Source organism: Tachypleus tridentatus, chromosome 10 (genome assembly GCF_004210375.1).
Source record: "Tachypleus tridentatus isolate NWPU-2018 chromosome 10, ASM421037v1, whole genome shotgun sequence".
In the NCBI taxonomy this organism is placed as follows: Eukaryota; Metazoa; Arthropoda; class Merostomata; order Xiphosura; family Limulidae; genus Tachypleus; species Tachypleus tridentatus.
In genome coordinates, this window is record NC_134834.1 from 6,511,842 (window position 1) to 6,578,962 (window position 67,121).

Here is a 67,121-nt window from a genome sequence, read left to right on the forward strand (position 1 = left end):
TACTTAAATCAACTCTTATATGTACTTACTAGAAAATATGGCATTTCTACTGAAGTATCTCAGGCACAATAACGGCACAATGTGGCAAGGAAGGTTTCTTATTCTTGTAACATATTTTAACCTTTCATGACAGATAATTAATCTTACCTGACTACAAGTGGGCTTCAGGAAATGTCTGATGGGTTTCCTGTTTTATACAGCTTAAACTAGTACCTGCTGGGTCAAGTGACTAATGATTTGAGACATACACACACACTTAACTGTTAGATGTCTACATTAAAGAGGAAACACTTGACTGACCTTTGGTAACGTTAATTTATTGTCTTTCACAAATTGATTATGCTTGAGAAATGTGCATGACTTTAACTCAGGGTCCTGAAATATAATTGTAATTAATTACCTGAAATACTGAAAAATCAGTTATACTATAAAAAAACAAGTCGTTTCATAACTGATACTCAGTTAAACAAAACTCACTGTAGCAGAAATGTGAAATTACAGTTTTAAAGTGGTATAACATTCTTCTAAAGTACAACATGTAACAACATAAACAGAGAAGAATATAGTGCCTTAAAACAGTAGGTAACTGTAATAGATTAAAACAACAGGTAACTGTAATACCTTAAAACAATGGGTAACTGTTACAACTTAAAACAATGGGTAACTGTTACAACTTAAAACAGTAGGTAACTGTAATACCTTTAAACAACAGGTAACTGTTACAACTTAAAACAGTGGGTAACTGTTACAGCTTTAAACAACGGGTTAACTGTTACAGCTTTAAACAACGGTGAACTGTTACAGCTTTAAACAACGGATAACTGTTACAACTTAGAACAACAGAATAACTGTTACAACTTAGAACAACAGGGTAACTGTTACAACTTAGAACAACGGCTAACTGTTACAGCTTTAATAGCAACGAACAACTGTTACAACTTAGGACAACGAGTAACTGTTACAACTTAGAACAACGGTTAACTGTTACAACTTAGGACAACGGTAACTGTTACAACAACCGGAACAACGGTAACTGTTACAACTTAGAACAAGTGGTTAACTGTTACAACTTAGAACAACGGTTAACTGTTACAACTTAGAACAACGAGTAACTGTTACAACTTAGAACAACTGAGGTAACTGTTACAACTTAGAACAACGGTAACTGTTACAACTTAGAACAACGGGTAACTGTTACAACTTAGAACAACGGGTAACTGTTACAACTTAGAACAACGAGTAACTGTTACAACTTAGAACAACGAGTAACTGTTACAACTTAGAACAATGAGTAACTGTTACAACTTAACAAGTAACTGTAATAACCTACCAAGCCCATTGAAGTTGTTGAGTTTTCTTTTTGTTAGTCAAAGTGTCTTTTCATCCATAATTTGGGAATTTTGAAACCACAAAGTTGGTTTTAAATACCAAACAATTCTCTGGTTCTTACCAGTTGCTTTTTTATTTTCCTAAAGTTAAAATTATACATGTTAAACTGATGTTCACTAATGAGGTTTATGTTAATATAAAACAAAATTTTCAAAATAAAATACAACCTTTCTTGAAAATAGTGCCTCAAATATAAAGACAAATATATATTTTTAATGTGTGATTTATGATACTGTATTATTAGGAAACAATAAGAATAATTATGACAAGTTAATCAGAATGCTATAAAAGTATATTAAATGAAAACATGAAAATTTACTGACAGTTTGGTTTGTAAGAAATATTTTAACTTTCACCTTAACAGGAACAACTGACACACACATTATAAAACAATAAAGTGTTAATATTAGTAAGACAACTCTGGCACATAAAGGTTTCATCGTTAACTTTATGAAAGGTCAAAATCTATTACATATTGAATTTGCAAAGATTTATCTCTAATTGTTAAATACAAACTATATCATCCCAGAAATCAGAATCTAAGAGTGTCTTGATTAATGAACTTCAATCCAATGGGGCACAATTACACTACTTTTGTCATTGGAGTTGTATAACTTTCTGATCCTCATCTCTACACTGTTTTTGGTATTTGTCCACTTTCTCTTGTTTGCCAGTTTCTCACTTGATGTCTGTTTCTGTGCCACATGACCTGCCCAATTCCTTCTTTGTTCTTTAATATCAGTGAGAGGTCATTTACTCAATTTCCTTTCTGATCCATTCATTTATTTTAGATGTCTTGTCTGGTGATACCAAGATCCATGGTATGTTGTTGCAGTTTGACCCGGTGATACCAAGATACATGGTATGTTGTTGTAGTTTGACCTGGTGATACCAAGATCCATGGTATGTTGTTGTAGTTTGACCTGGTGATACCAAGGTCCATGGTATGTTGTTGTAGTTTGACCTGGTGATACCAAGATCCATGGTATGTTGTTGTAGTTTGACCTGGTGATACCAAGATCCATGGTATGTTGTTGTAGTTTGACCTGGTAATACCAAGATCCATGATATGTTTTTGTAGTTTGACCTGGTGATACCAAGATCCATGGTATGTTGTTGTAGTTTGACCTGGTGATACCAAGATCCATGGTATGTTGTTGTAGTTTGACCTGGTGATACCAAGATCCATGGTATGTTGTTGTAGTTTGACCTGGTGATACCAAGATCCATGGTATGTTGTTGTAGTTTGACCTGGTGATACAAGATCCATGGTATGTTGTTGTAGTTTGACCTCGTGATACCAAGATCCATGGTATGTTGTTGTAGTTTGACCTGGTGATACCAAGATCCATGGTATGTTGTTGTAGTTTGACCTGGTGATACCAAGATCCATGGTATGTTGTTGTAGTTTGACCTCGTGATACCAAGATCCATGGTATGTTGTTGTAGTTTGACCTGGTGATACCAAGATCCATGATATGTTGTTGTAGTTTGACCTGGTCATACCATGGTATGTTGTTGTAGTTTGTCTTCCTTTCTTTTTGTAAAGGACAAGTATCACTACAATCCATAATTAACGTAAACTTAACATGGAACTCATTTTCTAATGAAGATTGACGTAAGGGTTTGACAGTGTAGTAGCTAATACATTAGTACTGTTTATACAAGTTTTATTGTTTTACTATTACTTTATTTTTATAAATCATAAAACACCATTTCAGTATGAACAGAACCATTCAATGTAATACTTACATATTTCTTCAGAAGTTTCTCTAACTTTTCTCCTTTTGATGGATATTGCTGTAGATGTCGTATTTCCCGTGGGATTACGGTAAGATCTTGTATTGAAATAGGTATGAACATGTCTGGAGTCAGTTGGTCATCTCCTGAAATAAACATTTCTGAAGCTCCGTGCTTGTTAAGGGCTGTGTGTTATTTGTACTTTGACTAAGTTTTGTTGCCCAGTCACAGAATCCTTTGGTGACATTTTCAATGTGATTTTCCTGAAGATTAATATTATTATGAAACAAGACACAAGTAAGGCTTAGTGAAATATAAATATTCAACCTCAGAAATGAAACACCCAAATTAATTTATATTGGTTTTTGAACTGGAAAACCAAACATTTCAGTCTCAAAAACCTTTAAAGAATGATTTATAAATGAAGATGTCAGTAATTCTATTAGAATAAATACTTTTAATATAGAAGTAGAACCAAGGTGTTTCATAATAAACACATACACACATTTAGAACCAAGGTGTTTCATTATAAACATGTACACACATTTAGAACCAAGGTGTTTCATAATAAACATACACACACATTTAGAACCAAGGTGTTTCATAATAAACATATACACACATTTAGAACCAAGGTGTTTCATAATAAACATGTACACACATTTAGAACCAAGGTGTTACATTATAAACATATACACACATTTAGAACCAAAGTGTTTCATAATAAACATATACACACATTTAGAACCAAGGTGTTTCATAATAAACATACACACATTTAGAACCAAGGTGTTTCATAATAAACATATACACCATTTAGAACCAAGGTGTTTCATAATAAACATATACACACATTTAGAACCAAGGTGTTTCATAATAAACATACACACACATTTAGAACCAAGGTGTTTCATAATAAACATACACACACATTTAGAACCAAGGTGTTTCATTATAAACATGTATACACATTTAGAACCAAGGTGTTTCATAATAAACATACACACACATTTAGAACCAAGGTGTTTCATAATAAACATACACACACATTTAGAACCAAGGTGTTTCATAATAAACATATACACACATTTAGAACCAAGGTGTTTCATAATAAACATACACACACATTTAGAACCAAGGTGTTTCATTATAAACATACACACACATTTAGAACCAAGGTGTTTCATAATAAACATATACACACATTTAGGTTTACATTAATAAGAAAATACTGCACAAGGGTAAAACATGAATTCAGGTATCATGCATTAAACAAATGTACTTTAAATTTCAATAATTATAAATTGTGTTTTGTAAGAGATCTATATGTACAAAGCTTGTTTATCTGATGACTTACTAATTCTTTTGACATCTCTGTCTGCTCATGGAGATATGTATCTTCATCTTTAGTATACTGTAATGTTTTAAGAAGGGACTTGTAGGGCTTTTCGTGGTGACAGAACCTAAACTCCTTATCCTGAAAATGAATCATGTATCAAGTTAAATTACAAAAGTTTCTAATACAACAGTAAGACCATAACCCAAGAGGGTGTGACATAAACTGATTCCACTATTTGAATATATAAGTGTATTGTGTACTGGAAATATTGTGTTTTCTCAGTGTTGTAATATATATTTAGTGTTGTAATATATTTAGTGTTGTAATATATATTCAGTGTTGTAATATATATTTAGTGTTGTAATATATTTAGTGTTGTAATATATATTTAGTGTTGTAATATATATTTAGTGTTGTAATATATATTCACTCTCTTCTTCAAACGTTTTAATTTCTAACTTTGTTCTCTTCTAAGTTCAATTATAATTTACCAATACTATAAAAATACATGATTAAAGTATGTACTACTAAAAACACATGATTAAAGTATGTACTACTAAAAATACATGATTAAAGTATGTACTACTAAAATACAGGATTAAAGTACATACTACTAAAAATACAGGATTAAAGTAGTACTACTAAAAATACATGACTAAAGCGTACTACTTTAATCATGTGTTTTAGTATGTACTACTAAAAACACATGATTAAAGCACGCATCTACTAAAAAATACACGACTAAAGTGCGTTACTACTAAAAACACATGATTAAAGTATGTACTACTAAAAAAACACACGATTAAAGTATGTACTACTAAAAAATACATGATTAAAGTATGTACTACTAAAAATACATGATTAAAGTATGTACTACTAAAAATACAGGATTAAAGTACATACTACTAAAAATACAGGATTAAAGTAGTACTACTAAAAATACATGACTAAAGTCGACTACTACTTTAATCATGTGTTTTTAGTATGTACTACTAAAAACACATGATTAAAGTGCGTTACTACTAAAAAAATACACGATTAAAGCACGTTACTACTAAAAAACACATGATTAAAGTATGTACTACTAAAAACACACGACTAAAGTGCGCACTACTAAAAATACATGATTAAAGTATGTACTACTAAAAAAATACAGGATTAAAGTACATACTACTAAAAATACAGGATTAAAAGTACATACTACTAAAAATACAGGATTAAAGTAGTACTACTAAAAATACATGACTAAAGTACGTACTACTTTAATCATGTGTTTTTAGTATGTACTACTAAAAACACATGATTAAAGTACGTACTACTAAAAATACACGACTAAAGTACGTACTACTAAAAACACATGATTAAAGTATGTACTACTAAAAACACACGACTAAAGTATGTACTACTAAAAATACATGATTAAAGTATGTACTACTAAAAATACATGATTAAAGTATGTACTACTAAAAATACAGGATTAAAGTACATACTACTAAAAATACAGGATTAAAGTAGTACTACTAAAAATACATGACTAAAGTACGTACTACTTTAATCATGTGTTTTTAGTATGTACTACTAAAAACACATGATTAAAGTACGTACTACTAAAAATACACGACTAAAGTACGTACTACTAAAAACACATGATTAAAGTATGTACTACTAAAAACACACGACTAAAGTAATGCACTACTACTAAAATACATGATTAAAGTATGTACTACTAAAAATACAGGATTAAAGTACATACTACTAAAAATACAGGATTAAAGTACATACTACTAAAAATACAGGATTAAAGTAGTACTACTAAAATACATGACTAAAGTGCATTACTACTTTAATCGTGTTTTTAGTATGTACTACTAAAACACATGATTAAAGAATGCATACTACTAAAATACACGACTAAAGTGCATTACTACTAAAAAATACACGACTAAAGTACGCACTACTAAAAAACACATGATTAAAGTATGTACTACTAAAAAACACGACTAAGTAAACGTACTACTAAAAATACATGATCAAAGTACGTACTACTAAAAATACATGATCAAAGTACATACTACTAAAAATACATGATTAAAGTATGTACTACTAAAAATATATGATTAAAGTATGTACTACTAAAAATACATGATTAAAGTACATAATACTAAAAATACATGACTAAAGTACATACTACTAAAAACACATGACTAAAGTATGTACTACTAAAAATACATGATTAAAGTATGTACTACTAAAAATACATGACTAGAGTACATACTACTAAAAACACATGATTAAAGTACGTACTACTAAAAACACATGATTAAAGTACGTACTACTAAAAATACACGACTAAAGTACGTACTACTAAAAACACATGATTAAAGTACGTACTACTAAAAATACACGACTAAAGTACGTACTACTAAAAACACGTGATTAAAGTACGTGCTACTAAAAAACACGTGGATTAAAGTACGTACTACTAAAAAAACACATGATTAAGTGCGATACTACTAAAAAAACATTGATTAAGTGCGTGCTACTAAAAATCGTGATTAAAGTGCGTGCACTACTAAAAAAATACGCGGATTAAAGTACATGTACTACTAAAAATACGTGATTAAAGTACGTACTACTAAAAACACGTGATTAAAGTACGTACTACTAAAAACACGTGATTAAAGTACGTACTACTAAAAATACGTGATTAAAGTACGTACTACTAAAAATACATGATTAAAGTACGTACTACTAAAAATACATGATTAAAGTACGTACCACTAAAACTACATTTCTAAAGTATGTGCTACTAACAAAAGAACTATTACATAATAAGAATATTGAATCATAATTACATGGACTCAATATACTTGATATTAACCTACATTATATTGATGAAAAATACTCCATAATTGAAGCATATTTGATGAATTTCATAAAATTTTACAAAGATAAATCGGATGTCCTTTCCAACTCCCAACTGTAACATCCGTTACTACAACTGTTTTTATCCAATTTTTTTTTAACTCTGTTAAATTTACTATTTCTACCACCATGAAGGAAGTCCATACTAAAATCCAACCACTCTGTTGAAAAGTAATACTGTCTAAATTACAGACAACTCCAACATTGCCAAAATTTGAATTTATGCCCCTTTGTCCTATTGTTTTTACTGCTAAACAGTAAAAAGTTTGATGGACCATAAATATCCTTAATAATATTAAACCCTGTAACTATGTCTTGTGTGGTCCTTCTCTTCTTGTGAGAAAACTAGTTCAGAGATTGTAGTCTCGCCTCAATGGACAATCTCACCATCCTAGGTATAGTTCTAGTGGGTTTTCTATGAACCTTCTTCAATGTCCTACTTAAGGAATAGAGCTCAAACCTGTACACCTAAATGAGGTCTTACAAATAATCTATACAGTGAAACAAATAATATCCCCTGTTTTCTACTCAATATTTCTACATGATTCCCAAACCCTATTAGGCTTATTGCTAGCTATAATACACTGTTTTAATAATCTGAGTAACAATACCAAGACACAACCACAGAATTTAAAGTATACCCAATTCAACTATAATAATTATTTGAATTGTGGATAGTTTAACATGATGTGCACATATTGGCCTAATGCATCAAATATAAATCACAAACAGTAGAGAAGCCAGCACAGAGCCCTGAGACACACAACTTGTAACTATGATCCAATAAAGAAGTCAGCACAGAGCCCTGAGACACACAACTTGTAACTATGATACAGTAGAGAAGTCAGCACAGAGCCCTGAGACACACCACTTGTAACTATGATCCAGTAGAGAAGTCAGCACAGAGCCCTGAGACACACCACTTGTAACTATGATCCAGTAGAGAAGTCAGCACAGAGCCCTGAGACACACCACTTGTAACTATGATCCATTAGAGAAGTCAGCACAGAGCCCTGAGACACACCACTTGTAACTATGATCCAGTAGAGAAGTCAGCACAGAGCCCCGAGACACACCACTTGTAACTATGATCCAATGAAGAAGCCAGCACAGAGCCCTGAGACACACAACTTGTAACTATGATCCAGTAGAGAAGCCAGCAGAGAGCCCTGAGACACACCACTTGTAACTATGATCCAGTAGAGAAGTCAGCACAGAGCCCTGAGACACACAACTTGTAACTATGATCCAGTAAAGAAGTCAGTACAGAGCCCTGAGACACACAACTTGTAACTATGATCCAGTAGAGAAGTCAGCACAAAGCCCTGAGACACACCACTTGTAACTATGATCCAGTAGAGAAGTCAGCACAGAGCCCCGAGACACACCACTTGTAACTATGATCCAATGAAGAAGCCAGCACAGAGCCCTGAGACACTCCACTTGTAACTATGATCCAGTAGAGAAGCCAGCAGAGAGCCCTGAGACACACCACTTGTAACTATGATCCAGTAGAGAAGTCAGCACAGAGCCCTGAGACACACAACTTGTAACTATGATCCAGTAAAGAAGTCAGTACAGAGCCCTGAGACACACAACTTGTAACTATGATCCAGTAGAGAAGTCAGCACAAAGCCCTGAGACACACCACTTGTAACTATGATCCAATAAAGAAGTCAGCACAGAGCCCTGAGATACACCACTTGTAACTATGATCCATTAGAGAAGTCAGCACAGAGCCCTGAGACACACCACTTGTAACTATGATCCAATAAAGAAGTCAGCACAGAGCCCTGAGATACACCACTTGTAACTATGATCCAGTAGAGAAGTCAGCACAGAGCCCTGAGACACACAACTTGTAACTATGATACAGTAGAGAAGTCAGCACAGAGCCCTGAGACACACCACTTGTAACTATGATCCAGTAGAGAAGTCAGCACAGAGCCCTGAGACACACCACTTGTAACTATGATCCAGTAGAGAGTCAGCACAGAGCCCTGAGACACACCACTTGTAACTATGATCCAGTAGAGAAGTCAGCACAGAGCCCTGAGACATTCCACTTGTAACTATGATCCAGTAGAGAAGTCAGCACAGAGCCCCGAGACACACCACTTGTAACTATGATCCAATGAAGAAGCCAGCACAGAGCCCTGAGACACACAACTTGTAACTATGATCCAGTAGAGAAGCCAGCAGAGAGCCTTGAGACACACCACTTGTAACTATGATCCAGTAGAGAAGTCAGCACAGAGCCCTGAGACACACCACTTGTAACTATGATCCAGTAGAGAAGCCAGCACAGAGCCCTGAGACACTCCACTTGTAACTATGACCCAGTAAAGAAGTCAGCACAGAGCCCTGAGACACGCCACTTGTAACTGTGATCCATTTATTACTAATCTCTGCTTTTACTTTCCAACAAATTTTATATCCAATTTAACATTTCCCTAACATGCACAGATTTATCTCTTGTGAGGCATCTTATCAACACTTTCTGAAAATCAATGTAACACAAACGCACAGTGTTTCCTTTGCTAACTCCTGTAGTAACATTCTTAAAGAATGTCAGAAGATATATTAAACAAGACTTTCCCTTAGTGAACTCATGCTGGATCTTTGACACTACATCAAACTGCTTCAAGTGACTCTACAATATATCTTTTAATCACATTCTCCAAAACCTTCACAACTACTGATGGGTGGTGATGACTAGCTGCCTGCCCCTTAGTCTCTCATTGCTAAATTAGGGACAGCTAGTGCATACAGCCCTCATGTGGCTTTGCAAGAAATTAAAAAAAAAACACTTAATTTCCAAAATCTATGCCCCTCACTGCCAGACTCAAATGTTCCCAATGAATACCCCACATATTAAAATATCCCATAATAACACATTTTACAGCTACCATCCTGATCTAATTATACAGTTTCTCATTATCTTCTATTTTCTAAACTGGTAGTCTATAAGAAATCCAAATTACAACTTTTCCCTTTATATTCACTGACACTAACCCAAACTGACTGATGTATCTCAGAATGGCTTGTTCACCTGAAGATGATGGAAACATTGTTCTTTGCTTATAAATAAAAGTGTTAATACCCCTACCAGCCGTTCTGAGATACATTTTTATTTCAAGCAGGTTTTTGTCACCAAACTGAATCAGTCTCACTGCTATTGTCTCCAATATGCCCCAACTCAACAGGATGTAACTCACTCCTCACACATAAAGCTATCCGGTTTTCCTTTGTTCAAGACTTTGTCTCTAGTAAATAATCTGGTCTGATATTTCAAAAAATAACATTCCTTCATGAAGACTGTTCAAATTCGTCCAAGTCTGTTTGTAACTTGTTATGATTGAAAGTTTGTCAGGTGAACTTTAGGTTGTTTGTATTCACACGAATGATATGGATTGAGGCAAAATTGGTAAATCAGCAGTCTGCCAATTGAAATTCTTGGGTATTTCTGGCTGTACTGAAAAGGTTGAGGTAATAGAGTAAAACTTGGTTTGACAGTTGAACAAATATTGAAATAATCTTTAATTAGAGTAAGTGCAAGATACTATGTTTCAATTACCATAAATTGAACTACATATTAGTATAGACAGCAACCAACTCAATAGTATGACTGAACAACAGTATTTCCACACAGCATTGGATAAGTTAGTTACTAAATTAATCAGAGTAATACTCTGTCACTAGTATCAAATCCAATAGAAATTTAAGGTGTATTTACAGATATTATGATTTAAAGTTAAAAGAAATAATTCTCTCTCTATTAGGCCTCACTTAGAATACTGTGCATAGTTTAGTTCTGTCCACTTATTTAAGAACAGATATCGAATTATTGGTGAGTTCAGTGAAAAACTATTAAGATGATTCTGGAGATGGAGAGATTAACATATAGTGATAGGTTTAACCTTTGTTAACGTATGTACTCTTCAGAACAATAGAGTAAACATTCTTGATGACGAGAAACCCACTTGAAATACAAATGTATCTCAGAACGGCTGGTATTGGTATTAACACTTTTACTGATAAGCAGAGAACAACATTTTGGCCTTCCTAGGTCATCTTCAAGTTAACCTTAGGAAGATCGAAATGTTGTTCTCTGCTTATCAATAAAAGTGTTAATACCCATACCAGCCGTTCTGAGATACAATAGGTTAAAATGTAATCTCATAGAAGTTTACAATGGTAAAACAATAAGATAAAGGTCCACAGCTTTATGTGCAATATTCTGAATGTAACAAGATAAAAATTCAAGGTTTGGAAAATACAGACTATGTTCTGTTTAAGATTTTATTTTTCTAATAAGGAAATTGACATGTTAAATGACTTGTGATCAGAAATAATGGGAGACCAGAACTTTAAGGAAAATGACATTTAAATTTTGACTTTTATCAAAGGTAAATGTGCAGAGACAACTATAAAGGGACAAATTGTTCCTTGTTGTCCATACATTATGAATAATATGGTTACTTAGGACAAATTGTCCCTTGTTGTCCATACATTATGAATAGTGTAGTTACTATATACATTATCCATTAACATCTTTACAAGCTAGAAGTTTCAAAATAGCTTCTTGATGTTCACCATGCTATAGACCAGTCACTTGATAACCATACTAAACTTAAGTCTGACAAGAGGTTGGAAAATGTACCGACTGGATTCTTCGTCACTGACAGAATTTTTTGTTCCACTTTCATCTCTGGCATTCACGTGATCATCTGTTTCTGGAAGTTCCAATTGGAGAATATCTTTCACAAAATGAAGTATCTAATACAAACAAAAAACCAAACTGTTGTCAGTTTGATTCTGTAAATAGCATAATACAGGGTGGCCTGTAAGTTCCTACCCATCCATATGTTATTATAAACAACGTTATAATACTAATGAGTTGAAGGCAGCTGTTACCACGGCATTTGGAACAATAACCCCTGCTATGTTGAGGAAAATGTCTCACAGAACATGATGTCGCATAATATTATGCAGCGAGAATGAGGGACAGCACACAGATACACTGGATACATAAGATATGTGGATGGGTAGGGGCTTACGGGCCACTCTGTAGATATATATATTTATATATATAACAAAGTTTTTTATTTGCTCAGTGGTTTGTTTTTATAACTTCTTCAGGTGTGATTTACTACAATAATTGGCAAACTTACGATGGAATTGAAAACTTAAAAGTTGTTCCATGCAAACGGTGACACAGCGACCACAAATAACACACCATAGCTATAGTGTATCATAACAATGTCTAAAAACTGTTTGAGTAAAGAATTTAACCATAATACATGTTGTTATAAAATACATCTAACCAGTGTTAGAACCACATCAGATTTTTAAAGAATACATTTCACATGCAGTCTAAAACCAACACAAATTATGAAATCTGCCCAAAGTGTCTGTTAAATTTATTATTTGTACGTGTATCAAAATGTTCAATAATAGTGACAGATATGATCATAAATAAATATGTTTGTGTATCAATCTTCTATTAACTAGATATGTCTACACTTAACTGTCACAGGTATGGGTTATCATTCAGATTTCTTATGAAATATTTAGAAATTGTTGCTCCATTAGTAATAAAAAACAAATATTGACCAAATTAGCAATTAGGACCTTAATTTGTATTGAAAATTCTTACTAGTTCTTAAAACATAGGGTTTGTCTGTCCACCACCTTACTTTATACTCAATGCTACTAAATTAATAGATAATATTTAGTTAAAATGGCTGTTATTGTTTAAACAAATCTTATTACATGGAATATTACAACTAGAAAAACCCTTGTAAGCAGTACATATCTATATAAAACAAGGCTTCTTAATAGATTCACTAATTAGTGTTAAGTATAGCTTAAAACATGTATAACTACTCATTATTTTAAAGACGTTGAAAAAATCTAACTTCTACCTACAGATGGGTCCAATTGTGCTTGTAAACTTTCACAAAGTATTTGTTTTTGATATTTCAACATTAGTTCATCAAAATCTTTCAGTCTTTTGTCTTGATCTTGATGCTTTGGCATTCTTGTACTGTATGTGTTAAATTTATCTTCAGGAATAACACTCTTCTTGACATTACTTGTTTTTGTATTTTCTGATAATTCACTGTTAGTATTACTCAAAGGTCGAAATGAGGAGCTTTCTGAACGTTCCATATCTTTGAACTTCCAGGATGAGACATCTAAGCTTTTGGAAAATTTCCAAGGATTGTTGTTTCCATAACAATACATGTCTGTTTTATAACATAAAATTTAAATATAAAATACGTATTATTATTTAAATAATTTAATATTCAATAACATTCATTATTATTAAAAATTAAAAGAAAGAAATATGTGGTATCCGTGCCACATTATAGATGTTACTTAAATCGCATATTAATAACAATATGGCTTAACTCTGGTAAGAACAGGGCAAATCCGAACAGCATATATGTACATAATGGTTGAATTACAATTCAATTATTACTCATAATAGTACTAACGCCAATTATCCAAATTTAATGCGATAATATTCTGTTGTCCTTTTAACATGTGATATAATTTATAAGTATTTCCTAATATTAAGCGTAATTACTGATTGCCGAAGCATAAATCTATAATTCCAGTCATAAGTTTCTACTTTTAAAAATACATATAATTTTTGCACTTAAATTAGGCCTACTTTTAACTCAATAAACTCTTATGCCTGAATGGACACGATTTAAACATAACTTTTATGATACTTCGTGTTGCCATAGCAACAGCCACGAGAAAGTGTGTTTTACTCTGGCATTTTGTTAATTGTTAAACCCAAAACTATACAATTATGTATTCGAAACCCTATTTTTAAGTTATAATCCGTCATAATTCGCCCCGAGCTACTTGCAGCCTTTAATATTAGTAAAATGTTGTTTTGCAAAATTTGAAATGATTTAGTAACAACGCCCATTTTTGTATTAAAGATATATATATATATATCGTATTACTTTTGATAAAATAAATAACATAGGATTTTAGATTACTCATCGTGGGAGCTAGAGAAAAGGCAACCGCTCTTTTTAAAGATTCAGTTTGTTCAAGATTTTCAGATAGAACTAGTTTCTTTGTTTGTAATTAAGTTACACAAGGGGCTACCTGTGCTCTGCCTACAACGAGCATCGAAACCCAGTTTCTAGCATCGTAAGTCCGCCGTGCTACTGGGGCGGCGAAAAAAACGAGAAAAATGTTTTTATCTTACCAAGCCCTATATTCATTTTTTATCCATTAAAAACTATATATGTGCTTTATACCTAGAGTAGAAAGGTCAAACAGCTAGGACAGAAATCTTCAAACGTTAATAACCTAAGGGTATTTGTAATTAAAAATTTTCTCTGCTCCCAAACCTGTCATTGATTTAAAAAATAAATATTTGCGTACATGGAAAATTGTATTTCAAAATTAAATGTTTAGATTGATATAAATATATTTTACGAAAGATATTTTTTATGAAACTTCGAATATGATTTGTGGACTCCAGCTTGAGAAACGCTGCATAAGCTAGTTTAAGAAATTACAAACCTTTTTTGATTAAACTATTTACATGATTACTGGGTTAGTGTTACAATACTAATATCAAAATATTTCACGAAAAGCCGTTGTTACAATCCGCATGAACTAAAATGATTTTTAGTATATTTAACCTCAAGCCATAGTATGATTAGAAATTGGCGGGTAATTTCTGCACCTTTACCTTTTGAAATTAAACAAAGTTAAGGAGACGAGCTTCATCGCTAAATCTTTACAATATCATCATCTTAGTGATTTCTAAAATTTCATTCTTTTACATATTTATTTTACTTTTTTTTCGTTTTAATATAGTTTATTGGTCACTCTCTTATGGTGCTGAAAGCATAGCACAGATAATCCATCGTCTATCTTTGGTTAACACGAAACACTAATTCGTCAACCCCACTATTTGTTGGTAGATAATTAGTTAAAGGGTTTACTAGCTGCCTTCTAATCTATCATTGATATATTAAGAAATGTTGCACAAAAAACAAATCACACCACTATTTCGAGTATTTCTTATTAGGTGGTTAATTAATTTGAACAATAATTCAGGATATCAGTTTTTCATATAATAATTATTTTATAATTAAAAAAAACAAAAGAAAAAAATTAACTTTATCCTAAGTTCCTTGAAAATTTAATATTTGTTTTGTTGAATTTTCGCTTAAAGACACTAGAGGGCCATATACACTAGCCATCCATATTTTTGCTAGTGACAGGATGGAGTAAAGTTTTGTGAGAAATAATTTTGGAGTAATCTGGCGTTGACATTTCTGGATAAGGCTGGTGGTATGCTCCTACCAAAAACATTTTAAAAATATAATGCTACTAGATTGAATCTTAAACCACCATTTGAACTACAAATACTTACACACACTATTAAAATCAAATTTTAATAATTTGTATCTTCAATACCGATTCCTGCGGCTTTGGAGAGTCAACACCACACCATTAATTTTTAATAACGAGGAGTGGGTTGACAACTACATCATCAGACCACCACGGCGAAAACGACAAACATGATCGAAGATGTGTTTCAACCTCGTGGTTCGTGAATGAAGAACCGAGCACCCGAGCCACAAAGCCCGTTTAGTCAGTAAAAGTTATTGCAAATCGAGTACACCTTAAAGCTTTTACACTAAAATATTGTTTACTACCTCCAAATAATTTTCGTCTGTGCAATAACTATTTTCTCACTAATTTTAAATTATCTCTTGCTATTTGTTAAAATTGAACGTGAAAACGCAAAACGGACGACTTTAGTAACGTTATTAAAATGTGTAGCTGGCGAGATAACAACTGAGTTATCACGACACATTTCCTAGTATTTATATACGACTTACTGTTGAACTCAAATGCGTTGTATATGCTCTTCTCAGCACGGCTATCGAAACTAGAATTTTAGCGTTATAAGCCCTCACACTTGTCACAGAAGGTAATAAGTATTCACAAAAAAACAAAAATGCAGTTTAACGAAATATCACGGTTTACTTTTGTAGTTTCACAAAAACCAAGAATTACCACACGAACTTCCTGTCATTCGTTCCTCCTGGAACAATTTTGTGAATTTGTTAAAGTCAAGCAGACTAGTTCATCTATTATAAACACACAATTAACCATCTTTTCTCACTAGAAGTTAAAGCGATTCGTTCACCTTACCCTTTTCGTATAAACTGATCTAAACTTTAATTTATTAGGATCAAACTGTTTTCCTTTATTTATAAAAAACGTTAGTTTATCGTATCTTTATTAACTAATGTTTTTTTTTGTTTTTTTTGGTTAAAGGGAAAGTTTAAACACTGCACACATGATGAAGCCAGCAAATATTTTCTGTGTCGTAAATAGAAAATCATAATTACAAATTGTTGTTGCTTTGTGTTCCAACACAGCATCTTCTGTATGTTCTACTTCAACTAAAGGTTTTAAAATTAAAAATACAGAAACAAACATGAACCATTATATTAATTTACTATCGATTAGTTTTTGAAGATTTATACTATTAATTAGAAAAACAAAATTTGTGATTAAATTAAACTGTATCAAATACCTTTTCCTTATAGAAGCTTTTTTTATATATTTACATCGCTGCATTACAGAACTAATGATTAATTACACTATGTAACAAAATTTTTACTGTTTCTTGTTCCTGGACAGAAAGTGTTATTTCCCAGTTGCTTATGCCTAAAGTAAATGGAAAAGATCTATTCAAACTTTGCTTTTGTGACTTGGGATCGTATAACAAAAACATGATGAGAGACTATATTTGGGAGCTGATACGTGAAAGTGATTTACATTACAGTCACAAATCTCGAAAAATTATTCACTTCTAAACATTTTTGTATAACTTTAGTATAAATACATGTAAATCTTGATTCATATGTTGTTTTATTCAGACCTTTGTGTAAATGAAAATGTGCAAATTTGTCCGTTTTTACATAGAAAATAGGTTAATTTCTAAATTTCATTATCCGGGTCACAGAAGCAAAGTTTGAAGGGAATAATGGTCATTTTCTGTACTTTTACAAAATAAGCAAATAACACATACTATCCAGGAACAAAATTTGGGTAACATAGTGTTATTAATAATTTATGTCAAGCACAACTCTTCTGTAATATAACAAAACCAAGACTTAACTCTGACAATATTAACAAAGCTTTGATTTCGAATTTTAAATAAATGCAATACATTTGGAGTCCCCAAGTTACATATGTTGTTTTTAATTATGTTCTGTTTAATGTCGCGAACGTGTCTACATAATTCAAGTATTATTGTTATTTATCTGTAACACCATAAATAATGACAACATTATGAGTGTTGTAAAATTACTTTTACATATTTAGTAACAGTCCAAAGAATGAACATAGAGATTATTAATTAATATGTTAGGTATACCTTAGAAGTAATACAAATAGATTAATTAATATGTTAGGTATACCTTAGAAGAGAAGTAATACAAATAGATTAATTAATATGTTAGGTATACGTTACAAGAGAAGTAATACAAATAGATTAATTAATATGTTAGGTATACCTTACAAGAGAAGTAATACAAATAGATTAATTAATATGTTAGGTATACGTCACAAGAGAAGTAATACAAATAGATTAATTAATATGTTAGGTATACGTCACAAGAGAAGTAATACAAATAGATTAATTAATATGTTAGGTATACCTTACAAGAGAAGTAATACAAATAGATTAATTAATATGTTAGGTATACGTCACAAGAGAAGTAATACATTATCAGATGCCTGAACCGCTTTCTGAAAATGTATTCATCATTATCTGAAAGTGTTTATTTTCAAAAAGGTCTATATTTCTCCAGTAGGTGATGCAAACTCTTAGGCTGAATAGGAGAACTAGCAAGATAAACAGATGTTATAACCAAATTCAGATAATTCTCAAGTACCAGCAAAAAGGTTAGTACACAGATAAATGTTCATCCATCCTGCTACAAAACAAGTTCATGTTAAACTAGCAAGATAAACAGATGTTATAACCAAATTCAGATAATACCAGCAAAAGGTTAGTACACAGATAAACCAGCCATATTCATCTATCCTGCTACAAAACAAGTTCATGTTAAACTAGCAAGACAAACAGATGTTACAACCAAATTCAGATAATACCAGCAAAATGGTTAGTACACAGATAAACCAGCCATGTTCATCTATCCTGTCACAAAACAAGTTCATATTAAACTAGCAAAACAAAGATGTTATAACCAAATTTAGATAATACTCAAGTACCAGCAAAATGGTTAGTACACAGATAAACCAGCCATGTTCATCTATCCTGCCACAAAACAAGTTCATGTTAAATTAGCAAAACAAAGAGATGTTATAACCAAATTCAGATAATACCAGCAAAATGGTTAGTACATAGATAAACCAGCCATGTTCATCCATCGTGCTACAAAACAAGTTCATGTTAAACTAGCAAGACAAACACGTTATAACCAAATTCAGATAATACTCAAGTACCAGCAAAATGGTTAGTACACAGATAAACCAGCCATGTTCATCTATCCTGTCACAAAACAAGTTCATATTAAACTAGCAAGATAAACACGTTATAACCAAATTCAGATAATACCAGCAAAATGGTTAGTACACAGATAAACCAGCCATGTTCATCCATCCTGTCACAAAACAAGTTCATGTTAAACTAGCAAAACAACAAACAGATGCTACAACCAAATTCAGATAATACTCAAGTACCAGCAAAAAGGTTAGTACACAGATAAACCAGCCATGTTCATCTATCCTGTCACAAAACAAGTTCATATTAAACTAGCAAAACAAAGATGTTATAACCAAATTCAGATAATACCAGCAAAATGGTTAATACATAAATAAACCAGCCATGTTCATCTATCCTGCTACAAAACAAGTTCATGTTAAACTAGCAAGATAAACAGATGTTATAACCAAATTCAGATAATACCAGCAAAAAGGTTAGTACACAGATAAACCAGCCATGTTCATCCATCCTGCTACAAAACAAGTTCATGTTAAACTAGCAAGATAAACAGATGTTATAACCAAATTCAGATAATACCAGCAAAATGGTTAGTACATAGATAAACCAGCCGTGTTCATCTATCCTGCTACAAAACAAGTTCATGTTAAACTAGCAAGACAAACAGATGTTACAACCAAATTCAGATAATACCAGCAAAAAGGTTAGTACATAGATAAACCAGCCATGTTCATCCATCCTGCTACAAAACAAGTTCATGTTAAACTAGCAAAACAAACACGTTATAACCAAATTCAGATAATACTCAAGTACCAGCAAAATGGTTAGTACACAGATAAACCAGCCATGTTCATCTATCCTGTCACAAAACAAGTTCATATTAAACTAGCAAGACAAACACGTTATAACCAAATTCAGATAATACTCAAGTACCAGCAAAATGGTTAGTACACAGATAAACCAGCCATGTTCATCTATCCTGTCACAAAACAAGTTCATATTAAACTAGCAAGATAAACAGATGTTATAACCAAATTCAGATAATACCAGCAAAATGGTTAGTACACAGATAAACCAGCCATGTTCATCCATCCTGCTACAAAACAAGTTCATGTTAAACTAGCAAGATAAACAGATGTTATAACCAAATTCAGATAATACCAGCAAAATGGTTAGTACACAGATAAACCAGCCATGTTCATCCATCCTGCTACAAAACAAGTTCATGTTAAACTAGCAAGATAAACAGATGTTATAACCAAATTCAGATAATACCAGCAAAATGGTTAGTACATAGATAAACCAGCCATGTTCATCTATCCTGTCACAAAACAAGTTCATATTAAACTAGCAAGACAAACACGTTATAACCAAATTCAGATAATACTCAAGTACCAGCAAAATGGTTAGTACACAGATAAACCAGCCATGTTCATCTATCCTGTCACAAAACAAGTTCATATTAAACTAGCAAGATAAACAGATGTTATAACCAAATTCAGATAATACCAGCAAAATGGTTAGTACACAGATAAACCAGCCATGTTCATCCATCGTGCTACAAAACAAGTTCATATTAAACTAGCAAGACAAACACATTATAACCAAATTCAGATAATACCAGCAAAATGGTTAGTACACAGATAAACCAGCCATGTTCATCCATCGTGCTACAAAACAAGTTCATGTTAAACTAGCAAGATAAACAGATGTTATAACCAAATTCAGATAATACCAGCAAAATGGTTAGTACATAGATAAACCAGCCATGTTCATCTATCCTGCTACAAAACAAGTTCATGTTAAACTAGCAAGATAAACACGTTATAACCAAATTCAGATAATACTCAAGTACCAGCAAAAAGGTTAGTACACAGATAAACCAGCCATGTTCATCTATCCTGCTACAAAACAAGTTCATGTTAAACTAGCAAGATAAACAGATGTTATAACCAAATTCAGATAATACCAGCAAAAGGTTAATACACAGATAAACCAGCCATGTTCATCCATCCTGCTACAAAACAAGTTCATGTTAAACTAGCAAAACAAACACGTTATAACCAAATTCAGATAATACTCAAGTACCAGCAAAATGGTTAGTACACAGATAAAACAGCCATGCTCATCTATCCTGTCACAAAACAAGTTCATATTAAACTAGCAAGACAAACACGTTATAACCAAATTCAGATAATACTCAAGTACCAGCAAAATGGTTAGTACACAGATAAACCAGCCATGTTCATCTATCCTGCCACAAAACAAGTTCATATTAAACTAGTAAGACAAACACGTTATAACCAAATTCAGATAATACTCAAGTACCAGCAAAATGGTTAGAACACAGATAAACCAGTCATGTTCATCTATCCTGCTACAAAACAAGTTCATGTTAAACTAGCAAGATAAACAGATGTTATAACCAAATTCAGATAATACCAGCAAAAAAGGTTAGTACACAGATAAACCAGCCATTTTCATCCATCCTGCTACAAAACAAGTTCATATTAAACTAGCAAGATAAACAGATGTTATAACCAAATTCAGATAATACCAGCAAAATGGTTAGTACACAGATAAACCAGCCATGTTCATCCATCGTGCTACAAAACAAGTTCATGTTAAACTAGCAAGATAAACAGATGTTATAACCAAATTCAGATAATACCAGCAAAATGGTTAGTACATAGATAAACCAGCCATGTTCATCTATCCTGCTACAAAACAAGTTCATGTTAAACTAGCAAGATAAACACGTTATAACCAAATTCAGATAATACCAGCAAAATGGTCAGTACACAGATAAACCAGCCATGTTCATCTATCCTGTCACAAAACAAGTTCATATTAAACTAGCAAGACAAACACGTTATAACCAAATTCAGATAATACTCAAGTACCAGCAAAATGGTTAGTACACAGATAAACCAGCCATGTTCATCTATCCTGCCACAAAACAAGTTCATATTAAACTAGCAAGACAAACACGTTATAACAAATTCAGATAATACTCAAGTACCAGCAAAATGGTTAGTACATAGATAAACCAGCCATGTTCATCTATCCTGCTACAAAACAAGTTCATGTTAAACTAGCAAGAGAAACACGTTATAACCAAATTCAGATAATACTCAAGTACCAGCAAAATGGTTAGTACACAGATAAACCAGCCATGTTCATCCATCCTGCTATAAAACAAGTTCATGTTAAACTAGCAAGATAAACAGATGTTATAACCAAATTCAGATAATACTCAAGTACCAGCAAAATGGTTAGTACACAGATAAACCAGCCATGTTCATCTATCCTGCCACAAAACAAGTTCATATTAAACTAGCAAGACAAACACGTTATAACAAATTCAGATAATAGTCAAGTACCAGCAAAATGGTTAGTACATAGATAAACCAGCCATGTTCATCTATCCTGCTACAAAACAAGTTCATGTTAAACTAGCAAGAGAAACACGTTATAACCAAATTCAGATAATACTCAAGTACCAGCAAAATGGTTAGTACACAGATAAACCAGCCATGTTCATCCATCCTGCTATAAAACAAGTTCATGTTAAACTAGCAAGATAAACAGATGTTATAACCAAATTCAGATAATACTCAAGTACCAGCAAAAAGGTTAGTACACAGATAAACCAGCCATGTTCATCTATCCTGCTACAAAACAAGTTCATGTTAAACTAGCAAGATAAACAGATGTTATAACCAAATTCAGATAATACCAGCAAAAAGGTTAGTACACAGATAAACCAGCCATGTTCATCCATCCTGCTACAAAACAAGTTCATGTTAAACTAGCAAGATAAACAGATGTTATAACCAAATTCAGATAATACCAGCAAAATGGTTAGTACATAGATAAACCAGCCGTGTTCATCTATCCTGCTACAAAACAAGTTCATGTTAAACTAGCAAGACAAACAGATGTTACAACCAAATTCAGATAATACCAGCAAAAAGGTTAGTACACAGATAAACCAGCCATTTTCATCCATCCTGCTACAAAACAAGTTCATATTAAACTAGCAAGATAAACAGATGTTATAACCAAATTCAGATAATACCAGCAAAATGGTTAGTACACAGATAAACCAGCCATGTTCATCCATCGTGCTACAAAACAAGTTCATGTTAAACTAGCAAGATAAACAGATGTTATAACCAAATTCAGATAATACCAGCAAAATGGTTAGTACATAGATAAACCAGCCATGTTCATCTATCCTGCTACAAAACAAGTTCATGTTAAACTAGCAAGATAAACACGTTATAACCAAATTCAGATAATACCAGCAAAATGGTCAGTACACAGATAAACCAGCCATGTTCATCTATCCTGTCACAAAACAAGTTCATATTAAACTAGCAAGACAAACACGTTATAACCAAATTCAGATAATACTCAAGTACCAGCAAAATGGTTAGTACACAGATAAACCAGCCATGTTCATATATCCTGCCACAAAACAAGTTCATATTAAACTAGCAAGACAAACACGTTATAACAAATTCAGATAATACTCAAGTACCAGCAAAATGGTTAGTACATAGATAAACCAGCCATGTTCATCTATCCTGCTACAAAACAAGTTCATGTTAAACTAGCAAGAGAAACACGTTATAACCAAATTCAGATAATACTCAAGTACCAGCAAAATGGTTAGTACACAGATAAACCAGCCATGTTCATCCATCCTGCTATAAAACAAGTTCATGTTAAACTAGCAAGATAAACAGATGTTATAACCAAATTCAGATAATACTCAAGTACCAGCAAAATGGTTAGTACACAGATAAACCAGCCATGTTCATCTATCCTGCCACAAAACAAGTTCATATTAAACTAGCAAGACAAACACGTTATAACAAATTCAGATAATACTCAAGTACCAGCAAAATGGTTAGTACATAGATAAACCAGCCATGTTCATCTATCCTGCTACAAAACAAGTTCATGTTAAACTAGCAAGAGAAACACGTTATAACCAAATTCAGATAATACTCAAGTACCAGCAAAATGGTTAGTACACAGATAAACCAGCCATGTTCATCCATCCTGCTATAAAACAAGTTCATGTTAAACTAGCAAGATAAACAGATGTTATAACCAAATTCAGATAATACCAGCAAAATGGTTAGTACATAGATAAACCAGCCGTGTTCATCTATCCTGCTACAAAACAAGTTCATGTTAAACTAGCAAGACAAACAGATGTTACAACCAAATTCAGATAATACCAGCAAAAAGGTTAGTACATAGATAAACCAGCCATGTTCATCCATCCTGCTACAAAACAAGTTCATGTTAAACTAGCAAAACAAACACGTTATAACCAAATTCAGATAATACTCAAGTACCAGCAAAATGGTTAGTACACAGATAAACCAGACATGTTCATCTATCCTGTCACAAAACAAGTTCATATTAAACTAGCAAGACAAACACGTTATAACCAAATTCAGATAATACTCAAGTACCAGCAAAATGGTTAGTACACAGATAAACCAGCCATGTTCATCTATCCTGTCACAAAACAAGTTCATATTAAACTAGCAAGATAAACAGATGTTATAACCAAATTCAGATAATACCAGCAAAATGGTTAGTACACAGATAAACCAGCCATGTTCATCCATCGTGCTACAAAACAAGTTCATATTAAACTAGCAAGACAAACACATTATAACCAAATTCAGATAATACCAGCAAAATGGTTAGTACATAGATAAACCAGCCATGTTCATCTATCCTGCTACAAAACAAGTTCATGTTAAACTAGCAAGATAAACACGTTATAACCAAATTCAGATAATACTCAAGTACCAGCAAAAAGGTTAGTACACAGATAAACCAGCCATGTTCATCTATCCTGCTACAAAACAAGTTCATGTTAAACTAGCAAGATAAACAGATGTTATAACCAAATTCAGATAATACCAGCAAAAAGGTTAATACACAGATAAACCAGCCATGTTCATCCATCCTGCTACAAAACAAGTTCATGTTAAACTAGCAAAACAAACACGTTATAACCAAATTCAGATAATACTCAAGTACCAGCAAAATGGTTAGTACACAGATAAACCAGCCATGTTCATCTATCCTGTCACGAAACAAGTTCATATTAAACTAGCAAGACAAACACGTTATAACCAAATTCAGATAATACTCAAGTACCAGCAAAATGGTTAGTACACAGATAAACCAGCCATGTTCATCTATCCTGCCACAAAACAAGTTCATATTAAACTAGCAAGACAAACACGTTATAACCAAATTCAGATAATACTCAAGTACCAGCAAAATGGTTAGCACACAGATAAACCAGTCATGTTCATCTATCCTGCTACAAAACAAGTTCATGTTAAACTAGCAAGATAAACAGATGTTATAACCAAATTCAGATAATACCAGCAAAATGGTTAGCACACAGATAAACCAGCCATGTTCATCCATCGTGCTACAAAACAAGTTCATGTTAAACTAGCAAGATAAACAGATGTTATAACCAAATTCAGATAATACCAGCAAAATGGTTAGTACACAGATAAACCAGCCATGTTCATCCATCCTGCTACAAAACAAGTTCATGTTAAACTAGCAAGATAAACAGATGTTATAACCAAATTCAGATAATACCAGCAAAATGGTTAGTACATAGATAAACCAGCCATGTTCATCTATCCTGTCACAAAACAAGTTCATATTAAACTAGCAAGACAAACACGTTATAACCAAATTCAGATAATACTCAAGTACCAGCAAAATGGTTAGTACACAGATAAACCAGCCATGTTCATCTATCCTGTCACAAAACAAGTTCATATTAAACTAGCAAGATAAACAGATGTTATAACCAAATTCAGATAATACCAGCAAAATGGTTAGTACACAGATAAACCAGCCATGTTCATCCATCGTGCTACAAAACAAGTTCATATTAAACTAGCAAGACAAACACATTATAACCAAATTCAGATAATACCAGCAAAATGGTTAGTACACAGATAAACCAGCCATGTTCATCCATCGTGCTACAAAACAAGTTCATGTTAAACTAGCAAGATAAACAGATGTTATAACCAAATTCAGATAATACCAGCAAAATGGTTAGTACATAGATAAACCAGCCATGTTCATCTATCCTGCTACAAAACAAGTTCATGTTAAACTAGCAAGATAAACACGTTATAACCAAATTCAGATAATACTCAAGTACCAGCAAAAAGGTTAGTACACAGATAAACCAGCCATGTTCATCTATCCTGCTACAAAACAAGTTCATGTTAAACTAGCAAGATAAACAGATGTTATAACCAAATTCAGATAATACCAGCAAAAGGTTAATACACAGATAAACCAGCCATGTTCATCCATCCTGCTACAAAACAAGTTCATGTTAAACTAGCAAAACAAACACGTTATAACCAAATTCAGATAATACTCAAGTACCAGCAAAATGGTTAGTACACAGATAAAACAGCCATGCTCATCTATCCTGTCACAAAACAAGTTCATATTAAACTAGCAAGACAAACACGTTATAACCAAATTCAGATAATACTCAAGTACCAGCAAAATGGTTAGTACACAGATAAACCAGCCATGTTCATCTATCCTGCCACAAAACAAGTTCATATTAAACTAGTAAGACAAACACGTTATAACCAAATTCAGATAATACTCAAGTACCAGCAAAATGGTTAGAACACAGATAAACCAGCCATGTTCATCTATCCTGTCACAAAACAAGTTCATGTTAAACTAGCAAGATAAACAGATGTTATAACCAAATTCAGATAATACCAGCAAAAAAGGTTAGTACACAGATAAACCAGCCATTTTCATCCATCCTGCTACAAAACAAGTTCATATTAAACTAGCAAGATAAACAGATGTTATAACCAAATTCAGATAATACCAGCAAAATGGTTAGTACATAGATAAACCAGCCATGTTCATCTATCCTGTCACAAAACAAGTTCATATTAAACTAGCAAGACAAACACGTTATAACCAAATTCAGATAATACCAGCAAAATGGTTAGTACACAGATAAACCAGCCATGTTCATCCATCCTGCTACAAAACAAGTTCATGTTAAACTAGCAAGATAAACAGATGTTATAACCAAATTCAGATAATACCAGCAAAATGGTTAGTACATAGATAAACCAGCCATGTTCATCTATCCTGCTACAAAACAAGTTCATGTTAAACTAGCAAGATAAACACGTTATAACCAAATTCAGATAATACCAGCAAAATGGTCAGTACACAGATAAACCAGCCATGTTCATCTATCCTGTCACAAAACAAGTTCATATTAAACTAGCAAGACAAACACGTTATAACCAAATTCAGATAATACTCAAGTACCAGCAAAATGGTTAGTACACAGATAAACCAGCCATGTTCATCTATCCTGCCACAAAACAAGTTCATATTAAACTAGCAAGACAAACACGTTATAACCAAATTCAGATAATACTCAAGTACCAGCAAAATGGTTAGTACACAGTTAAACCAGCCATGTTCATCTATCCTGTCACAAAACAAGTTCATATTAAACTAGCAAGACAAACACGTTATAACCAAATTCAGATAATACTCAAGTACCAGCAAAATGGTTAGTACACAGATAAACCAGCCATGTTCATCTATCCTGTCACAAAACAAGTTCATATTAAACTAGCAAGATAAACAGATGTTATAACCAAATTCAGATAATACCAGCAAAATGGTTAGTACACAGATAAACCAGCCATGTTCATCCATCGTGCTACAAAACAAGTTCATATTAAACTAGCAAGATAAACAGATGTTATAACCAAATTCAGATAATACCAGCAAAATGGTTAGTACATAGATAAACCAGCCATGTTCATCTATCCTGCTACAAAACAAGTTCATATTAAACTAGCAAGACAAACACGTTATAACCAAATTCAGATAATACCAGCAAAATGGTTAGTACATAGATAAACCAGCCATGTTCATCCATCCTGCTACAAAACAAGTTCATGTTAAACTAGCAAAACAAACACGTTATAACCAAATTCAGATAATACCAGCAAAATGGTTAGTACACAGATAAACCAGCCATGTTCATCTATCCTGTCACAAAACAAGTTCATATTAAACTAGCAAGACAAACACGTTATAACCAAATTCAGATAATACTCAAGTACCAGCAAAATGGTTAGTACACAGATAAACCAGCCATGTTCATCCATCGTGCTACAAAACAAGTTCATATTAAACTAGCAAGACAAACACATTATAACCAAATTCAGATAATACCAGCAAAATGGTTAGTACACAGATAAACCAGCCATGTTCATCCATCGTGCTACAAAACAAGTTCATGTTAAACTAGCAAGATAAACAGATGTTATAACCAAATTCAGATAATACCAGCAAAATGGTTAGTACATAGATAAACCAGCCATGTTCATCTATCCTGCTACAAAACAAGTTCATGTTAAACTAGCAAGATAAACACGTTATAACCAAATTCAGATAATACTCAAGTACCAGCAAAAAGGTTAGTACACAGATAAACCAGCCATGTTCATCTATCCTGCTACAAAACAAGTTCATGTTAAACTAGCAAGATAAACAGATGTTATAACCAAATTCAGATAATACCAGCAAAAAGGTTAATACACAGATAAACCAGCCATGTTCATCCATCCTGCTACAAAACAAGTTCATGTTAAACTAGCAAAACAAACACGTTATAACCAAATTCAGATAATACTCAAGTACCAGCAAAATGGTTAGTACAGAGATAAACCAGCCATGCTCATCTATCCTGTCACAAAACAAGTTCATATTAAACTAGCAAGACAAACACGTTATAACCAAATTCAGATAATACTCAAGTACCAGCAAAATGGTTAGTACACAGATAAACCAGCCATGTTCATCTATCCTGCCACAAAACAAGTTCATATTAAACTAGCAAGACAAACACGTTATAACCAAATTCAAATAATACTCAAGTACCAGCAAAATGGTTAGAACACAGATAAACCAGTCATGTTCATCTATCCTGCTACAAAACAAGTTCATGTTAAACTAGCAAGATAAACAGATGTTATAACCAAATTCAGATAATACCAGCAAAATGGTTAGCACACAGATAAACCAGCCATGTTCATCCATCCTGCTACAAAACAAGTTCATGTTAAACTAGCAAGACAAACACGTTATAACCAAATTCAGATAATACCAGCAAAATGGTTAGTACACAGATAAACCAGCCATGTTCATCCATCGTGCTAAAAAACAAGTTCATATTAAACTAGCAAGACAAACACGTTATAACCAAATTCAGATAATACCAGCAAAATGGTTAGTACACAGATAAACCAGCCATGTTCATCCATCGTGCTACAAAACAAGTTCATGTTAAACTAGCAAGATAAACAGATGTTATAACCAAATTCAGATAATACCAGCAAAATGGTTAGTACATAGATAAACCAGCCATGTTCATCTATCCTGCTACAAAACAAGTTCATGTTAAACTAGCAAGATAAACACGTTATAACCAAATTCAGATAATACCAGCAAAATGGTCAGTACACAGATAAACCAGCCATGTTCATCTATCCTGTCACAAAACAAGTTCATATTAAACTAGCAAGACAAACACGTTATAACCAAATTCAGATAATACTCAAGTACCAGCAAAATGGTTAGTACACAGATAAACCAGCCATGTTCATCTATCCTGCCACAAAACAAGTTCATATTAAACTAGCAAGACAAACACGTTATAACCAAATTCAGATAATACTCAAGTACCAGCAAAATGGTTAGTACACAGATAAACCAGCCATGTTCATCTATCCTGTCACAAAACAAGTTCATATTAAACTAGCAAGATAAACAGATGTTATAACCAAATTCAGATAATACCAGCAAAATGGTTAGTACACAGATAAACCAGCCATGTTCATCCATCGTGCTACAAAACAAGTTCATATTAAACTAGCAAGACAAACAGATGTTATAACCAAATTCAGATAATACCAGCAAAATGGTTAGTACATAGATAAACCAGCCATGTTCATCTATCCTGCTACAAAACAAGTTCATGTTAAACTAGCAAGACAAACAGATGTTACAACCAAATTCAGATAATACCAGCAAAAGGTTAGTACATAGATAAACCAGCCATGTTCATCCATCCTGCTACAAAACAAGTTCATGTTAAACTAGCAAAACAAACACGTTATAACCAAATTCAGATAATACTCAAGTACCAGCAAAATGGTTAGTACACAGATAAACCAGCCATGTTCATCTATCCTGTCACAAAACAAGTTCATATTAAACTAGCAAGACAAACACGTTATAACCAAATTCAGATAATACTCAAGTACCAGCAAAATGGTTAGTACACAGATAAACCAGCCATGTTCATCCATCGTGCTACAAAACAAGTTCATATTAAACTAGCAAGACAAACACATTATAACCAAATTCAGATAATACCAGCAAAATGGTTAGTACACAGATAAACCAGCCATGTTCATCCATCGTGCTACAAAACAAGTTCATGTTAAACTAGTAAGATAAACAGATGTTATAACCAAATTCAGATAATACCAGCAAAATGGTTAGTACATAGATAAACCAGCCATGTTCATCTATCCTGCTACAAAACAAGTTCATGTTAAACTAGCAAGATAAACACGTTATAACCAAATTCAGATAATACTCAAGTACCAGCAAAAAGGTTAGTACACAGATAAACCAGCCATGTTCATCTATCCTGCTACAAAACAAGTTCATGTTAAACTAGCAAGATAAACAGATGTTATAACCAAATTCAGATAATACCAGCAAAAAGGTTAATACACAGATAAACCAGCCATGTTCATCCATCCTGCTACAAAATAAGTTCATGTTAAACTAGCAAAACAAACACGTTATAACCAAATTCAGATAATACCAGCAAAATGGTTAGTACAGAGATAAACCAGCCATGTTCATCCATCGTGCTACAAAACAAGTTCATATTAAACTAGCAAGACAAACACGTTATAACCAAATTCAGATAATACTCAAGTACCAGCAAAATGGTTAGTACACAGATATACCAGCCATGTTCATCTATCCTGCCACAAAACAAGTTCATATTAAACTAGCAAGACAAACACGTTATAACCAAATTCAGATAATACTCAAGTACCAGCAAAATGGTTAGAACACAGATAAACCAGTCATGTTCATCTATCCTGCTACAAAACAAGTTCATGTTAAACTAGCAAGATAAACAGATGTTATAACCAAATTCAGATAATACCAGCAAAAAAGGTTAGTACACAGATAAACCAGCCATGTTCATCCATCCTGCTACAAAACAAGTTCATATTAAACTAGCAAGATAAACAGATGTTATAACCAAATTCAGATAATACCAGCAAAATGGTTAGTACACAGATAAACCAGCCATGTTCATCCATCGTGCTAAAAAACAAGTTCATATTAAACTAGCATGACAAACACGTTATAACCAAATTCAGATAATACCAGCAAAATGGTTAGTACACAGATAAACCAGCCATGTTCATCTATCCTGCCACAAAACAAGTTCATATTAAACTAGCAAGAGAAACACGTTATAACCAAATTCAGAGAATACTCAAGTACCAGCAAAATGGTTAGTACACAGATAAACCAGCCATGTTCATCTATCCTGCTACAAAACAAGTTCATGTTAAACTAGCAAGATAAACACGTTATAACCAAATTCAGATAATACTCAAGTACCAGCAAAATGGTTAGTACACAGATAAACCAGCCATGTTCATCCATCCTGCTACAAAACAAGTTCATGTTAAACTAGCAAGATAAACAGATGTTATAACCAAATTCAGATAACACTCAAGTACCAGCAAAATGGTTAGTACATAGATAAACCAGCCATGTTCATCTATCCTGCTACAAAACAAGTTCATGTTAAACTAGCAAGACAAACAGATGTTACAACCAAATTCAGATAATACCAGCAAAAAGGTTAGTACATAGATAAACCAGCCATGTTCATCCATCCTGCTACAAAACAAGTTCATGTTAAACTAGCAAAACAAACACGTTATAACCAAATTCAGATAATACTCAAGTACCAGCAAAATGGTTAGTACACAGATAAACCAGCCATGTTCATCTATCCTGCTACAAAACAAGTTCATGTTAAACTAGCAAGATAAACACGTTATAACCAAATTCAGATAATACTCAAGTACCAGCAAAATGGTTAGTACACAGATAAACCAGCCATGTTCATCCATCCTGCTACAAAACAAGTTCATGTAAACTAGCAAGATAAACAGATGTTATAACCAAATTCAGATAATACCAGCAAAAAGGTTAGTACACAGATAAACCAGCCATGTTCATCCATCATGCTACAAAACAAGTTCATGTTAAACTAGCAAGATAAACAGATGTTATAACCAAATTCAGATAATACCAGCAAAATGGTTAGTACATAGATAAACCAGCCATGTTCATCTATCCTGCTACAAAACAAGTTCATGTTAAACTAGCAAGATAAACACGTTATAACCAAATTCAGATAATACTCAAGTACCAGCAAAATGGTTAGTACACAGATAAACCAGCCATGTTCATCCATCCTGCTACAAAACAAGTTCATGTTAAAGTAGCAAGATAAACAGATGTTATAACCAAATTCAGATAATACTCAAGTACCAGCAAAAAGGTTAGTACAAAGATAAACCAGCCATGTTCATCTATCCTGCTACAAAACAAGTTCATGTTAAACTAGCAAGATAAACAGATGTTATAACCAAATTCAGATAATACCAGCAAAATGGTTAGTACATAGATAAACCAGCCATGTTCATCTATCCTGCTACAAAACAAGTTCATGTTAAACTAGCAAAACAAACAGATGTTACAACCAAATTCAGATAATACCAGCAAAAAGGTTAGTACATAGGTAAACCAGCCATGTTCATCCATCCTGCTGCAAAACAAGTTCATGTTAAACTAGCAAAACAAACACGTTATAACCAAATTCAGATAATACTCAAGTACCAGCAAAATGGTTAGTACACAGATAAACCAGCCATGTTCATCTATCCTGTCACAAAACAAGTTCATATTAAACTAGCAAGACAAACACGTTATAACCAAATTCATATAATACTCAAGTATCAGCAAAATGGTTAGTACACAGATAAACCAGCCATGTTCATCTATCCTGTCACAAAACAAGTTCATATTAAACTAGCAAGATAAACAGATGTTATAACCAAATTCAGATAATACCAGCAAAAAGGTTAGTACACAGATAAACCAGCCATATTCATCTATTCTGCCACAAAACAAGTTCATATTAAACTAGCAAAACAAATGAGTAATATATCTAAACTGTATTATTATCTAGTTTACCCACTTGGCTAGCACAGTAAGTTAACAACCAAGTTTTGTATATTTTCAGATAACAAAATCAAAGTTTGTGTCACCTCTGATATGACTTTACACCTTTTAGAATCTTTGAAGGTTGTATTAATTCAGCCTTACATATGTAACAGTTATGTGAATCTGGCTTGTAGTTCAAATTAAGCTACATAATACAGTAACATTGGTCATGTCACATTCTGCATCTCAGTTATTTAACAATTAAAATCAGATTGTAGGTTTCCCCCATAAAGAGCATGGACACTGAAACAAACCGTTAAAATATATTTTTTTTTAAATATAGTTTGAGAAATATGTACAATTCAAAAGCTAACCATAGTTTTGGAAGTTAAGGGAAGTACAAAACTTTACAAGAGACAAGATGTATCAGTACATTCTTACAGAAAGGTAAGAGAAATAACTGAGTAATATTGGTATATTTCCTATGTGTGTGTGTACACAAAAATTAACTACATATCTTGGTAAGTTCAGTTAATATGCAGAAAGAATAATCATTACTTGTTATTTATATACAGAAAAGCTTACTGGTAAACTTAGCTAACACAAAACATGTTCAACCACTTGAAAGTTTTGTTTCTTTGTTTGAATATAATACAGCACCTCAAGATCCAACTTTCTAATAGTTCACTTTAAAAGTGTTGTTTCTTTGTTTGAATATAATACAGCACCTCAAGATCCAACTTTCTAATAGTTCACTTTAAAAGTGTTGTTTCTTTGTTTGAATATAATACAGCACCTCAAGATCCAACTTTCTAACAGTTTACTTTAAAAGTGTTGTTTCTTTGTTTGAATATAATACAGCACCTCAAGATCCAACTTTCTAACAGTTTACTTTAAAAGTGTTGTTTCTTTGTTTGAATATAATACAGCACCTCAAGATCCAACTTTCTAACAGTTTACTTTAAAAGTGTTGTTTCTTTGTTTGAATATAATACAGCACCTCAAGATCCAACTTTCTAACAGTTCACTTTAAAAGTGTTGTTTCTTTGTTTGAATATAATACAGCACCTCAAGATCCAACTTTCTAACAGTTTACTTTAAAAGTGTTGTTTCTTTGTTTGAATATAATACAGCACCTCAAGATCCAACTTTCTAACAGTTTACTTTAAAAGTATTGTTTCTTTGTTTGAATATAATACAGCACCTCAAGATCCAACTTTCTAACAGTTTACTTTAAAAGTATTGTTTCTTTGTTTGAATATAATACAGCACCTCAAGATCCAACTTTCTAACAGTTCACTTTAAAAGTGTTGTTTCTTTGTTTGAATATAATACAGCACCTCAAGATCCAACTTTCTAACAGTTTACTTTAAAAGTGTTGTTTCTTTGTTTGAATATAATACAGCACCTCAAGATCCAACTTTCTAACAGTTTACTTTAAAAGTGTTGTTTCTTTGTTTGAATATAATACAGCACCTCAAGATCCAACTTTCTAACAGTTTACTTTAAAAGTGTTGTTTCTTTGTTTGAATACAATACAGCACCTCAAGATCCAACTTTCTAACAGTTTACTTTAAAAGTGTTGTTTCTTTGTTTGAATATAATACAGCACCTCAAGATCCAACTTTCTAACAGTTTACTTTAAAAGTGTTGTTTCTTTGTTTGAATATAATACAGCACCTCAAGATCCAACTTTCTAACAGTTTACTTTAAAAGTGTTGTTTCTTTGTTTGAATATAATACAGCACCTCAAGATCCAACTTTCTAACAGTTTTCTTTAAAAGTGTTGTTTCTTTGTTTGAATATAATACAGCACCTCAAGATCCAACTTTCTAACAGTTCACTTTAAAAGTGTTGTTTCTTTGTTTGAATATAATACAGCACCTCAAGATCCAACTTTCTAACAGTTTACTTTAAAAGTGTTGTTTCTTTGTTTGAATATAATACAGCACCTCAAGATCCAACTTTCTAACAGTTTACTTTAAAAGTGTTGTTTCTTTGTTTGAATATAATACAGCACCTCAAGATCCAACTTTCTAACAGTTTACTTTAAAAGTGTTGTTTCTTTGTTTGAATACAATACAGCACCTCAAGATCCAACTTTCTAACAGTTTACTTTAAAAGTGTTGTTTCTTTGTTTGAATATAATACAGCACCTCAAGATCCAACTTTCTAACAGTTTACTTTAAAAGTGTTGTTTCTTTGTTTGAATATAATACAGCACCTCAAGATCCAACTTTCTAACAGTTTACTTTAAAAGTGTTGTTTCTTTGTTTGAATATAATACAGCACCTCAAGATCCAACTTTCTAACAGTTCACTTTAAAAGTGTTGTTTCTTTGTTTGAATATAATACAGCACCTCAAGATCCAACTTTCTAACAGTTTACTTTAAAGTGTTGTTTCTTTGTTTGAATATAATACAGCACCTCAAGATCCAACTTTCTAACAGTTCACTTTAAAAGTGTTGTTTCTTTGTTTGAATATAATACAGCACCTCAAGATCCAACTTTCTAACAGTTCACTTTAAAAGTGTTGTTTCTTTGTTTGAATATAATACAGCACCTCAAGATCCAACTTTCTAACAGTTCACTTTACTGTATTTCAAGCAGATTGTAAGAAACGCGTAATGGCCTTTTCCAAGTGGAATGTTCATATCATTATCCTAATGTCTATACAATAATTTAGTCTCATATTTACTTGTACTGATTTCCAGTAGTTGTGGTTAATTTAATTTGTAATAATTAATATACAAAGAAAATGTTTGAAAATAAAAGTCCAATATGGAAAACTCAACATCAACTTAAAAAAAGGAAACAAAAATACAGAAATTACACAACTGTACTGTTCTGGTTATAAACTGGGGAATACACAAAGATTACCCAATACAACTGTATTGTCATAGCTGTACACTTGAGAAAGGTTAACAGTTGATATGGTTTCTATAGTAATGTTTGATGTTTCAGGATACTTCTACCTAATACAACTGTACTGTCCTAACTGTACACTTGAGAAAGGAGGAAGGTTCAGAGCTGATGTGATAGAGGTTTCTACAGGAGAATGGATTTTTATCTGTCTCATGTGAGTGTCCCGGCCATTCTGATGATTGGACAATACAGCTACTTGGACAAGAAAGATACGGATAGGACGTTCGTTGCTGTCTTTGAGTGGAATAACCACCCATCCACTTGGTTCATTCAGCTCCACCATCTCCACCTCTTGAAGGTCCTGAAAGTGACTTCCCGCCCGCACAGATATTCTACAGAGACAGTACACCCAATCACTGGTTATATCATTTCACAAGTAAAATGTTTTAATATAAAGAAAGATAATAAAGTGATATAAATTTTACTGTCTAAACGAACACTGGCTAAATTAAAGCTTTGTTATACAAAATACATTTATTTAATAAAAACAAACTTGTAAACATCACAATTGTATGTAATAATTATTTGGAAAATCATACCATCAGAGAATTGGGTGAAAAGATCACAAATTTTTAAACCACTAACAAATTCAATAGTTTTCTAACAGAGATTTGCCAGGCTTTCTTATCAGTTAGCCATTAGAGTTGTTTAGCATTGTGTTTTCATTCCTTCCACAGTTGTTCATGGTCTGAGGCTCTATTGTAACTCACCATCCAGGATGTTGTCTTGCTGATGGAGACAATGACCAAGACTATATCAATAAGTTTCTTACTGCCAACTCTATCTAGTGACAAATGAGTTACGATGTCATGCAGATGGTGTTTTTCCTGACAAATGAGTTACGATGTCATGCAGATGGTGTTTTTCCTGACAAATGAGTTACGATGTCATGCAGATGGTGTTTTTCCTGACAAATGAGTTACAATGTCATGCAGATGGTGTTTTTCCTGACAAATGAGTTACGATGTCATGCAGATGGTGTTTTTTCCTGACAAATGAGTTACGATGTCATGCAGATGGTATTTTTCCTGACAAATGAGTTACGATGTCATGCAGATGGTATTTTTCCTGACAAATGAGTTACGATGTCATGAAGATGGTGTTTTTCCTGACAAATGAGTTCACGATGTCATGCAGATGGTGTTTTTCCTGACAAATGAGTTACGATGTCATGCAGATGGTGTTTTTCCTGACAAATGAGTTACGATGTCATGCAGATGCTGTTTTTCCTGACAAATGAGTTACGATGTCATGCAGATGGTGTTTTTCCTGACAAATGAGTTACGATGTCATGCAGATGGTATTTTTCCCAGATCTTTTCTGTACTATGTTTATATCTGATACTGATGAAACACTGCCCGATAAAGATTAGTTTCTAATGTATCCCACAGTTATGCTTTCTGGCATTTAAAGTAAACTGCTTGTCTTCTGTAGCACACTTTCACTTCCTGGTCAGTTAGGGTGGTTTCATGTAGGATTCCTCTGAAGTAGATGAAGTCAATGACAATGTTTTAAGTTTGTTCATGAGAATACTGATGGTTGAGCCATATTTGTCTGTTGCTTCAGAGAACCTTGTTGTTATAATGATTTTCTATCTGTGCAGTGTCCTACAAGAAACAGTTCCTGTATTACTTCCTTCATATAGTTTCTGGACGTCTCAACTCTCTTCAAGTTGAAAAGCTACTTAGATGTTCTGTATTTGATGCTGGTTTCTGTGGCTGGAACTGTACAGACATCTTGAAAGTATTTTAAGAAAAAAATAAACCAATAATCCCAAACAACCTTAGTGCCAGAACACAACCCTGCTAATCACCATTTGAGATTGAAAAGAAACTAGAACTTACCACCAGTACAAACCCTTTCTAGAATGCACCATAGCTGGATATTCAAACTTAGAATATAGATGGCAGGTTCTGTTCCTGTTGATGGCTTTCAATTGGACAACATACATTGCATAAAAATACACATTTTTATAAGTAGACTTCTCTTGGATCTGTGTTTCAGGTAAAATGTTTTATGATGGACTATTACTGTTTCTAAAGGTTTCAGCTTGGCCAACAAATGTTGCCAGATCCTGTTGCTGCTTCAAGTATCCAGTCTGAGTGATTAAAGTACACGTGATCACCAGAAAACCCCACTCACATCACCATAGCACTTGAGATGAAAGTAGCCAAGTCGACCTACATGAGAGAACATTTCTAGTGACAGTAGCTAACATAGCACTGACCACTTAGATTCTCTTGGCCAGATTCCAGTGACAGTTAGACATGATACATTCCTCAACCACTTCCAATGTCTAAGTAACCTATGCTTCATAATTTTTATATCAGTCTCTGAAAGCAGGTTAAGGCATGTTTCAATTGGAATTTTTATGAGTATTTTCATTCTGAATCGAGCATATAAAATTTACATGTCTGAAACACTTCAAGTCTACATAAAGCAGCTGTACTCACCTATTTGGTGTGTAACTTTCATCAAGTTTGTAATCAGCGTAGATACAGACATCCTGAATTGTGGTTTTTCTTCGAAACTGGATGTTAACTAAATGAGGTTGAGGTCCATCAGATTGCCAGTAGGTCTCTAAACTGTTATCTCGTATCTGATCCACACCAAACCCTGTAATATTTTCAAGAAAGAAATAGTGAGTTAAAGTATCAGTTAAGTGTTCTTGACATTTGAACACAGAATCACATTAATTCTTACTCAAATCCCATCATGTAAAATTAATAACAATTACACTTCACCATCTTCATCCAGTTCACATCATAATGGCTGTTGTTCAGGATAATAGGTTATATCATTAGCATCTACACTTACGACAGAAAGTGATCGTACCCCTGCGTCGTGAGTAGTTTTTATCTCATAACTTAAAAAGTATCATGATTAGGATAATGAAAGTACAGTATGTTATAAATATTATACTAACACACATCTACATAAAGTTTTATGTAAACTGAATGACAAATAAACTGTTTATAAACAAATAACCAAACAGAGGAGGGGCAGAAAGTGTTCGGGCGTCTACTTTAATGGTCAGTTGTGTAGCCTTTCGGGTGAATTACTTGGCACAATCTCTCCTCATAGCTCTCCATGATCGTTTGACAGTACTTGACTGGTATTTTCTTCCAATCTTCTTTACAGAAGGCCTCCAACTCTTGCAAGTTTTTGGATGACACTGATGAACCCTAGTCTTCAACTCAAGCCAAATGTTTTCAACTGGGTTGAGATCAGGTGACTGCGACGGCCACTCCAGAATGCTTATATGGTTCCTCTGCAACTAGGATTGCACATATTTTGATGTGTGCTTAGAGTCATTGTCGTGCTGGAAGATCCAATGACGCCCAAGCCGCAAATTCTGAGCATCATTCTTGATATAAGTGCCTAATATATCAACGTACTCTTCTTTTTTCATGATTCTGTTGATGCGGTGAAGTCTGCCTATACCAGAAGAGCTGAAGAAGCCCCACAGCATGATCGAGCCACCTCCGTGTTTAGCTGTAGAGACGGTATTCTTTGAAAGATTTTGTTCTTTCTTACAAAAAATATTGCAAACATTATTGTGGCCGAAAAGCTCGATTTTAGTCTCGTCTGACCAAAGAATACTCTTCCAATAGGTAAAGGGTTTATTATTATGCATTCTTGCTTACCTCAATCATGCTTCGAAATGAATAGGCCTTAAATATGGAGTTCTACGAGGACGGCATGCTTTGAACGCAGAAGAGCATAATATGTTCGTAACTGTAGAGGTGCTTACTTCAACCCCAGTTTCCCTTACCAGTTTCTGTATTAAACGTATTGATTAAACGTATCATTACGTATTAAACAAGGGTTCCTACTAACTTCTCCGAGAACCTTCCTCTTGGTTTCCCCTGGAATTTTGGTGGGGCATCCGGAATGATGGAGGTTAGCAGTTGATCCTGTAAGCTTAAACTTGGCAATTATGCTTTGAACAGTAGATTTCGGCACATAAAGTTGTGTAGCAATACCGGAAAGAGACACATGAGACTTGTATTTTACAATAATTTGGTTTTTTTTAAATCACTGGACAGTTGTTTCCTGTTCGCCATGATGACCAAGCAGATAATGAGAAGATGGAGCTAAATTGCTGGAAGTACATTTTTTGCTGGCTATCAAATAATTATGAACCCAGTGTCTAGTTCTGGAATGGTATAATGTAGTTTATTCACCAAACTAAACAAAATGTTTACGGGAATATCAGTTTTCTCACACGTTCTGAACTGTACGAACACTTTATGCTCCTCCTATTTTTGGTTATTTGTTTATAAACAGTTTATTTGTCATTTAATTTACATACAAATTTATGTAGATGTGTATTAGTATAATATTTATAATATATTATACTTCTATTAGCCTAATCGTGATACTTTTAAAGTTATGAGCAAAAAAACCACTTGGAACACAGGAGTACAAATACTTTCTGTCCTAACTGTTACTGTTATATTCCAGCCAACATAATGAGCCATGGCAGTGGGCAAAAAGTTTCCTTGACACTCAATACAGCAAATATTTTTAAACACTCTTCTGCACTTTCATTCATAAATCTTTTAATTATTTAGAGAAAAATAAGTTTTATCTAACTAAAGCATCTTTGAATTTTTGTACGTTTTTAAGACAAAAGTCAGTACATTACTGTTCCAACACATATTCACAACCCACATATTCCACTGAAAGTCAGTACATTACTGTTCCAACACATATTCACAACCCACATATTCCACTGAAAGTCAGTACATTACTGTTCCAACACATATTCACAACCCACATATTCCACTGAAAGTCAGTACATTACTGTTCCAACACATATTCACAACCCACATATTCCACTGAAAGTCAGTACATTACTGTTCCAACACATATTCACAACCCACATATTCCACTGAAAGTCAGTACATTACTGTTCCAACACATATTCACAACCCACATATTCCACTGAAAGTCAGTACATTACTGTTCCAACACATATTCACAACCCACATATTCCACTGAAAGTCATTACATTACTGTTCCAACACTTCACTTCATATGAAGTGCTTATTTCTCCATTAAAATCTTTGAAACAAAGGTTGGGTGAGGACTCAAGGAATGTGAAAATAGTTCCAAGAGCCAAGACCTTTCTAGAGTGAAGCCCTACTTTGCACAGCTCTTAGCACGAATAAAGTGGGAAAAAAAATACTAGGTGTCACTTTAAAACATATAATCACCACTGTGTCTATTATTTGTCAGAGGCTGTTTAAGAAAGTTATTATGTGCACTTTGACCCTAACTTATCCACATAGGGTTAAATGAAAGAAAATAATACTAATTAAAACTAAGTAAACAGACACAAAATCTAATTAAAAGAACAAATATAGATTTTAAAAAGAAATTAAAACACAGTTTCTGGCATTAATTATTATACAACATGTGACTAAGTAAACAGACACAAAATCTAATTAAAAGAACAAATATAGATTTTAAAAAGAAATTAAAACACAGTTTCTGGCATTAATTATTATACAACATTTATTTCTTTTTAATGAATGTACTATTACAATTAAAACTGGTTTTAGAGTCCAAAACTGAATTATTAAACTCAGTATTTATTTTGCACTAAATGAAATCTAGTTTTATGTCTGTAAAGGCTTTATCTTTCAATTATTTTTTGAATTTTTGAAACTTAAATCTAAAGTTTTCTTTATAATAATGTTCATCACTAAAGTGTACTTTAAAAAACAGCTATCAAATGATCATGAATTTAAAAGTGAACATTTTTAATCAAATTTTAAATAACACAAACATTTTCTGAATGGTTTGTTACCACCAAAATAAAAAAAATTAAAATATGAATTTTAAAAGTTTCTTTTGCAAATCTTTGGTTATGTTTGTTTGTGGAATATCACTTGAAAGCTAGATGAGGGCTATCTGTGCTAACTTCGTAATCTGAAATGACAGACTAAGGAAATCAGCTGATTAACACCACCCACCATCAATTACTGGATTACCCTTTTACCAACAAGTAATGAAACTGACCATCACATTATCATGTCCACCCTATAACTTCACAAACAATTTCCCATAGTAATCCAATTTTCATTAAATAGACAACTTCTGTTTAATAACATTTTTATAAACATGAAGAGATTTCTAAGTAGTGTTGATAATTACACTTCTGACAGTTTCCTCACCTGGCTTACACGGGGACAATGACCAAACAGACAGTTTCCTCACCTGGCTTACACGAGGACAATGACCAAACAGACAGTTTCTTCACCTGGCTTTCACGAGGACAATGACCAAACAGACAGTTTCCTCACCTGGCTTTCACTAGGACAATGACCAAACAGACAGTTTCCTCACCTGGCTTTCACGAGGACAATGACCAAACAGACAGTTTTCTCACCTGGCTTTCACGAGGACAATGACCAAACAGACAGTTTCCTCACCTGGCTTTCACGAGGACAATGACCAAACAGACAGTTTCCTCACCTGGCTTTCACGAGGACAATGACCAAACAGACAGTTTCCTCACCTGGCTTTCACGAGGACAATGACCAAACAGACAGTTTCCTCACCTGGCTTACACGAGGACAAGGACCAAACAGCCTGGGAACCAACTTCCTGAACTTTCCCTTCTCTTTCTTCTCGGAGAGGATCAACCTCACTTCCAGTCTTCACCATCATTTTCAACTACTATAAGTCCATAAAAACCCACAAAAATATCACTTTCTGAAATTCTACATATTTTTTTTTATGATTGAGACATGTTCCACAGAGTTAACACAGTACATCTTCTAAAGGATAAACACAGTGACATAAAAAAATATCTATTTTATTATCTATATGATTAATTACACTATGTAACAAAAGTTTACTGTTTCTTGTTCCTGGACAGAAAGTGTTATTTCCCAATTGCTTATGCCTAAAGTAAATGGAAAAAAACCTATTTTCCTCTTCAAACTTTGCTTTTGTGACTTGAGATTGTATAACAAAAACATGATGAGAGACTGTACTTGGGGGCTGATACGTGAAAGCGATTTACATTACAGTCACAAATCTCGAAAAATTACTCACTTCTAAACATTTTTTGTATAACTTTAGTATGAGTACATGTAAATCTTGATTCATATGTTGTTTTATTCAGTCCGCATGTAAATGAAAATGTGCAAGTTTGCCCGTTTTTACATAGAAAATAGATTAATTTCTAAATTTTATTATTCAGGTCACAAAAGCAAAGTTTGAAGAGTTTTGTTTGTTTGTTTCTTTTGAATTTCACACAAAGCAACTCAAGGGCTATCTGCGCTAGCCGTCCCTAATTTAGCAGTGTAAGACTAGAGGGAAGGCAGGTAATCATCACCACCCACCGCCAACTCTTGAGCTACTCTTTTAACAACGAACAGCAGGATTGACCGTCACATTATAATGCCCCCATGGCTGAAAGGGCGAGCATGTTCGGTGCGGCAGGGATTCGAACCCGCGGCCCTCGGATTGCGAGTCGCACGCCTTAACACGCTTGGCCATGCCGGGTCCAGTTTGAAGAGAATAATGGCCATTTTCTATACTTTTACAACATAAGTAATTAAAAAATAACACATACTATCCAGGAACAAAATTTGTGTTACATAGTGTTATTTTCTTAACTGTAGCTGGGAACAATGATTATTGGCCATTTGTGACTTTACAAGAAATACTGTAATATAATTAAACCTACAAAATACCCGAAATAAAGTTATTAGTGATAAATATTTTAAATTCATGCAATATTAATATACAGACAGTTTAGAAATCTTAGAATTACAATGTTAGTTTCATTTCTAGAGATAAGTGTCTTGGAAGTTAAATACTTCATTGGTATTACCAGTAAGCCAATTCAAAGTAGTTTTATATATTTGATTGTATGTTTTTATAGAGAATGATATTTAATATATAATTAAAAGTCATATAATGTTTATTTGTTGTTAAAATCACACAACAGGCCATTTGCATTGTTGGGATTTAACTATAAATTCTAGTGTTCTAACTCAAACTTAATGCTGACAGAACTTTGAAACATATAAGATTGCAGAAACAAACAAAAACTGTGGATGTGTGCAACATTTTTTCACAAAATGTCCAGAGGTCTGGCAGCTGAAGATGGACAGTCAGTCTGTAAATGATCAGAAATTTTCCAAGTGGTCAGTACTCATCTCTGATTTTGTCTTGTTTACATTAGGTTAAACAATATGTTAATGATGAAAAATACAAATTTAAACCTCACTACTCAAACTCTCTAACATTTCTTAAGCTGAAACAGCCAAACTAACTGGAACCATATCCTGTGTATATTATTCAACTGAATTTTCAAGCATATCTTTCAAAAGATGTATTCTTTTCCACATAATATTCTAACTATGGATGTATTTCAAACCATATAGAGAAATGTCTCTAAGGGATCTTGACAACAACTTCTGTAGACATAAGATAAAAAATGATTGGCTGTTTTCCTTTATCAAAACAATTAGAAATGTTTCTTTGTAATAAATTCTTATTAAAAACTATTCCTGAAGGTAGTGACTGTTTTGGCTACAAGACAATGGTTTGGAAATAAGGTATTTCCATGAGATAGTTTAAACTTCAAAAAGGAACCTTTGTTGGTCAACAATACTGTAGGAGGCATCAGGTTACAGACATGGACTGATCAATGAACCAGGAAAACTGGTGATGGCTACAAAACTGTTTTAGATTCAAAATGTGCAACTTTTATGAAATGTTACACATGAATCATCAGCTTGGTGGTGAACTGGCATGATTAAGTCAGTGTTAGGAAATGTTACACATGAATCACCAGCTTGGTGGTGAACTAGCATGATTAAGTCAGTGTTAGGAAATGTTACACATGAATCATCAGCTTGGTGTGGAACTGGCATGATTAAGTCAGTGTTAGGAAATGTTACACATGAATCACCAGCTTGGTGGTGAACTGGTATGATTAAGTCAGTGTTAGGAAATGTTACACATGAATCACCAGCTTGGTGGTGAACTGGCATGATTAAGTCAGTGTTAAGAAATGTTACACATGAATCATCAGCTTAGTGTGGAACTGGCATGATTAAGTCAGTGTTAGGAAATGTTACACATGAATCACCAGCTTGGTGGTGAACTGGCATGATTAAGTCAGTGTTAGGAAATGTCACACATGAATCACCAGCTTGGTGGTGAACTGGCATGATTAAGTCAGTGTTAAGAAATGTTACACATGAATCACCAGCTTGGTGGTGAACTGGCATGATTAAGTCAGTGTTATGAAATGTCACACATGAATCACCAGCTTGGTGGTGAACTGGCATGATTAAGTCAGTGTTATGAAATGTTACACATGAATCACCAGCTTGGTGGTGAACTGGCATGATTAAGTCAGTGTTATGAAATGTTACACATGAATCACCAGCTTGGTGGTGAACTGGTATAATTAAGTCAGTATTAAGAAATGTTACACATGAATCACCAGCTTGGTGGTGAACTGGCATGATTAAGTCAGTGTTTATAATCAGTGGTCATTGCTAGTCAAATCTTGGTGGTTTCAATACAAGTCAATTTTTCAAGAGAATCTTACTTTACAGATTCTGCTGAAATCACAGTCAGATTAATTTAACACAACAGCAGAAGACATTACACAACTAGATTTGCCACAGTCAGATTAATTTAACACAACAGCAGAAGACATTACATAACTAGGTTTGCCACAGTCAGATTTATTTAACACGACAGAAGTAGACATTACATAACTAGGTTTGGCACAGTCAGATTTATTTAACACGACAGAAGTAGACATTACATAACTAGGTTTGGCACAGTCAGATTTATTTAACACGACAGAAGTAGACATTACATAACTAGGTTTGGCACAGTCAGATTTATTTAACACGACAGAAGTAGACATTACATAACTAGGTTTGGCACAGTCAGATTTATTTAACACGACAGAAGTAGACATTATACAACTAGGTTTGGCACAGTCAGATTTATTTAACACGACAGAAGTAGACATTATACAACTAGGTTTGGCACAGTCAGATTTATTTAACACGACAGAAGTAGACATTATACAACTAGGTTTGGCACAGTCAGATTTATTTAACACGACAGAAGTAGACATTATACAACTAGGTTTGCCACAGTCAGATTTATTTAACACGACAGAAGTAGACATTATACAACTAGGTTTGGCACAGTCAGATTTATTTAACACGACAGAAGTAGACATTATACAACTAGGTTTGCCACAGTCAGATTTATTTAACACGACAGAAGTAGACATTATACAACTAGGTTTGCCACAGTCAGATTTATTTAACACGACAGAAGTAGACATTATACAACTAGGTTTGGCACAGTCAGATTTATTTAACACGACAGAAGTAGACATTATACAACTAGGTTTGGCACAGTCAGATTTATTTAACACGACAGAAGTAGACATTATACAACTAGGTTTGGCACAGTCAGATTTATTTAACACGACAGAAGTAGACATTATACAACTAGGTTTGGCACAGTCAGATTTATTTAACACGACAGAAGTAGACATTATACAACTAGGTTTGGCACAGTCAGATTTATTTAACACGACAGAAGTAGACATTATACAACTAGGTTTGGCACAGTCAGATTTATTTAACACGACAGAAGTAGACATTATACAACTAGGTTTGGCACAGTCAGATTTATTTAACACGACAGAAGTAGACATTATACAACTAGGTTTGGCACAGTCAGATTTATTTAACACGACAGAAGTAGACATTATACAACTAGGTTTGGCACAGTCAGATTTATTTAACACGACAGAAGTAGACATTATACAACTAGGTTTGGCACAGTCAGATTTATTTAACACGACAGAAGTAGACATTATACAACTAGGTTTGGCACAGTCAGATTTATTTAACATGACAGAAGTAGACATTACACAACTAGGTTTGGCACAGTCAGATTTATTTAACACGACAGAAGTAGACATTACATAACTAGTTATGCCACAGTCAGATTTATTTAACACGACAGAAGTAGACATTACATAACTAGGTTTGGCACAGTCAGATTTATTTAACACGACAGAAGTAGACATTACATAACTAGGTTTGGCACAGTCAGATTTATTTAACACGACAGAAGTAGACATTACACAACTAGGTTTGCCATAATCAGATTTATTTAACATAACAGAAGTGGACATTATGTAACTAGTTATACCATAATCAGATTTATCTAACATGACAGAAGTGGACATTATGTAACTAGTTATACCATAATCATATTTATCTAACACAACAGAAGTGGACATTATGTAACTAGTTATACCATAATCAGATCTATTTAACACAACAGAAGTGAACATTATGTAACTAGTTATACCATAATCAGATTTATTTAACACAACAGAAGTGGACATTATGTAACTAGTTATACCATAATCAGATTTATTTAACACAACAGAAGTAGGCATTATATAACTAGTTATGCCATAATAAGATTTATTTAACATGACAGAAGTGGACATTATGTAACTAGTTATGCCACAGTCAGATTTATCTAACATGACAGAAGTGAACATTATGTAACTAGTGATCACAAGAGAAAATTCTATCAGGAAGTGTACACATACTTAGAGAGATATTAGTGGAGTATGTCACCACTGTACTTCCTCCAATATACGAGGGCTGTTCAAAAAATACGCGGACTGACGTCATAAAACAAAATGTAATTTATTTAGAAGTTACAGGTCTGGGACCCACCCCTTCAAAGTACTCTCCTCCCTAACGCACACACTTATCCCAACGGTGTTTCCACTTGTTGAAACAGTCCTGGTACGCTTCTTTTGTAATGTCCTCCATCTCCATCGTCGCATTTGCCTTAATCTTGGGAATCGTCTCAAATCTTCTTCCTTTCAAGGGTCTTTTGAGTTTGGGGAACAAGAAAAAATCGCAAGGAGCAAGGTTAGGTGAGTAGGGGGTGGGTGGGGAAGAACAGTGATCGAGTGTTTGGCCAAAAACTCACGAGTTCTGAGGGCTGAATTTCGCAGCAATGCGGTGCATCTTCAATTTTTGGTCAAATTCGTAACAAGAACTAACTGATATCCCACACTCTTCAGCAAGCTCCTGACAGTCAGACATCGATTTGCCCGCACCAGGTGTTGATTTTGTCGGCGTGTGGGTTGTCAGTTGGCGTGGAAAGACGTCCAGGACGCTCATCATCTTCAATGGACTGTCGACCATCCTTAAAATGTTCATGTTACTTGAAACATGCCATACGCTTCATAGCAACATCACCGTAAGCCGTGTTAAGCATAGCAAAAGTTTCAGTCGCAGATTTTCCAAGTTTAACACAAAATTTCACAGCAAGTCGTTGCTCCTTCAGGTCATTCATTCTGAAATCTGCCAAACGAAAAAAATCTCACTTCACTTAAAACTGCGTAGCTAATACACAAATGAAGATATCTGCAATCGGGAAATGGCATCGTAATCAGCTGATCTGTGCAAACCTAGCGACACCAAGCGGATTCCCTGGAACCAACTGGGCCGCGCAATTCAAACAGTCAGCGTATTTTTGAACAGACCTCGTAGGAGCGTAAGCAAGTACACTTTAAGTACAGATGAATATTCTTATGATGTCCAATCAATATTAGTTATGCTTCTGTGCATATTTTGTATTTTTATTATAAATTTACTAACCATTACTTTGTTGTTGTTTTTTCCAGATGTATCACAAACAACAAAATACTAGTTCAGATTAAAAAATAAGAGTTATTTTCTAACAAAGTGATTAGCTTATCAAATGAGTTCCCATAAACAGTGGTAGAGACTGGAACCTTAAACAAGATGGGGTTAGATAACTTTCTAAAATTTAAAACATGGATTTAATATTTTATTTTTCAGAGTGGTAATATAAAATATGTGGTTCATCTTGTATAGGCTTAATGTTACCACAGTAAATTTAATGCAGTTACTCTTACCTGATGTAGGATTATTATATATGACAGGTAAAAACTGTGATTTTTAACTATTTTTTTTCTTGTTGGCTCTAGTTACTTTAACTATTTGACAATGTAAACTTCGTTAAATGCAGCACAGCTTGTGTCTACCCTGTTGCTACTGAGTTTAATTCACAAGTCTATATACAAACAATTTCCAAGACACAAATACAAACTATGTGGTAAGCCAACACAAATGCTAGCCATTCTATGGTAAGACATATTTCAAAGTTTGTTTGTGCATGTACCCAACTTAAATGTGAAACCGAAACAAAACTATTAAGTTCACTCATGAGATTACCAACATAAAATAAACCCAGTAACAAACACCTATGAATACATGATCGTTAAGAAAAAACGTTTAATTTTAACACGATTTGGTTAGTCGGCACTTTATTTTAAATAATGTGCGAAGCCGGTAATGTTAACTAAAATGACACCAGCATGAAAAAAAAGGTTATAAACTGAACACACATATAGACTGTATTCGATAAAACAGTGTAAACGTACCGTTAGGCCCCCTCTCACCAATATTATCATAATTCACTATAAAAATACTTAACTTCTTGAATATGTCTACGCTCATATGTTTATTTATGTTTAATTTTTTTTACTAACCAGTCTGTCACGTATCACTTAAAAAACCTTACCTGGACAGATGGAAATATATATAATTATAAATACAATTTTAAACAACAAAAACAAACTAACTAAATAGGCTTAGTCTCTATCTCACACAGCAAAAGACACCATTCAACACCGAAAACATATAACGATAACGCTACTCACCAGGTGAAATGCGTTATCACAACGAGAGTAATATATTTATCAGCTCACTCAACAGAAAATGTGGTTTAATCATAAAAAATAACGCGAACAAAAGCAGAAAAAAGTGTATTCTATTAAACATTTCGGATTGCTAAAGATAATTACATTACTAGATATCCAGTGAAGAAATCATATATAAAAAGAGCAACTTTCTAATAAAATACGAAAAACAACAGATATAATAAAGTCAGATACAAGGCATCCTATCAAACTTGTCTCCCGCTCGTACAGCGGGCGAGTTTATGGATTTACAACACTAAAATCAGGGGTTTGATTCCCATTAGTGGACTCAGCAGATAGCCCAATGTGGTATTGGAAAAATTTAGTAATTTTTCAAAGCACTTAGAATTAGAAACAATTAAAGTAAGGCTATATTATAAATACAAAAATCAATAACACAGTTCTTAACTTTCGGATGATGGTACCAGCCACCGAATGAAGTAAGTATCAGAGATGCCAACTATTTCAAATGACTGAGCGTAGTAATGATTGTAGACAGAGCTCTTTATCATTTGCGGCTGCTAGGCCTGACCAATGTCTTTAAGCTGTTTATTATTATTATAACTATTATTATTTATTACTGCTATATATTGCTCATTTATTAGCCATATTTTTTCGCTATATCAGAGTCTGGGAATATTTTTTCTGAATAGATGTCCTGCATGATCGGCTACAGCTAGGGGTAAATTATGAGCAATGACGAATTGCGTGAACATCACTTCTGCATTTATGGTTTCATATTCTGAATTCTTATTTATAAATGTCGTTATCTGCCTCGTTTTTGTCTTCGCCTCAGCCTTTTGTTGGTGAGATGCCGATTTTGTATGTCTGGAACAATCGTTTATCCCGCCATGCGCCACAGAAAAATCGATATGACAAACTGTACAAAATGCACGACTGTCACTGACTTTTGATGCAATGACCGGATATTTTGCACTATACTCTTTCCTAAATTTTTGATTCACAGTTTTAGTCCTTTTAGATTTGCCAGAAACAAGACAATCTGGTGAGCGAGGCCTCTTTTTTTTTCCAACTTGTGAACGATCGCATTGGTGTTTCTATGCCGCTTAGAAAACGATAAATACCCATCTAAGCGAGTGCTGATTGGCTGACAAGCACTGATGACGTAACTACGGATCCCCCCACGTACTCAGAATGGAGAAGCACCGCATTCAAACTATTGGTAGATGTCGGAGATACAAATTTTTTATTATTATTTCAAACACAAACATGATTATCGCAAGTAGCCATTTGGACTATGTCTTTTATTTATTATCAACATTTATTTGTATCTCACTAGAAAATTTATTATCACCCCTTTCAAGCCCTGGGGGGAACAATTTATCACTTTATTGTATAGGCCTGTATAATATATAATAATTTGGGAGTTGCAACAAGTCGTAATATTTGTCTGTATGAGCGTATAGTCGTAATGTATACACCAAAATCGTAATGATTACGCTCAAATCGTAATGGTTGGCATGTCTGAAGTATTTGAATCGTTGCAAGTTATTATTTATATTAAGCTATTCAGTAGATTAACCAAAGAAGTATAGAATCTTATTTGTATAGTAGTCGTATTGCCATTAACGAAATGTTTCAGTTTAAAAATCATTTGTAAACTTAGACCTGCAACATTAAGAACGAAATAAGATGATTTGTTATTATTATATGGACTGGGTCTTTTCCCGAAAAAATCGTTATAACATTATTATAAATATAATAAACTGCTGAAGATGCAACCTCCATAAGTTCTAAACATTTAACTAAAATTGCTTTTTTACTTACCTTCAAGTTGTATTGTTATCATGTGTGCATATATATGTTTCAACTGTAGGGATATGGAAACAAAAAAAAATTGATTCAGTATCTACAGTCATGTGAAAAAGTTAGGACACCCTATGAAAGCCTGTGTATTTTTGTAACATTTTTGGATATATAGATAATTAATCTCAATTTTAACAATATTGGGAGATTATAGGAATATAACTGAACAATTAAAACTGAAGAAAAGACTTTTCAAGATCTTCTGTAAATGTAATTCTACAAAAATGCATATTCTAACTGAGGAAAAGTTAGAACACCCCCACATTTATTCCCATTATTAAAATGGCTCAACTCACACGCAGGTGTATCACACCAGGTGCACATGATTAGAAGATCGTTACTCAGCATTTTGAGCGAGGCTTGTCCAATTTAAACCTCAGACATTTAGTTTGGTGTGCTCCTGACTGTTGAAGTGAGAGTGAGCACCATGGTGAGAGCAAAAGAGCTGTATGAGGCCTTCAGAAAGAAAATTGCAGCCGCTTATGAGTCTTGTAAGGGATTTAAAAAGGTCCCAAAAAGATTTTGAAACCAGCCATTCCACTGTCCGGAAAGTAGTCAACAAGTGGAGGGCCTTCGAAACAACTGCCAACATGCCCAGGTCTGGTCGTCCAAGCAAGTTCACCTCGAGAGCAAACCGCAAGATGCTAAAAGAAGTCTCCAAACACCCTAACATGTCATCACGGGACTTACAGCAGGCTCTGGCTACTGTTGATGTGAAAGTGCATGTCTCTACAATCAGAAAGAGTCTGCACAAGTTTAACTTGCATGGGAGGTGTGCAAGGAGGAAACATTTGCTCTCTAAGAGAAACATCAAGACCAGACTGAAGTTTGACAGAGAGAATGTAGGCAAAGACCAGGACTTCCGGAATAATGTTCTTTGGACAGATGAGCCCAAATTTAAATTATTTTAACGCCAGAACAGAGGACATGTTTGGCGTAAACCAAATACAGCATTCCAGGAAAAGAACCTCATACCAACTATGAAGCATAAAGGTGGAAGTGTCATGGTTTGGGGCTGCTTTGCTGCAGCAGAACCTGGACAGCTCACAATCATAGAATCCACCATGAATTCTACTGTGTATCAGAGGTTGCTTGAGGATCATGTGAGACCATCTGTACGAAAATTAAAGCTGAAGCGGAACTGGACCCTGCAACACGAAATTGACCCAAAACATACCAGTAAATCCACCAAGGACTGGCTGAAAACTAAGAAATGGAGAGTCCTGGAATGGACGAGTCAAAGCCCAGATCTTAATCCCATTGAGATGCTGTGGGGTGACTTGAAACGGGCTGTACATGCAAGAAACCCCTCAAACATCTCACACCTGAAAGAATTCTGCATTGAGGAGTGGGGAAAACTTTCTTCAGACCGATGTCAGAGACTGGTAGATGGCTACAAGAAACATCTCACTGCAGTTATTTCAGCCAAAGGGGGTAACACTAGCTATTAGGGGTAGGGTGTCCTAACTTTTTCCTCAGTTAGAATATGCATTTTTGTAGAATTACATTTACAGATCTTGAAAAGTCTTTTCTTCAGTTTTAATTGTTTAGTTATATTCCTATAATCTCTTAGTATTGTTGAAATTGAGATTAAATATCTATATATCCAAAATGTTACACAAATACACAGGCTTTCTTAGGGTGTCCTAACTTTTTCACATGACTGTCTCTGCTTATAATTCATTTTCTGCCTTGTTATAGACTGTTTCGACAGAAGCTTTTTGAGAAATCATTAATAAATAAAATAATGCTTAGCCAGGACTAATCACATATTTCATTCTTAAAGACAAATATTTAAACAAGAAACAGCAACGTTATCAATATCAAACCCTAAGAAATAATAACAATAGGAAGCTAGTAAAATAAGGATACGTAAAATATACATAATAACAGTTTTATGTTCATCCATCATTTATATATCAAAAATAGCAGCCAAATGAGTCTGTAATTTCTGTCAGCAAATTTTTGCTAACCAGAAATCATATTTAGGATATATACTTACTTCTGAGGAAGTACACACAAATGGTAACAAAATGAAAGCTCTTACATTTCCAAATTTCAAAGCACATTCTTGGGTATGTGTGCATGGTATTGTCAGTTCATTTCAAACCCTGTTACAGAACCTTTATCAATTACAAAGGAAGCGCATCAGGTGGAAACGAATCCTTCTGTGTTAAGATGCATCCGAGAAAGTAAAGCATACTTTATATGTTCTGCAACTTCCAAAAGAAGACGAACATTATTTTATGCACACATATGCCTCAAGTTTTGGATTGGGAGAAATTCTGTGTCAGAAGAGTGTAGTAGTGTATATTCTCAAAACATTTAACTTTGCAGAAAGAAATTATTACAACTACAGAGTTAGAATGTCTATCTGTTGTCTGAACTGTCTTGAAATGGTTACAGACAGTTAAAACGTTAACCGGTAGATTGATGCAAGACGTAATATTTTAAATGCTTCACAGAAAAGCTAAAGCTAGCCAAATACTTGTTGCCTTGTCTAGACATCTTACTGATGCACTAGAAATCTTCACTTTGGATGTTGGTATTGAAAGTTTAAACATTTTTTTGCTATTGTATAAGTCACCAGTGGAGAACTTTTGGCTACTGAATAAGTTAAAACTGATCAGTTTAAGCTTATTTCTCCTTCTTAAACTGATCAGTTGTCAGATGTTTATACTAAAGTCAGAGTCTAAATGAATCCAAATGACAATGTTTTTTTTTATTTATGTGAATTCAGACCTGTTATTTCCAAAACATTGAAGCTGGCGTTCTTAATAGAACTGTATTATCATCTTACCGCTAATCCTCTACCACTTAGAAAAAACAATAAACAAAGTAAACAGAATCATCAACCACTTAGAAAAAACAATAAACAAAGTAAACAGAATCATCTACCACTTAGAAAAAACAATAAACAAAGTAAACAGAATCATCTACCACTTAGAAAAAACAATAAACAAAGTAAACAGAATCATCTACCACTTAGAAAAAACAATAAACAAAGTAAACAGAATCATCAACCACTTAGAAAAAACAATAAACAGACGTAGTCACTTTTCTGGTATGTGACAGGAAATTAAAAATTGTGTTATCGTGTCATGTTTATCAAGCCACCAAATTTGATCAGAAACAGTCAACAGGATTGATTCAAATAATTAAACTGTTAGGACCTCGTTAGATAATAGGAATAGACATCATAGGACCTTATCCTAAATTTTCTACTGGTTATTTGTTGGTTGTTGCATTATTTCAGTAAATGGGTCAATTATACCATTCAAACAAAACTCTTAAGGTGGAAAACTAATCCATGAATTCTTGTGTAGACATGGTATTCCAAAGATTTGTATCCAATAATGGACTCCTGTTTATATTTCCTTTAATGGATGAAGCTTTCAAAGTTAGCGGAATTAAACAAATCTATATCATCCTTAGTCTAACACTACTGAAAAACTAAATAAAAATATTGGTAGAATGATATCTGCCTATATTGAGAATAATAATTGTACTTGGCATAATCATTTACCTGAATTTTCTCTTGCCAGTTAAACTTCACATGGGATGAAAGATCTTTCTTTCATTGCAGTATGACGGCTACACTACTAAATACAACACTCCAACTGATACAAAAATCATCAACATGTGATTTTTATGCCGCTCACATTTCACTTTGCGGTTTGTTATTCAAATACAACATCTACAACATGCCTTTATATCTCTTAGATGCTTTATTTCAAAGGATTTCTTCGACGTGGCCGATGTCCCTGTGAGGAGGAACTCTGCCTCCATCTAACATCGCCTTCAGACGTAGGGAGAGCAAATAGTTTCATCACAATAGCTGACAGAGGTGTTCAGTTATAATCTCACAGCTCGACCAATCACATGTACCACGTGTCCAATCCTACAGTTCCTCTTGTACTGAGCAGGATTAACATTGCAACGGCTAGTTATATACAACATAAAATAATCTACCTCGTGACAGTCCAAGCCCAGCTTATGAGCCCTATTAGTGGGTGAACAATCCAACAATTACCAAATCCTGAATTCTGTTTTGTGATGGTAAGAGTCAACACTTGAAGGATGAAAAACAATATTGCTATAAATGCTTCGCTGCCACAAGTGAGTCATTCCTTATGTTAACTTTTCTGACACATTGCTTGAAATTCCTGAATGGTCAATAAACTCCAGTTTAGCTGTCTATATTTGTTTTAAAGATCAAGCATTTCCCCCTTTTGTTTTATAATAGATTTCAGCCCTCACGTTATTACGACACCTGTGGTATCTTTTTAACAGATGTACCTCTCCAATCAAACTCTGTTCTCAGGGCATGCGGTGACTGCCCGATATTTACGGCTAGAAACGTGGACTCTGTGAGCCAGTCTCTACTTCACTGAGACAATAAAAAAATAAAGAGAATAGCGCTATATCAGCTGTGTTTGTAGAGTGACCTCACACTTACATCATACTTTCATGGAGTGGCCTCACACTTACATCATACTTTCATGGAGTGGCTTCACACTTACATCATACTTTCATGGAATGGCCTCACACTTACATCATACTTTCATGGAATGGCCTCACACTTACATCATACCTTCATGGGTGGCCTCACACTTACATCATACTTTCATGGAATGGCCTCACACTTACATCATACTTTCATGGAATGGCCTCACACTTACATCATACTTTCATGGAGTGGCCTCACACTTACATCATACTTTCATGGAGTGGCTTCACACTTACATCATACTTTCATGGAATGGCCTCACACTTACATCATACTTTCATGGAATGGCCTCACACTTACATCATACCTTCATGGAGTGGCCTCACACTTACATCATACTTTCATGGAATGGCCTCACACTTACATCATACTTTCATGGAATGGCCTCACACTTACATCATACTTTCATGGGTGACCTCACACTTACATCATATATTCATGGAGTGACCTCACACTTACATCATACTTTCATGGAGTGGCCTCACACTTACATCATACTTTCATGGAGTGACCTCACCCTTACATCATACTTTCATGGAGTGACCTCACACTTACATCATACTTTCATGGAGTAACCTCACACTTACATCATACTTTCATGGAGTGACCTCACACTTACATCATACTTTCATGGAGTGACCTCACACTTACATCATACTTTCATGTAGTGACCTCACACTTACATCATACTTTCATAGAGTGACCTCACACTTACATCATACTTTCATGGAGTGACCTCCCACTTACATCATACTTTCATGTAGTGACCTCACCCTTACATCATACTTTCATGGAGTGACCTCACACTTACATCATACTTTCATGGGTGACCTCACACTTACATCATACTTTCATGGGTGACCTCACACTTACATCATACTTTCATGGAGTGACCTCACACTTACATCATACTTTCATGGGTGACCTCACACTTACATCATACTTTCATGGAATGACCTCACACTTACATCGTACTTTCATGGGTGACCTCACACTTACATCATACTTTCATGGAATGACCTCACACTTACATCATACTTTCATGTAGTGACCTTACATCACTTACATCATACTTTCATGTAGTGACCTCACACTTACATCATACTTTCATGGAGTGACCTCACACTTACATCATACTTTCATGGATGGTGGACCTCCTCTCACTTACATCATACTTTCATGGAGTGACCTCACACTTACATCATACTTTCATGTAGTGACCTCACACTTACATCATACTTTCATGTAGTGACCTCACTTACATCATACTTTCTTACCTCATACTTACATCATACTTTCATGGTGACCTCACACTTACATCATACTTTCATGGAGTGACCTCACACTTACATCATACTTTCATGGGTGACCTCACACTTACATCATACTTTCATGGAGTGACCTCACACTTACATCATACTTTCATGGGTGACACTTACATCATACTTTCATGGAGTGACCTCCCACTTACATCATACTTTCATGGAGTGACCTCCCACTTACATCATACTTTCATGGAGTGACCTCCCACTTACATCATACTTTCATGGAGTGACCTCACACTTACATCATACTTTCATGGAGTGACCTCACACTTACATCATACTTTCATGGAGTGACCTCACACTTACATCATACTTTCATGGGTGGCCTCACACTTACATCATACTTTCATGGGTGGCCTCACACTTACATCATACTTTCATGGAGTGGCCTCACACTTACATCATACTTTCATGGGTGACCTCCCACTTACATCATACTTTCATGGAGTGACCTCACACTTACATCATACTTTCATGGAGTGACCTCCCACTTACATCATACTTTCATGGAGTGACCTCACACTTACATCATACTTTCATGGAGTGACCTCACACTTACATCATACTTTCATGGGACCTCACACTTACATCATACTTTCATGAGTGACCTCACACTTACATCATACTTTCATGGAGTGACCTCACACTTACATCATACTTTCATGGGTGACCTCACACTTACATCATACTTTCATGGGTGACCTCACACTTACATCATACTTTCATGGAGTGACCTCACACTTACATCCTCATGCATCATACTTTCAGTGACCTCACACTTACATCATACTTTCATGGGTGACCTCACACTTACATCATACTTTCATGGGTGACCTCACACTTACATCATACTTTCATGGGTGACCTCTCCACTTACATCATACTTTCATGGAGTGACCTCACACTTACATCATACTTTCATGGGTGACCTCACACTTACATCATACTTTCATGAGTGACCTCACACTTACATCATACTTTCATGGAGTGACCTCACACTTACATCATACTTTCATGGGTGACCTCACACTTACATCATACTTTCATGGAGTGACCTCACACTTACATCATACTTTCATGGGTGACCTCACACTTACATCATACTTTCATGGAGTGACCTCACACTTACATCATACTTTCATGGAGTGACCTCACACTTACATCATACTTTCATGGGTGACCTCACACTTACATCATACTTTCATGGAGTGACCTCACACTTACATCATACTTTCATGGAGTGACCTCACACTTACATCATACTTTCATGGGTGACCTCACACTTACATCATACTTTCATGGAGTGACCTCACACTTACATCATACTTTCATGGAGTGACCTCACACTTACATCATACTTTCATGGAGTGACCTCACACTTACATCATACTTTCATGGAGTGACCTCACACTTACATCATACTTTCATGGGTGACCTCACACCTCACACTTACATCATACTTTCATGGAGTGACCTCACACTTACATCATACTTTCATGGAGTGACCTCACACTTACATCATACTTTCATGGAGTGACCTCCCACTTACATCATACTTTCATGGAGTGACCTCCCACTTACATCATACTTTCATGGGTGACCTCATCATACTTTACATCATACTTTCATGGGTGACCTCACACTTACATCATACTTTCATGGAGTGACTTTCCTCACACTTACATCATACTTTCATGGAGTGACCTCACACTTACATCATACTTTCATGGAGTGACCTCACACTTACATCATACTTTCATGGGTGACCTCACACTTACATCATACTTTCATGGAGTGACCTCACACTTACATCATACTTACATCATACTTTCATGGGTGACCTCACACTTACATCATACTTTCATGGAGTGACCTCACACTTACATCATACTTTCATGGAGTGACCTCACACTTACATCATACTTTCATGGGTGACCTCACACTTACATCATACTTTCATGGAGTGACCTCACACTTACATCATACTTTCATGGAGTGACCTCACACTTACATCATACTTTCATGGAGTGACCTCACACTTACATCATACTTTCATGGGTGACCTCACACTTACATCATACTTTCATGGAGTGACCTCACACTTACATCATACTTTCATGGAGTGACCTCCCACTTACATCATACTTTCATGGAGTGACCTCACACTTACATCATACTTTCATGGAGTGGCCTCACACTTACATCATACTTTCATGGGTGACCTCACACTTACATCATACTTTCATGGGTGACCTCACACTTACATCATACTTTCATGGGTGACCTCACACTTACATCATACTTTCATGGGTGACCTCACACTTACATCATACTTTCATGGGTGACCTCACACTTACATCATACTTTCATGGACCTCACACTTACATCATACATTTCATGGGTGACCTCACACTTACATCATACTTTCATGGGTGACCTCCCACTTACATCATACTTTCATGGAGTGACCTCACACTTACATCATACTTTCATGGAGTGACCTCACACTTACATCATACTTTCATGGGTGACCTCACACTTACATCATACTTTCATGGGTGACCTCACACTTACATCATACTTTCATGGGTGACCTCACTTACATCTTACATCATACTTTCATGGAGTGACCTCACACTTACATCATACTTTCATGGGTGACCTCACACTTACATCATACTTTCATGGAGTGGACCTCACACTTACATCATACTTTCATGGGTGGCCTCACACTTACATCATACTTTCATGGAATGGCCTCACACTTACATCATACTTTCATGGGGTGGCCTCACACTTACATCATACTTTCATGGAGTGGCCTCACACTTACATCATACTTTCATGGAATGGCCTCACACTTACATCATACTTTCATGGAATGGCCTCACACTTACATCATACCTTCATTACATGGCCTCACACTTACATCATACTTTCATGGAATGGCCTCACACTTACATCATACTTTCATGGAATGGCCTCACACTTACATCATACTTTCATGGAGTGGCCTCACACTTACATCATACTTTCATGGAGTGGCCTCACACTTACATCATACTTTCATGGAGTGGCCTCACACTTACATCATACTTTCATGGAATGGCCTCACACTTACATCATACTTTCATGGAATGGCCTCACACTTACATCATACTTTCATGGAGTGACCTCACACATCATACTTTCATGGAGTGACCTCACACTTACATCATACTTTCATGGAGTGACCTCACACTTACATCATACTTTCATGGGTGACCTCACACTTACATCATACTTTCATGGGTGACCTCACACTTACATCATACTTTCATGGAGTGACCTCACACTTACATCATACTTTCATGGAGTGACCTCACACTTACATCATACTTTCATGGAGTGACCTCACACTTACATCATACTTTCATGGAGTGACCTCACACTTACATCATACTTTCATGGAGTGACCTCACACTTACATCATACTTTCATGGGTGACCTCACACTTACATCATACTTTCATGGAGTGACCTCACACTTACATCATACTTTCATGGGTGACCTCACACTTACATCATACTTTCATGGAGTGACCTCACACTTACATCATACTTTCATGGAGTGACCTCACACTTACATCATACATTTCATGGAGTGACCTCACTTACATCGTACTTTCACTTACATCATACTTTCATGGAGTGACCTCACACTTACATCATACTTTCATGTAGTGACCTCACACTTACATCATACTTTCATGGAGTGACCTCCCACTTACATCATATTTTCATGGAGTGACCTCATACTAACATCATACTTTCATGGAATGGCCTCTCACTTACATCATACTTTCATGGGTGACCTCACACTTACATCATACTTTCATGTAGTGACCTCACACTTACATCATACTTTCATGTAGTGACCTCACACTTACATCATACTTTCATGGAGTGACATCATACTTACATCATCTTTCATGGAGTGACCTCATACTTACATCATACTTTCATGGAGTGACCTCACACTTACATCATACTTTCATGGAGTGACCTCACACTTACATCATACTTTCATGGAGTGACCTCATACTTACATGATACTTTCATGGAGTGACCTCATACGTACATCATACTTTCATGGAGTGACCTCCCACTTACATCATACTTTCATGGGTGACCTCCCACTTACATCATACCTTCATGGAGTAACCTCACACTTACATCATACTTTCATGGAGTGACCTCATACTAACATCATACTTTCATGGAGTGACCTCACACTTACATCATACTTTCATGGAATGGCCTCACACTTACATCATACTTTCATGGAGTGGCCTCACACTTACATCATACTTTAATGGAGTGGCCTCACACTTACATCATACTTTCATGGAGTGACCTCCCACTTACATCATATTTTCATGGAGTGACCTCACACTTACATCATACTTTCATGGAGTGACCTCCCACTTACATCATACTTTCATGGGATGAACTCACACTTACATCATACTTTCATGGGTGACCTCACACTTACATCATACTTTCATGGAGTGACCTCACACTTACATCATACTTTCATGGGTGACCTCATACTTACATCATACTTTCATGGAGTAACCTCACACTTACATCATACTTTCATGGAGTGACCTCACACTTACATCATACTTTCATGGAGTGACCTCACACTTACATCATACTTTCATGGAGTGACCTCACACTTACATCATACTTTCATGGAGTGACCTCACACTTACATCATACTTTCATGGGTGACCTCCACTTACATCATACTTTCATGTAGTGACCTCACACTTACATCATACTTTCATGGAGTGACCTCACACTTACATCATACTTTCATGGAGTGACCTCACACTTACATCATACTTTCATGGAGTGGCCTCATACTTACATCATACTTTCATGGAGTGACCTCATACTTACATCATACTTTCATGGAGTGACCTCACACTTACATCATACTTTCATGGGTGTGACCACACTTACATCATACTTTCATGGAGTGGCCTCATACTTACATCATACTTTCATGGAGTGACCTCACACTTACATCATACTTTCATGGAGTGACCTCACACTTACATCATACTTTCATGGAGTGGCCTCACACTTACATCATACTTTCATGGAGTGACCTCACACTTACATCATACTTTCATGGAGTGACCTCCCACTTACATCATACTTTCATGTAGTGACCTCACACTTACATCATACTTTCATGGAGTGACCTCCCACTTACATCATACTTTCATGGGATGAACTCACACTTACATCATACTTTCATGGAGTGACCTCACACTTACATCATACTTTCATGGAGTGACCTCACACTTACATCATACTTTCATGGGATGAACTCACACTTACATCATACTTTCATGGAGTGACCTTACACTTACATCATACTTTCATGGAGTGACCTCACACTTACATCATACTTTCATGGAGTGACCTCCCACTTACATCATACTTTCATGGAGTGACCTCCCACTTACATCATATTTTCATGGAGTGGCCTCATACTTACATCATACTTTCATGAAGTGACCTCATACTTACATCATACTTTCATGGGTGACCTCCCACTTACATCATACTTTCATGGGTGACCTCACACTTACATCATACTTTCATGGGTGACCTCATACTTACATCATACTTTCATGGAGTGACCTCATACTTACATCATACTTTCATGGGTGACCTCCCACTTACATCATACTTTCATGGGTGACCTCACACTTACATTATACTTTCATGGAGTGGCCTCACACTTACATCATACTTTCATGGGTGACCTCCCACTTACATCATACTTTCATGGAGTGACCTCCCACTTACATCATATTTTCATGGAGTGGCCTCACACTTACATCATACTTTTATGGAGTGACCTCACACTTACATCATACTTTCATGGAGTGACCTCACACTTACATCATACTTTCATGGAGTGACCTCACACTTACATCATACTTTCATGGGTGACCTCATACTTACATCATACTTTCATGGAGTGACCTCATACTTACATCATACTTTCATGGAGTGACCTCATACTTACATCATACTTTCATGGGTGACTTCCCACTTACATCATACTTTCATGGGTGGCCTCACATTTACATCATACTTTCATGGGTGACCTCACACTTACATCATACTTTCATGGAGTGGCCTCATACTTACATCATACTTTCATGGCGTGACCTCATACTTACATCATACTTTCATGGAGTGACTTCCCACTTACATCATATTTTCATGTAGTGACCTCCTACTTTCATTTTATTCACAGAATCAGACTACAAGTAGGAGCTACAGAGATTCATAACATCTTTTCATAGCATTCAATATAAGAATCTGGATTTTTGAGTTAAAAAATGCACGTCTTGGAATGTTTTGTATGAGACCTAATTTCTCTATGCCAATGATACAGTTATATTATTTTTTATATGGTCGATCTATCTATCTCATCAGTTAACATTTATATCCTTAGACTGGTAATAGTTTACTTTTAAGATTGTATCGAGTGAAATTAATCACTACCAATTTACAGTGATATAGCAACCTTTGTTATATAAACACTTCTTTACAATAGCGAGGCCCAGTTTGTTTTGCATGAGTTGTACATTTGAGGTTCTTGTATGGTATCTTTATCCGTGGGTTTTACCTAAAATTCCCAAATTATTGGGAAAAGTTGCGACATATTATTCTCTCACGATAAGTAGAATTATATTCACTGCAGATTTGGGTCCACTGATTATAATCCAACTAGTTCTGTAGCACTTGATTATTTGTTTGTTTGTTTTTGAATTTCGCGCAAAGCTACACGAGGGCTATCTGCGCTAGCCGTCCCTAATTTTGCAGTGTAAGACCAGAGGGAAGGCAGCTAGTCATCAACACCCACCGCCAACCCTTGTGCTACTCTTTTAGCAACAAATAGTGGGATTGACAGTAACTTTATAACGCCCCCCACGGCTGAAAGGGCGAGCATGTTTGGTGTGACGGGGATGCGAACCTGCGACCCTCAGATTACGAGTCGCACGTCTTCACCCACCTGGCCATGTCGGGCCTGTAGTACTTGATGAAATTGTTTCTACCACAACGGGTGTTGCATCAGGTAAGAAGAACATCATATCTCACAAAATCAATAATGAAATTAATATATATCCAGGAAATATTTGTTCTAAAAGTCAGTAATTTATGTAATTTAAGTATTTCTTCCAGACCTCGACCAATTATATCTTCATAATTTGTTCTTCCAATTTCACTGAATGCAAAGTTTGATACCTCACACTGTTTTATTATTTCCTCTGTTGTAAAAAAAAGGACATTAATGATAAATAAACATGTTGTACGACTAGTTAAAACAGAAAGTGCCATTCGAAGCATAATTTGGTAGTTAAGTGTTTTTTAAGTAATGGTCCATTTCGCTTCACAACTAGGTTCCTTAGTTTTGTAAGTAATGGTCCATTTCGCTTCACAACTAGGTTCCTTATACTATTGCTTATAATGTTTAAAATTTAAATATTAATAGTTTTTAAACTTGTCATGATTAGTTTTTGCTGTATTCAATATGTGGATACTGAAACAGTATTAATATTCTAAGTTTATGAGCCCATTATTTAGTTTATAGCTGAAAATATGTTCAATAACGAATACATCCAAATTACCAAACATTGTATTGTTATCTATATTAGTTTAAGTTACTAATACATGGGTTTCTATACATCTTATCAGTTGTATATACAAGATTTGTTTTTTAACAAATATGTATATATATTAGCTTACATCTGATCATAAGTTATTGTTAAATGAGCTTTTATTATTACAGTATATCTGACTATATCCGGATGTAGTTGATATGTAAAGTAGACAAAGATTAGGTATGTCGTACTTAAATTTGAAATCAGCTTATCACCAAACGATCTATTAAAATCATCATTTTATAACAGCGCTGAAAGGAAAGGGTTGATAGATTGCCAGATTAATCAATGTTTTTATTTTTTTGGATCATTTGTAGTTGTGTCTTTTTATGTTTTAAAATAATTCAAAGTCCTTAAAGTTCGTACCAGTCAATCAGAAGAGTTTTCTACATTTGGAGACAGTAGCAACTGTGACCTTTAGAATTGAATTTAAGATATAATGAAATGACCAATTTTCTTTGTTCTTCCGAGAAACTTGTTGTGATGACGTCAATGCCTTGCAAGATCTAAAAATACACACGTATCTGACGTGTAGAGTTCTCATGTTTCTCAATTCCCGCTTCATTTTTAGAATCATAACTGGACACGTGCTAGCGATTTGACAGAAAGATTTATTCTGTTCAGTTTATAACTTTGTTCCGTAACTTGTTATCGAATGTAGGCGTAATTCATCTTTTCATTATTAAACGTGACTTGTGATATAAATAATGCAACTTGAATTTATAATAATCAAACGTATTTCAGTTGACACTATTATTCATTGATTTAACACAATGGCCATGTTGCAATTTCTGTTTACACTATGTAAAGTCAATAGTCCTGGATTCTAGGTTAAATTGTAAAACGATTCTTTCATAAATATGTCACGTACAAATACATTATTTCTCTGTAAATGTTTTCATAATCCATCTAATGTACGAGTGTAATAGTTTTCCAACACCTGTTTCAAAAGTTTGATAATAAAAAAAATTCGTGGTTACAAAATGTCATTCTTTGTTAACCATGGCTGGTTTGGAACCCGGAGTTGATCTTTATTCCTTTGCTTTTCAATATCATAAATACAAGAAATATCCTGTCTTGGAAATTCTAACTGCATGATCTAAAAATCTCTTTATGATCTGTGTGTAGGAATATCTTACGTCGGAATAGCCAAGAACATGTCCTTTCCAAAAATGCTAAACTTTCAGTAACATCACACTAAACTACATACCACCTACAAATGTCAAAATGTAATTCTGATATATTACAATGGCACTTTATATTCAATGCGGTTGTCACATAACTTGTTCAATTGCACGTTTATAATCGTTTTAGTTTAATTGTATGACATAATGATATTAATTAATAAGTTGGTCTTAACAGAAAGGTTATATGATTTTATACTATCAACTACTGACGGTACATAATGTAACATGACCAGTTACTAGTGTAACTTTAATATAGAAGTTGCGTAAGTTAACCAATTACCGACCTACTGATGATATAGAAGTGATGTGGCCTAACATCATCAATCACTACTCTTAATATTAATAGAGAAATCATAGAACGTAACACAATTAGTCGCTGGCCTAACTTTTATATATATAGGTCATATAACCTAATCTGATCAGTT

The 67,121-nt window shown here is 34.4% G+C and overlaps 2 protein-coding genes across 7 annotated transcripts in view; both read right to left on the reverse strand.

Annotated features, from left to right (window-relative positions):
- Window positions 1-14,281, reverse strand: part of LOC143228689 (uncharacterized) — an 18,956-nt gene extending 4,675 nt beyond the window's left edge. Inside the window, exons 1-5 of one of the 4 annotated variants that reach the window (XM_076459950.1) lie at window positions 13,989-14,281; window positions 13,325-13,644; window positions 12,057-12,172; window positions 4,487-4,606; window positions 3,142-3,392 (exon numbers count right to left, since the gene is read on the reverse strand). In XM_076459950.1, coding sequence (XP_076316065.1) covers window position 3,392; window positions 4,487-4,606; window positions 12,057-12,172; window positions 13,325-13,642 — 555 coding nt within the window. In that variant the 5' untranslated portion in view covers window positions 13,643-13,644; window positions 13,989-14,281 and the 3' untranslated portion in view covers window positions 3,142-3,391. Of the gene's footprint in view, window positions 1-1,377; window positions 1,470-3,141; window positions 3,393-4,486; window positions 4,607-9,921; window positions 12,173-13,320 lie in introns of those variants that run through there. The other 3 variants (XM_076459949.1, XM_076459951.1, XM_076459952.1) reach the window with 3 other exon arrangements.
- Window positions 14,282-36,046: 21,765 nt separating this feature from the next.
- Window positions 36,047-50,103, reverse strand: LOC143228690 (anaphase-promoting complex subunit 10-like). 3 transcript variants are annotated; one of them, XM_076459955.1, is made up of 4 exons: window positions 50,074-50,103; window positions 42,851-42,968; window positions 38,732-38,894; window positions 36,047-36,610 (listed from the first exon to the last, which is right to left on the reverse strand). In XM_076459955.1, exons 2-4 carry the CDS (start codon window positions 42,957-42,959, stop codon window positions 36,325-36,327), a joined length of 558 nt encoding a protein of 185 aa, XP_076316070.1. In that variant the 5' UTR covers window positions 42,960-42,968; window positions 50,074-50,103; the 3' UTR covers window positions 36,047-36,324. The 3 variants fall into 3 exon arrangements, with proteins under 3 accessions (XP_076316070.1, XP_076316068.1, XP_076316069.1); XM_076459953.1 differs by lacking the exon at window positions 50,074-50,103 and adding an exon at window positions 49,935-50,063; XM_076459954.1 differs by lacking the exon at window positions 50,074-50,103 and adding an exon at window positions 49,996-50,059.
- Window positions 50,104-67,121: the final 17,018 nt, after the last annotated feature.

What these genes read in the sequence shown, in the direction of transcription:
- LOC143228690 (XM_076459955.1), bottom strand. Translation starts at nt 42,959, where the DNA reads ATGATGGTGAAGACTGGAAGTGAGGTTGATCCTCTCCGAGAAGAAAGA. An exon ending in CTTGTCCTCGTGTAAGCCAG is followed by an intron (nt 38,895 to 42,850) that starts GTGAGGAAACTG and finishes AAAATATTACAG; the next exon opens with GGTTTGGTGTGGATCAGATA. An exon ending in GAAAGTTACACACCAAATAG is followed by an intron (nt 36,611 to 38,731) that starts GTGAGTACAGCT and finishes CTGTCTCTGTAG; the next exon opens with AATATCTGTGCGGGCGGGAA.